The sequence below is a fragment of the Mya arenaria genome, chromosome 5 (assembly GCF_026914265.1).
Source record: "Mya arenaria isolate MELC-2E11 chromosome 5, ASM2691426v1".
Classification (NCBI taxonomy): domain Eukaryota; kingdom Metazoa; phylum Mollusca; class Bivalvia; order Myida; family Myidae; genus Mya; species Mya arenaria.
Window position 1 is genome coordinate 74787110 of NC_069126.1, and position 72089 is coordinate 74859198.

The 72089-nt window shown below is 33.7% G+C and overlaps 1 protein-coding gene across 1 annotated transcript; it reads left to right on the forward strand.

Moving 5' to 3' along the window:
- The first annotated feature begins 29836 nt into the window (after positions 1-29836).
- On the forward strand, positions 29837-30440 carry LOC128235957 (P2X purinoceptor 7-like). The gene is made up of 2 exons (XM_052950742.1): positions 29837-30080; positions 30290-30440. The coding sequence occupies exons 1-2, from the start codon at positions 29875-29877 to the stop codon at positions 30438-30440; spliced, it is 357 nt and encodes a 118-aa protein (XP_052806702.1). The 5' UTR covers positions 29837-29874.
- Positions 30441-72089: the final 41649 nt, after the last annotated feature.

The window sequence follows — 72089 nt, forward strand, 5'->3', positions numbered from 1 at the left end:
CATGATTATCCAATGTTTTTTTTTACTGTTTCATTGATAAAATATGATCCCTCATCATCTAAAGAATATTGTAAACATACTGTAATTGATTAAACATTTAAAAAAAATGCTTCACCGTGAGAAAGAAATTATTGCATGATGGTTTGGGAAATGTAAAATAAACATTTATGAACATTAATTTGAATGTAGTATTTCCTGTGAAATGGATAGCAGATCAGTTTGCTAGTTTGAACAGCGAAAGAATGTGGCATAAACGTTAGTTGATGGCACAAAAATCAAAATGCACAATATGTCGGTTTTAGATTTTTGAGATCAAGACAAGCATATTCAAGACGAAGACTGAAACCGGCTGAACTGCCTCATTTAAATGGCCTTGATGCCACAGTAGGGTGCGAAAATCCATGTGTTTTGTTTATTGGATAATAGCCATTTAGAGCTGTGTTTAATTAAAAATTGATAAACCGGTTAAGCTTCAACTGATCAATTTTCCTTCACTTAAGAACTGATCGATAAGAACAGACAACAGAGGGAAAATAGACTAGGACAAAAACAACAGTTTGTAATACATCAGTTTTAGTTTGGGGGGCGTAGGGAGTCCCTTTAAGATAGGTTCAATGAGGCTTTCAAGGCCAACGATTAATGGTTAGGTTATGTTTATGGATAATCTTTTATTCTGTTCATATCTTCGATTCATTACAGTTAGTTTATTTACAAATATTCCATAAACTGTCAAGTGACAACTATAAAACTGCCGTCTGTCTACAAAATCATGATTTTCGTTGAATGATGATATGAAGATTTATGTAACTGGTCACCATTCGTTTCAACGCAGTTTTACTGGGTAATAAGACGAATAGATCTTAAATAAAAAATGCAGTAAAATGACCAGCTTAAGCCAACCCAGACATAATGGTTCTCAGAAATCAAGATAATGGTCCCTAATACCCCGTCATGTTTGATGTTAAATAAAATTCATAAAATTATAAATCTTATCAAACAAGATGGCATAATGTTAATCAGAGCAAAATAGGAATACCAAATAACAAAAGCTAGCTAGAACCATGAGGACGATCAGTCCAGTCAAATTGTCTCGAGAGAACTTCTGAACATAGAAATAGAATGATACTTTGCACAACTGTTGTTATGGCGATTCTGAACATATGTTCATATACTGTAGTGGACTAATTTTGTATCTTTTACTATGCCAGAATAGCTAGCAAATTCGATATGTATTGTCTTCATCGCCATTTTTCTTTTTTTTGGCTCCAGATTTAATGAAGCTAATTGTAAAATATAACCTGAACCTAAAACCTTTTACATCACTTTGAAATGTAATATCAAAAAACATCACACTACATATTCTGTCATGGCAACCACTAAGCATGCTCACTAACTTTTGTATAATAAAGCAATAATTACAATAAACGCTGACCAAGGCATAAACCTCTCATTTGTATTTAGATGGAAAGCCAATTTTGCAGTAATTGCATTTCCGGCTTGTTCCAATCTCAAATTATTCTCAACAAAATCTATTTAAACGCCGAGACAGCTCTTCTCTAGATCTTGATGTCACCAAAACTAACATATTGAGACCCTCAGTAAAATATGTGTCACTTACACACTTTAGTAATATTTTAGAAATTACAACTTAAGTTAATGACATCTTCAGAATGAATCGATATTTGCTTCAGTGGGAAATTTCTTAATCAGGTCATTAGGATTTTTTAGATCAGGAAAACCATAGGATATGTTTTAATACTTAAGGAGTTTCGCAGACATACATTCTTAAACATAAACATTATTCAGAATCAAGAGCTAACGTTTTAGATGATTCTTGCTATTAAATGTCATGATATTGGTTCAAAAGTGAAATCTTAACATACTTAATTGGTAAATATAAGATAGGAATACTAAGCTCATGCAATAAAAATCAATTGAGAATTATTCTACAATCTTTAAACACCTAGATTTAGCGTTTTTGTGTGGGCATTGAATTACTAATTATTTTCCAAAAGTGAGAAAATCGTGCTAATGTTCGTGAATTTATAAGCTTTTTTTTATTCTGATGCTTGAAATATCAAAGGATGTTGAAAGCGCACCCCGATAATTAACCGAACTTTTATACATTTAACAATGACTGTGCAGACTTTTATTTTAAATTTGCACGATGTTGCGCGAGATTATAGTCTTGTATTGTGGAAAATTATTGAGCTCCCTTAACAACCCTCTTGTAGGGCTTGGTGACTTAAAACCAAACGAACATACGCACGGGCCGGGAATCTAGCGCATGACCCCTTGGTGAAAAGCGACTGCGCTGACCACTGTGCTGTCCGGACAACCTAAAGATTTGCCGGTGCGCACTTGTTGCCTTACAGGTTAACTGTTATATTATGATACCTAAATTGTTTTCATAAAACCAATGACAAGAATGCTAGCATTATTAAAACTAAATATAAAAGTCGGCTCGTAATTATCTGGAATTTATGAACTGTAAAGTTTGTAAATGAACTTAAATTCGACTTATTCTTCCTTCAAGCATTATCATGTTATATCGAAACGTAGCATTGGAAGACATATCAAATTAGTTTATACGTTGGATATGTGCTAAATGTGGTGATTATGAGGATTCTGTTGCTGTTGATATATCGTTAAGATGTGTTATTGATTTTACATGTTATAATTTAGAATAAAGTTTATGTGAATTTCCTGTTCGTGTTTAATGTAGCATTGTTAATAGTCGCAATGATTGTATAAAGAATAACTTAACTTTATTGCACCACATCAAGGATCATCTGTGGCTGATAACTGTTTAGTACCGTAATATTTGTATTAAGTAGATTCCACAATTTTAATGTTGCATCTGTGATACTTGATAAACCTAAACTGAAAAACATGCATGGCTCCTGGCGTTTCTGTACCTGATAGATTTTTTACTACCAAGGTGAATCTATATATTTATATCGTTCAGTTACCTGTCAATTATGGGAATACTAGTACATATGTATTTTATTATTTGGTATTATATATATATATTAACATATCTATTTTAGATCAGTTTAAAAAAATCAATAATTGTCAAACATTAAATAAACTCACATACATTTTGTAAACCAAACTGTCATTAAAGTAACAATTAAATTTCTTAAATCCTGAAGTCATTTCATTATAATAGATTGATAAAAAGCCTTGGTGACCAAAGGTTTTCACACAACTATCGACTAAACTGTGTAAAAGACTGGCTTTAAAGCAAACGTACCCAAAAAAGGTGAATGAACAATAATACTATAAAGGTAGCGAAAATATACAAGCAAAACGCGTCCATATATAAGCTAATGCCATACGGCTGCAATCTGCTTACTTCACATCATAAAACGCATCGTTGCACAATGTTAGAATCACGCCATAGAACACAATACCGTTATCAAAAACAAATCATGTTACATAAACGTGGTATAAAAAGTGCCTTATGGCCCGAGAGGTCGTCTTAAAAGTTTTGATTTCATTTTGTTTGTGCGCCGTCGAGGTGACGCATGAGTGAAATAAATGGGTTATTTCAATCACGCTCACAGAACGCTCCAGTGGGCGATCCAGGGCGAGTAAGCGAACGGAGTGATCCTTCTTCAAAAAGACAATCAAAATGGTTACTATAACTACTGTAGCTCTTGTCACCAATATATATATATATATATATATACAGTTCATGGCAAGTACATATTTTTGTATGCCGTATTCGAAAACCAGCTTTTTGTACACACATATTTTGGTTCTTTACAAATTAATACCAACAGTTTGTTTCTTTTTAATCTGATCATAACAAACTCCAAACCAAATCTGTTTATTTACTTTGGTCGAGATTTTAATCAAGTGGAATCGCCCATTTAACTCATAATTCATCCTTTGTTTATGTCCAAGGAAGAAAGGTGTACACAATCAAAAATCGCAAACGTTCAACCATTATGTAAAACTGATCACTTTCGAGCAATGTTTCAAAATTGATGAGAAACATGCACAAAAGTAAGCTCCTATTTAATTGGATTACCTAATTGCAATCCAAGACCTGTTGGGAAGGAGTCAATTACTGTTGAAAACCAGTTTTCATTGGTTTGCAATGACATGGTGGTATAAATATTTAAAAATGCCATGAAACCTCTTTGTATGTCATTGCCATCAGCTATTCGATGTCGTTACCCAGTTATAAAACACTTTTTCATGCTTAACGAAATGTCATATCATGGCCTAAGAATTAAGATATACAGACACAAGGAAACCGTTTCAGACAAAATAATGGAATTCCTGGCATTGTAGGGCATCAGACAGTTCGCACATTGACATAAAAAGCCAGTTAATCTCTCAGCATCGTACAAAAATAGAAATAAGTATTAATCGTTTCAACTACAGAATGTGTGCGATGTTGGGATGTTGTTTACACATGTGTTTATTGGTTTCCTAGAAAGCTGTCATGATGCGAGGGTTTACAGAAACTCTAACTTGTGGACAAATGGTATTCAAATTGCAGAAAAGAGAAAAATGAATGGCAATTAATCTTGTATAGACACAACTGTCTTAATACCTATCCAAAACCAGTCAAGCAAACTTATGTCAAAGTTGATATTGTCTATGCCACCATTTTGTATTCCAAAATAGAGATTAAGTAAAAGTATTTAGTCCAATTTAAAACGTTAGTTGTGTTCAGTAGTCGTTGTACAATCATGTATTTAAAAACCTTTCTTTTCATGGTTTGTAAAAGCTTAACTTCTAATGAACTGTTTTTAAAATCACCAAACTGGTCGATTATTGATTAGAGAAATTGCATTGCATTGCAAATGAATCTACAAACTAAATACGCTTTAAGACATTTGCAATTGAGTTCTAATCTGAGTTGCAAATTTAGAATGTATATCAAGTTGCCCATACAGATACACGACAGTCTCTAAACTTTTGCATCAGCTAACTCAAGTAACGAGGAAACAGAAACACGGCCCTCTAATGACGTTTTAAAAATACAAGTTTCTTTATTTTGAAACGTGTTTGACTGATGAAAAACCTTTTTAGTCCGACGTGCCAATTTATCAAAAGCATCTGAAGTGCCTTATAACAGGAGCTTAGCTCATTGTTTTTGTTTGATATGAATATGAAATGGTTATAATAAGAAATATTGAAAGTCTTAAATAAGAGATTATTTACCCTTTGTTTTACCTTTTTATATATTATATGCGTATAATTTGATAACAAGGTCTTCTCTCAACCAATTTGTGCTATTACAGTTTACAAAACGTTGTCAAGCCAACTCAGAGACATTGGCCATATATATTTTGCACAGGTACGGTTAGAAGTTTCATTCATCGAGCTATATTATTTTTTTTATTTCTACTGTTGGCAAGCAGCCAAAGGTTTGAAGGTGCGAAACTATCATCAATAGCAGGAAATCGCAAAAAATCTTTGTGTTCTACCTTTCAATGCATTGGTAATTAACTTATATAGGTTAAATATTTCGATTTTCCACCGGCTATATTCTCAAGCAGATGTCTAGATAAGATGATAAACCAGTAAGTAGTTAATGATGTCAATTTTTCTTATGTTGTGTTTATCATGAAATATTATATTTAGATTTGTAGCAAACAGAAGAGTTTTTACATTCTCCCTTATACATATTACTTTGGTCATCTAAGCATCTGTTCCATGTGATAAATGGCTTTCGTGTAATGCTTATGCATACAATGGTATAAGTAAAAATGAAAGTCAATATCTTTAAGTATAGTTGAATCTAGCGATATTCATTCCATCTTAAGTGAATCCAGATATCCGAACTTCTTATATTCCACATTTCGAACACATGAAATGAAAATTAATGTTTTCTAAGTGTTGGGTCAATAAACTAAATGCTTCTTGCAGATAAGGTTTAAGACATGCATTATCGGGAGATGGAATATAAAACAGGCATTTTATTGGTCATGAAAACTACGCCGGAGGGGGAAATAGGTTTGATTTATTCGCTTATTTAAAACATGTTAACCACATTTTTATATATTTTATATTGTCTTTGTACTTCAATTATATTATTAGATCTTGATAAATAAATCAGTCTCTAACTGGAAAGCACTTTTGAGTAGAACGAACTCTTTGACATGATAGGAAATGTGCATTTAAAGTATTATGAAGATTATTGGGCTGCAATAATTATGTTCATAGTTAAAACTATATAATTGAATACCAATTGGCTGTAATATATGCTGTCAAATGGACAAAAAGAAATCTCAGGTCTATGTGAAGGCATATTTCATCGCAAATAAGCAATAACTGTTTATCATATTCTAATATTAAGTTTGTTTTTGCACGTCTGAGTACCCTTGATACTATTAGGGACAGCTAATACAACAAGTTATTTAGTTTTTACATATTTATATTGACCGAATAAATAATTTATTTTCATTATTATATTTTGTTGTTATAAAAAGCGTTTTTTTGACTTTTTCTTTCAGCTGTAAACTGAATAAAGCAGATTTTCACCACTGTTCAATGCTAACAGGGATATGAAAGTCTCATGGGAAGTATTTAAACACTTCAAATCAATGGATTTGATTTAACATTTATCAAAGGTAAATACTCTAAGAAAAATATTAATGTTGGTTTTATGTATGTTCATTGAGTTACCATTAGTTATGATGAGGCGTAATGTATAGATAATACTGTGATAATTGAACATGGATTTGTGGTATTATCATTCACAGTGATTACAAATTTGACTAATGTGAAGAAGTTGTAGCTATGATGTAAGGCTACCTAGCTATATGCTCTAGTTTTTAAAGAGATCAGCCGTAATGTGTATATGACTTTTATAACACTGAGATTGAAAAGAATACACACGTTCACCTCCCATCTAGGCATCCCTTATCGAGCCATAGCTGACGTCCTCAGCCTGCATTCCAATTGAAACTCCCGATCGTACTGCTGATGACAATGCTCGAGTAGAGGATGCCTCCCGCCAATACTCGGAGGTCGAACTTTGACCCTCGGTGACCGTAACACAAGCTACCTTAACTTTATTGCCGTGTTAAAGGCGATACTTCTTAGATGATCACTTGCTACACGGTCACTAGGAAGGAATCGTCACCAAAATTGCAATATTTTTTATGATTAAAACTGCCCTTCCAAATGTGAAACCGTAGCAATAACCAGCAATATGTATTCGCTTAACAAATAATCTCCCTCTACTTGACAAGCTAGCTCTTTTAATATTGAAACCTGTGTCCCTTTAGTATGACAGGTTAAATACATATGTTAGTTTATACAATACTGCGAATATATTACAACAATAATGAATATGAAATCAGTGAACATTTATAAACATAAAATAATGTTTGTATCTGCGTTATTTTAACAATAACAGAAGCATTAAAAATCATTCAATAATAGTAAGAACTAGACATATTTGTTACCTAGATGAAGTGTTTGAAATTAGGGTCAAAGAAATATATCGGCTGACCCGTTAAACACTGGGAGAATCTTAACAAGTCTTCTTGAGTGGGTTTTAACTGATCATACAATTAAAATGTACCACTTACTGATCGACATCTGACCCATCAGTCAACACAAGCTTTAATTCAGAAAAAGAAAAATAATAATAATTATAACTATGGAGCTCCTTACTAAATGATAAAAAGTCCATCAACACTTACAAATGGAAAACAATGGAAATAAGTGGGACATGTTTGTAGACTAACAAGAACCAATACCCTGTTGAAAAGCTTACGGATCGATGCTAAACAAACACCAAAACAAGATTTGAAACGCTACAAACAAACACACATTAAACACATATCAAGAATCTCAAACGACACATATCATAATAACACTAATGCAAGGAACACCAACATTTCGAGGCTGATTTCTGCAATGGGTATCTACCTATTTCACAATATATAATGTGCTCGTTTTAACAACAATTATATGTTTGCAAAACTTAAAGTGATTATGCCCAATTCCTTTAGATTTTGAAATAAAACACATTTCACATCCACAAGTCAACGTGGCGATTACAAAAGCGTCAAACAATAGGCAAAAAACACAAGGCTAGATTTAAATATTGAGTGTTATCAATAAGTACATTTCGAGCCTTAAGGATCATTCTCGGCTATTATATCTTGGTCCAGTAAAGATAACAAAAAGTACTAAGTAATTAAAATCAAGCGTTTCAATGTATAACCATTTTTCATTGTAACGTACTTTGCACTTTTTATGATACACCTTGACCTTTGATTAATGTATATTTACTTCTAGACACAATTTAACACAGTTTTCATGTACCGTATTTAAACTTTTTGTAAGTCATTTACAGTTTATTTCCCAAAACAACCATAATTTATGATCAACAGAAACATCAGAGTAAGACTGATATTTTCAATTGTAATTCCGCACAGCAAATATAAATTAGATAAGCATAGCGCTTTGCTAACAGTACCGAAGCTGTTGCCGGATTAGACTAGAGAAATAACTAGAGAACCTCTGAACATTTTCAAATGAAATTTTATGTGCAGAAATTTAAGCCCGTTTCTTAAGTAAATGTCATGCAAGCATGTTCGAATACAAAAATAAATCAATGTTGTTCCGAGAAAAATCGCAGATTTAGTGTTTCAGTACTAATTGTCTTATAACAACCCTTTTTCCCTTGAATATAAATAATCATATAAGTACATATTTAGATAAAACAAACTTTATAGTCAAGAAAAATTGAAATCATTTGTATGTATTTTGTGCGCTAAATTAAAAATGTATATTCGTAAACATGTTCATAAAATATACAGTATGTTCCAGTCTGTTAAGTCTTGTGTAAAACACTGTAATAAGTTGTCTGATCACCTGAATATCGTTATAGGCAGGGGAATATAATGTCTCCGATAGTGTAAACTTTGTAGGATAAATGTTTAATTTTATTATTATTTGCCGATGATATGGTAGTATTCAATGAAACCCCATAATATTTACAAATGTCTATAGATAGATTACATATTTACTGTTATAGCTTAGGTTATGATGCAAACATAGGTTAAAACAATATGTAGTGTTTCGCAAAAGAGGTGGTTTAAAACGAAATGAGAACTAGGTATATGAAAATCAACAAGCGCAGATTGTTTACTGAACGATTTACATTGAATTACGCTTGTTTTTTAAATGTAAATATACATACTCTGCATTGTAAAGATTCAAATCATTGAGCACGTTGATGTCAAATTCAAAAAAGGCATGAAGGTAAACTAAAGTTAGTACTGCAGTTATATGATGCGTTATTTTCAGCCATTATTTCATACGTGTGAGAATATGAGGATATACAACATCTACACAGAGGATACTAGTACATTATAGATTTTGCAAAGCTTTACTTGGTTGTTAGACATTCAACTTTAAACGCTCCTGAGTATGGTGAATCGGGTTGATACACATAACATTTAAATAGATACTTACGTATTTAAAAAAAAGCGGTTTAAACTAACGCAAAGTGATAATTTAGTTATACAATCGGTTAATCGATGCTTTGCTAGATATTGATAATGATAAATCAAACTGGTTAAGTAATGTAAATAACCTTCAGACACGATATGTGTTTTTTATTGTATATGGCGTGCTAATTTACAGATACAGACCATAATTGTATTTGTATATTAAACAAATGTTCAAACAAAATCAAAGAAAAGTTGATGAAATTGGTATTTTTACTGCGTATAGTGACACTGAAACATCATTTGAATTTAATCTTATTTCGGCAATATCGCGTCAAGCAATCCGAGAAGAGAAACATTACGCATATGTTCTCATAAGAATGCATACTTGTAGATATGATAGACCAGACAGAAACTTGGTTCATTGTCAAATTTGTGATTGTAATGTATAAGAGGATGAGTATGACTTATTTAAGTCTTCACCATATGTTCAGTTAAGACGAAAAATATATTTAATGTTTTTTATAGACTTTAACCAAGTATGTTAAACTTGTACAGCTGTTTAATACACAAACTTAATATGAAGCATTTATGTTACGTACATATAATGGAAGAATTTAAGATTCGCTATATTTTATCAACGAGTATACCAAAATGTTGATTGGTGCATTGTAATAAGTAGCTTTTACATTAAATTTTACTTACGTATACGATTAGTATCAAATGATATTCTTGTACTAACGTTGATAAACTGCAATAGACCTATTTTTAGCTCATCCTTTATATGTCAATAATATAATTTACTCACTGCATAGTACTCTTGTAATGTTGATATATTTATATGTAGATATAATACAAACTGTAAGGTTTATTTGATATTAAATATTTTCTGCTTTGTTCTGTTCTGTTAACTAAACTGCAGTATTTTAATTACATTTGCAGATAATTGAGGTCGAATAAAAATATTCAAAAACAACTATAACTACCATTTTAAATTGAAATACTTTCAATTAGAAATCCACATTTTAAAACTCAATTAAAGTTTCACTGTTTCAGCAGATCACACGTCTAAGTAAAACTAAGAACTCAAAGGGCTGGTACACAATTTCGACGACGCATTTTCAAAATTGACGCTACGTTTGTTTTTCTGAAAGCATACAATTGCATGTCATTCTAGATATAATTTGGGCATATCAAACGTCACTCCTGAAATATGACTTTCTGTATTAACTTGGTGAAATATATTACGATCATACACTGAAACCAACATTGTTATCTTCATATCATACATACTTATTCGGTAATTTACAGCTTAAAAAACATGAAATGTAGAATAATAAGGCGCAAATATCAAACGATACTCATCTAGGTCGTAATGTTAGTTATTACACTAGTAATATATCAAGAACTTCATTTCATAATTTTGTAATTTACGATGTAACACGTATATGAAATTCATTACGGAATGTGTAATATGAACCCGTTTCATTAACGAGAAAGTTTGTAGTATGGTTGCAACTCACTGTAAGATCATAAATATGTATTTTTATCACAAGTCTTACACGAATAACGCAACGCCATTGGTTCAGGACTGGTCACGATGTGACCCCTTATTGTTCCATATTGAGTGGATAACGTACCAATATGGCGTCTTTTGTTTGATTCCGATGAATTAATAACAACACTTCCTAGATGTCGGTGGCGTCTTGATCACTAAAAAAAGGTTGTCTACTTGATATAGAGGCTAGTACGTGACACGATATGAGATGTACGAGGCAAAGGGAAAGAAATCGGGTGAAATAACCTTCCTATCCCGTTACTTTTATTATCAAAAGGTGAATGAACGCCGTTTTCAAAAAAAAAACAAAAGAACAAAGATGTCGCTAAATACATATGTGTCACTGAAATTATACATTTTGGTGCTATTATTTTATTTTAAACCTAGACGTTGTACATTCAACGTTTCAATATCTTAGCCAATGAGAACAAGATGAAATTAAAGGGGCTGTACTCCGTACGATGAAATAGCGGAATAAAAGAAAATTGTCGAAAAACTTGGTATTGATGTGTAGAATACATTGAAAGTTACTAAATGAAGTACCACATAGTTTACAATAAAAAAAATCGTTTTTTCGTATTTTTCCTTAAAAAAGGATTACTGAAACTGAAAACTGAAACTGATTTATTTCATTAAACGCCTATTTCTATATAAATATTCAATGGCGTTGTACACACAATACCAAATATAAGAATCACAAATTATAGAACAAAATCAAACACTGAGACATATACCATATAAAACATGTCAAACGTAGGTAGCAAAACTATAAAACAATAAGAGAATTATTAAAATATTAACAATTCACGATACATACTACTTCTAAAAATTTAAATAACCTGCTTTAAAAAATGGATCGTTGTGACTAAAATAAATTTATACATCGATGCCACGAATAACAGAGGCTCGAATCAGCTGAATTATATTAATAAAAATAAAAATAAATTATACATGAGCTTGATTAAGATGATAAAAGTACACTCAACTTAAGACTTTAAACACTTTAAATTACAATATATTACAATAAAAAATAAATCAGGATTCTAATAATTCATATAAATATCACAGAACACAAATAACAGAAACACGGATAAGTCCAATCCGTCTATCTTCTATTAAAACCACAGTATGAACAATGACTAGAAAAATGCATAAAAATCTCTAAAGAAGTGAGTTTTAAGATTCTTTTTGAACTGTTCTATGGAAGACGAGTTCTTGACGTGTACAGGCAGTTTATTCCAAAGAACTGGGCCTGCTGTAGCGAAACCCCGGTCAGAGAATGATTTTCGCCTATTAAATGGGACATCGTAAATAAGTTCTGACGTAGCAGAGGATCTCAAACCGGCACGTCGATGCATTTTTACGGTCAATAGTTCCGTGAGATATGATGGGGCATTTCCGGTTGAACAATTAAACATTAAACACAGTATCTTAAATTGAATTCGTGCTTTAACTGGCAGCCAATTGAGCTCGAATAACGCGTCTTTAGCACTGTCATATTTTCCACGCTGAAGAACTAGTTTCGCACACATATTTTGTATACGCTGCAATTTATATAAATCGCAATCGGCTATTCCGTAAAGTAATGCATTACAATAATCGAGATGGGAGATGATAAGCGACAAAACAAGAATTTTGGTAGCGTCTACGGTCAGATATTTACGGATACTTTTAATCCTCAGATAGTTAAACATAGCACTTTTACACTTAATTCGAATATGTTCTTTAAAATTTAGAAACTGGTCAAGGTAAGCGCCCAAATATCGCACAACTTTCACGGACGGGATATTGTCACCTACTAGGTTTGTCTGCCTAGTAGAATTCATTTCTTATGTGTGATTGGCTAGTCGATGTTATCACGTGATATTACCAAGTTAGCTATATAGCTTAAATATTCCAAACGTTTACGGTAAGCCTTCGTAGCACAGTTGATACAACACTGGCCATAGACTGCAATTTTGGCGACACCGGTTCGAACCCGGCCTCCGACTCAATTTTATTTTACAGTTTGGTATTTTTGACAATTATGATATCAAATAGTAAAACATTTTTATTAAATAATTGTCCTAAGATTCGTTCCAGAAAAAAACTTCTTTGGTGCCAATCTGGTGTACAGTCCCTTTAGTATTTAAGTCATACCTATAGAATGTTTAGTTATATAACAAAACAAAAAGCACATCTTTTGATAGCTCTAAACATTAAAATTTATTTAAATGAAAATAATACTGCTTTTATTACTATTTTGAACTTATTTTGTTTGAATCCATTGCACCTTCACATAGATATATGTAATAGTAAAAAATAAATTTATGATAAAATTATATTGGGGTTATAATATATGAAACTCATTGATAAAGTTTAGTAAGAAACATGCATTATTTTCATAAGCCACATAGCCATAACTGTTTTAAATTTCAATCTGTACAACCCGAGGAAAGTGGTGTTTATACTAATGTTATAGCTTAACTCCGATTACCCCTATAAATCGCGCTTATGAGGTACGAGTTGAGCAACTAGGCATTATTTCCCCTTTTTTTGACCGTTATTGTTCAATGAAGTTATTCAAGTATGATCTCCGTGTGTAGCCATATTCGATAAACTAGTTTGAATTGTAATCTGTGTAACCCGAAGAAAGTAAAGTTGATGATACGGTTATCGCTTTGGAACTTCTATTTAGCATATAAGCCGCGCTTAAGAGGTACTACCTGAGCAACCCGGCATTACTCTTTAAAGTTTCATTGAGTGGTAGATATTTCATTTATAATACAAGGACATGTTTTATGATTAAGGCAAGTACGGAAATTTAATTTTATATGTCTTTTCATATTGCAAATATTCTGTAATGAAGCAAGCAAAACATGCATCCAAAGTCTGGAAACATCATATTCGGTTGGATTCATTAAAGTGACACTCTTATTCGACAATCAATACATACACATGTATAACCAATATATATGTTGAGTGATAAACCTTAAACTACTTACTAAATAATGCATGTATGGAAAATATCGATATCTGATAACAAGATTGTAACCGTGAATATAATAGCAGAAAGCGCAAACATATTAAATGATTGGTGAATGCTAAAAGAATTACTGTGATCTACTATAGTCTCATGCAGTAGAAATACTGTGTATTACACTATTTTCTTTTAAATTGAAATCGATGTCCTTCATAAGAACCATTGTTCCGACATTTATTAATCCTTTTGGGAATATTAAAACAATTTTATTAATTGTGGTAAATCTTATTTGGGAGTAAGAGTGCATCTTAAAAAACAAATGTTTATATTAATGAAAGGAGCACCACCGTTAACACCTATGTCATCGCTTTAGGGATTCCGACCGACAAATGTAGAAAATTTGGATGTCTGTTGACTGCATTTGATTAGGGTATCATTTGAATTATGATTTTGTAGGAAGAATAATAAAAATGAATGGCAAAAATTAACATAAAATATTTTTAATAAGGTGTCAGTGCTTTAAACATAACACAAATGAATTATCAACGTACGTTGAAATAAAGAGCAATTAAAAACGCTATACAACGTTATGTTTAATTTACATTTGATCACTTTATTAACAAGTAAGCAAATATGATACAAAAGTTATATTGAAATAATTTGTGTCAAAATTAAATATTAATATTAATCAGAGAGCTCGGATTCCTTTAGTAATGGTCCTCGGTCAATGCTTTTTTTCAGTGATTTGTTTCATTTTTAAGACCTCTGAAAAACGTGAACGATAAAACGAGACAAGGAAAGGTTCATTGAAACAATTTATTTATAAAATGTATCCGATTTAGTTGCAGGTATGTAGACTTTGCAATTAGAAAATAGTTTACGATGTTAAAACATTATATCCACGGATTCCAAGAACTGCAATTAGTATTGAAAAGTACACTGTTTTCATGATTTTCAAGAATATAACAATGCCATAATCGCTTGATGTCAGTTATTTGTATACTTTACCGCAGGCTATGTGACATAAAAACTGATTATTGCCTAGCGTGCATGGATCATTCTCCTTTTCTGGACTAAAAGCAAGTCCATTAAAAAAGAACAAGTGTTGGGCATATAAATAGGTCGATTGTGTCACTTCAAACAAACGTTTTAAGATTGTAGTTTGTCTTAATAAAAATATTATGTCGACGGTAAACAATCAGTCAATAAATACGCTTTATATTCACGATTATGTGAGCTGAGTAATACTGCATTAAACCAGTGTAAAAATATCTTTAAATGCGACAATGTGTAATATGTATGAATGACATTCGCTATATTCATAACATTCGCAACGTTTTTTTACACTGACACTAAATGCGACATTCACAGCACTCGTGGTATTTGCGAAATTAACATCACTCGAAGCATTTTCGACATTCACGGCACCCGGAGCTATTGCAACATTCACAGCACTCGCAGCAGTTGCCACACTCACAGCACTCGCAGCCTTTGCCACATTAACAGCACTCGCGGCATTTGCGACATTTACAGCACTCGTGGCATTTGTGACATTCACAGCACTCGCGGCATTTGTGACATTCACAGCACCCACAGCATTTGCCACATTCACAGCACTCGCAGCATTTGCAACACTCACAGCACTCGCAAAATTTGCGACATTCACACCACTCGCTGCATTTGCGACATTCACAACACTCGCGGCATTTGTGACATTAACAGCACTCGAAGCATTTGCGACATTCACAACAATCGCGACAACTAAAACATAAGCGGCATTCACAGCACTCGAACCATTTGCGACATTCACAACAGTCTCGACAACTAAAACATTAGTGGCATTCACAGCACTCGCAGAAATTGCGGCACTCACAGCACTCGCAGCATTTGCGACATTCACAGCACTCGCAGCATTTGCGACATTTGCAACAATCGCGACAACTACAGCATTAGCGGCATTCATAAAACTGTTGTTTCAATGGATGTGTAATTACATGTTAACGGTTAAAAGCCAACAGTTACTATTAACAATAGTCATCACTTTCACCTATTTTGTATTAGCTAAATAAGGATTAATTTTGACTCGCGTCCAAATGTTCAGTTTTAATATGATAAAAGAGTACAAGGTTTCCTCATTTTTATGAAGCACCTGGTCAAGTTCTCATCAGTCACTTGGAATATTAATCTGCATTCAATACTGCGTGTATCTTTTAAGTTGGTGGTGAGTATGTTAATGTGTATCATGTCAATGAGAGTGCTTCGGTCAACGGATAGTGTAAGCTCTACAATAATGTTCTACTACAGGTGTAGCTGATTGTATATCTGGATACAATAAACGTGGATTATTCAGTAAATCAAATCTACGTAAGTAGCTGTTTGTTAAATGCATTTCATCCATCTAACTACTGTACTTGGTTCTCGGTGTGCACAATACTACGATACAAACTAACAACATCATATTCAAAGGACATCTGCTGGAATTATCTTTAATTATGTTTAAGGTTGTCATGCCTTTTACATTTATAGCACCATACTTTTTTTCAGGCATCTTGCTTAACTGCAATAATGAGTATGCTGTATAATTATATAGTTTAAGGATAGGACGATAATGATGTTCACTTGTGGTTTTATCCGCCTGACGCAAGCGAAAACAAAATGAGTACAATAGCAATGCGTTTTGGATGTACTTGGCTTACATTTCTAAGATAGATAGCCTACAAAGCGCCCGTGGCATTCGTGTATATCAATTGGATCTAGCTTGCTCCTTCCGAATTTGATACAATCTGACCAAATTGTTATTAATGGAAGTTGATATTTCATATTGATAGTATAATGAATTAGTTTTAATTGAGCTGATATCATTTAATACTTTTTCTAGCACCGTTTTGTCGAAACAGGCGTAAGGTTTTGGTATTTAAAACTGGTACGATACTACAGCTCACTGGGCGCGAGCATTAACAAAGTCGACTGATGATAACATCGTTCTTAGAGAGTACAGATACATGTAAGATTCTGAAAAATATACTGAAACCGCAGACCTTTAGATTTCAAATAACGTTCAAATAACGTTGTCCCATCACTAAAATAACATTGCTGGGTAATGATTGACTGATTGCATGCGATTTTCGAAGTGTTCTGATTTTATGAGGTATTCAGATAGAGGGTCGCCATTGGATTCTACATTTATTGGTAGATCATCACCTAACCATAACTATCTTACCACCTAACAGCTACATGTTTATTTTTTCTTTGGTAGTTAAGTGGTAGTTCACGACATTCGCATTATTGTCCTTATGCGTCGGTAAAAGCACCGGTAACTACGCTTAAGGCTTTATGTTGGTTAGTTTGTAGTTTTATTTTATCAGTAAAATTGATTGTGTGAATACTTTTTTCGCCAATGCATCCCACATAGTTCCGTTATTGTTCTGAGCAGAATGAAGTCCTTTCAGTTTGTTTATGTTAATTTCCCGGTTTAAAGGTATTTATCAATTATAAACCCTTGTAATGCAGCCATTCATTATAAAATCAGGATTCGGTAGCGCAATCCAAGCACCGGGAATTATGTAGTTATTTCTGTTGATGGCACTGTATTGCTGAATTTACATTAAGAACACAATTTTGTTTGGAATTATCATCTTTTTTTTAGGGATAAGTTTTCGCTCAATGCTTCTATGTTATCTCGCGTTGGTGAAATGTTCTTGACCGCAATAGTTCTTGTTTGTCTCAAACTACTGGAAGCTTCACTGTTGACAAATCGAGACAGGTCTACTTTAAATGCATATTTATATTTATAAATTGTATCAAGTGGGTTCATGAACAGTGAAAGTTTGTAACGTAAAATGTAGGACACTGCCTTTGTTGCAGTAGTTTATACAAAATAAAAAAAACAGCAACAAATTACTATTTATTATAGTAGAATGTTGATGAACGAGAGTGACCCTTATAAAGCCAGGATAATTTTTTTGCGTATTGGTTTCGTAAGAGCAATGATTACATTATTACCCCATGAGTCTGTTGTTGAAACAACTCGTCATGATTGGTAAAAGAGTGTGTGGTTTGATGACTTAGTAAACCTTTGAAGTATACCTTAATGTACGCCTGTTCTCCAGGGGCACCAATTTTACAAGTACCCAGTATTACAAAAACGTACTTACATAATACTATTAAAATTTCTCTCTAGGATGTTCTACTTTACACATTTTTTATTTGTTATACCATTTTGTTATCAATAAATACCTGAGTTAAGTCATGTTCACTGCTATTTGTTTCGAAATATAATTTACTATCATGTCAGTTTCATCCCTAAAGATTACATTATCCTTTATTAAACTCATAATAAGAGATTGGCCTTAAGGCTGTTTAATACTAACAAAACACCTCTTTTACATGGGAGATTTAACGTTTTTACGTATTTATTTAATGTATAATTTATATGCATTACAAGTTAACATCGATTAATAAGAGTAATGGTGCATTGTCTAAAACAGAAAGCAAATATTGCTTATCAAGTATTTAGTACAAACATTTATAAAAAATACATTTACAGTATTGTCATGTTTGACCCACATACATTTCTCACAAGGTCCACTAGGTCTTGAAGATGTTATTGTGTATATTGTGTATATTGGAGCAACAGTACTTTTTTTATCAAGTATTGTTTTAGCTGCATTCCTTATCTGTCTTTGTCCACTGTTCATGTTTAATTGATGTTGGTTGGCACTTTTTCTGTTAAAACTCGTTAATACATTGAGTTATTTGTCATAGGAGATTCAAACACTCCATAGGATTCGGCGCTAGTCGTAAAATTGTGAGTGACTGAACTTTAAATCCAACACTTCGTGGCTTACTAGCATATTTGATAACATATATTGATAAAATATGATGGAAAGCAGAACTATTTTTTATGATTCTTGAGATATTCATATTAGCTGATTAAAAGGGCAAACCCAGAAGTGAAACATGTAAGGGTTACCATATGAAGATGCGCAAGGCTCAAGGCCAAACAGAACATTAACAACAGTGACAAAACGTGGATAAATACATCTAACGACAAGCCCAATGTCCATCTTTGCCCAATCATTTCAATAAATGATAATGAAAATAAGAACTTAAGTATATAATTCATCACAAATTTAACTATCTAAAAATAAATTCAGAACGCGTGTTCAAAAATAAACACACACTGTCTACGTGTTTTCATAAGTTGTAAAAATTGCAATGATAGTTAAAATGAAAATTTGATAAGGTGTCAAAACCGTTTATTATTGTTTAGGCATGACCGATGATAGTTGATAAGGGAATTTGAGAAGATAATTATGAGTTTGAACAGTTTCGCAAGACATACAAGATGCGCCAATCATCAATCTTTTTGCGAAACTTAAATCAAACTTATGCCATAATATGTACCGTCATATTTAAATGTTGCTTGTTTAGAAAAAGTGTTTTTTTGTAAAAATAACATAACTTTTTATTCATTTATAATTGTTCTTTCTTCTACATTTCGTATACGTCAGCCTTTGAACAAATGAGCGATTTCCACAACGCGACACAAAATCGGTGTCTTAGTAAACAGTCGGTTTGACGACTTAAACATTAAAATACATTGAAAGATATTTCATAACAGACTGGCAAATTGAAACTCAGGTCGTTCGAAACATCAATTCCCTCGGAGTTTGAGCTCGGACCCCGGCGTCCTGGATACCCTTGGTTTGTTGTCGGCGACGTCGTTGCCGGCTTAGTGCCCGTCAGCGTCGATCAAACGCTTTAAATTTGGCCATAACTCAGAACCCTTTCATTATATACAAAGGGTTCCTGGATTACATATTGCAAGGTTGGCCCATCTTAAGCAAGGTATATAACTCTGTCGTCAATAATTATCAAGTTATGTCCGTTCCTCAACTGAATGAAAACTCACGGGTGTTCTGCGGTGCTCATATTTGTATAATACCACGTTTAAATGGGTTTGAAGGTAATTGCTCTAATCGTTTCATGGAATACAAGGTGTAGCCGTCCATACATCTTTATGTTGCACCTTACCATATAAGTCAAAAGTAACTCCTTCCATGTTTTCTTTCAAACATTCTTGGGTAACAAAGTGTCGTAAAATGCTTGAAATATTTCATGCAACACTTTTGTGTTATTTTTTAAACATAAGTTTAAACTGCTTGCACGTAGACAATTTTTGTTGCTTGCTTGGTTTAACATTCTGTAAAACTGACAATGATAAAATCATTTCTGTCCGAATGGATGCAAAAATCCAGCACCGAAATACATACAACTCAGTCAATCCAAAGCATCACGGTGCGTATGATCGGATAGAGCCTATACATTCATTAAGAGGTTTTCGAAACAAATAATTGTTTGACCTATTTTGTGTCCCGACGTGCTCAAATTTGATGTAGATTGACCACAATATTAACCCAACAACAGTTTCAATCGTTGACCATTATTTCCCAATAACAGAACCATGTCCTTCTTTTCAAACAAGAGAACACTGGTGAATGAGGTACTGCGTTCAGTTGGTTGGCCGAAAAGGCTTGAGACGCGTTCATGTGCAACCCAGACCTCGTCTCCAAGGTTCAACATCACCACGACCGTGCTGCTTCCCTGGTTGTCAAAATAGTCGTTGAAACTCTCAGCGACCACTTCTATCTAAAATATATATTTTGTTCAACACCAAGTTCAAAAATCATTTATGTCAGAGTCATCAAATGCAATAAGGTCGAACCCCGTTGACTCGAACTCGCTTGTCTCAAATTCCTCGTTGACTCAAACGAAATGTGAAGGACCGATTTTGATATACTGAAGGTAAGCATTCCCGCTTGGCTCGAATTATCTGAGGCTCGAGTATTTTTTCCGGTCCCTGGGATCTCAAGTCTGTTTATAAAGTCAAAAAAAAAGAGTTAGACTACAGTCATATACTGATAAATGTGTATGCTAGTAATATGTATTAAACGTATATTACCATATATTTTCCGTTCACCATCAGTTTCATAAATATGTCATAACCATTCTGTCCCGGCGTCTTTTTAGCGGTAGCGGCCCAGGCAAACAGATACAGACCCGGTACAGGAGCTCTGAATATACCTGATAATACCAATTGATGACAATGGCAACAATATTGAAAGCATAGTATACATTTACGAAGGTTTTACCAGAATTGCATAGACTTTTACTATCAGTGCTAATTTTCTAGACATCGCTATGGAGAAAAACATCTCTTCATGTAGTCTTTTCCAAAACATTAACTTGAGACGAAAAAATCAATTGCTCTTCTATTTTGAGGTAGCACATCTCTAATGAAAACCTCCACTTGAAACTTTTCAATTTTGATGCTTTAGCCTATGTTGTTAAGCATAGGACTTACAAATCTTAAAACAGTTTCTTGGGCAGCGCCAACTCTTTGACTCTTTAAACGAATTTTAATCACTGAACGGTTCTTACCAGTACTGTTACTGCATCCCCGCCCTTCATTTGTCAGCACTTGGTTAAAAACGACCGGCTGGTCATTACCAAGCGCTAACACGTGGTCGAGGTAGGTAGTGAATCCGATTGCTCCTTGTATCTGTCTTTCACCTGATGCAAACGTGGTAAAATAAGCAATTATTTCATCACGATTTCCCTTTAAATTGGTAAATGGTAAGCGTATGTTTGTTCCTTACCGTTCCAAGGGTTTAGGCGCATCGCTTATTGATCACGTAGGTCTACTATTTACGTAATATTATATTCAACTTTGGTATGTACGCCTTGTGGATGTGTGTTTATATAAGCGTCTGGTGGGCTTTGGTGTGTATGTTCGGCTTACCTTCTTCGAAAGCAACGATTACATGAACGTTTGCGATCGATAGAGGCTTTCTAGTGGATTTAATCAGGATTCCTAGGCGATCAAGTTGATGAAGATTATTCAAGAATGGCAAATGCTTTTATCCCGTTATGGTCGACAACATACTTTTAGAAAAAGAAAGTAAACAATATTTTATGATAAAAATACCTCTAGAGAGGTTAACATCTGTCTTCATCCGTGAAGAAAAGGACTTTGTGTCAGCAGCGGGCTTTTTCTCGGTTGTTTCTCCTTCACGTTTGGCATTGGTAAACTGTTCAACATCGTTCAATCTGTGTCTTATTGCATGAAGTTCTGATTTTAAATTTGAATTCTGTTGCTTTAAATCCAAATTTTCTTGTTTCAACTCCTTCATGACTATTTCAAATGATTCGATTTTTTTTTCTGCAATAAATCTTCTTTTTGATTATTCAATGCGTTATTTGAACATTCTGTGTCGTGTCCATTTGCTGCAAAAATCAATAAAGTAAAATAAAATAATCCTAAAACCTGCATTTTAACACTCTTCTTACGACTATATGAATTAAACGTTATAACAGCAGATTTAATTGTGATTAAAATGATGTTAACCTAAGAGCACAGAAAGATAAGCAAATGTTTATGCCATTGCGGTCTTATGTTTGAAGAGACATAATTATATGCACTTAAGGAAAGAGTCTTTTTGGAATAATAAGCATAGAATACAAGCAAAATATTTTTTCTCAAAATGCAGCCTTTTGAGTCAATTTTTTGTTTCACTGTTCCATGAATACTTTTCATTGTCATACAATGAATAAGGATTTTTTCTTAACTCTTAGTCATGACTTTTATGGGTATAATTGTAAAATAATTGTTTTCTATTTAGACAGTGTCCATTTGTCTGTAAAATTGTGGAAATTATTTAGGAACTGAGCGTTGTTTTGTGTCTGGTTCGCCATAATTGTTTTTGTATAAGTCACTAAACAATTCTGCCTGAGGTGGGTTACATAATTTTTAAAATGCAGCTGAATCATGCGCTGTTTAGGATAACTTGTTTTTATTCAATCGGTTTCAAGATAATTTGACCAAACTAGAGAGATGACCAAATGATAACCGCTGGATAAGTCAATAAAAAATCCTGGCTAATTCAAGATAAAAGACAATTTCGTTATAACCTACTTCGGAACGCCCACTAATCGTCCTTGAATGGTATAGGTACCACCCAGCCTTCCACATTTCAGCTACAAATAACGTCACACGGACAATTTATTTTGGACGTTTATTTTGCATAAACAGACATAATGAAACAGAAATAAGAACTTGTGTAATTGAGCTCGTATATGTTATTATTATTAAGATATATTGGTCTCCAAATACTTCTCTGATTAATTACTATTTCTTATCTAACAATGTATTGTAACACCAACAATAATAGATTATGCTGGAAAAAGCTAATTCAATGCTTTGCATCTTAATATTAAGATAGTTTATGTTGAAAGCTTCCATGCCATTGCCGGACAATATGGCACATTATTCTGAAGAAGGCTTACTTATTGTGTATACATCTAACTATGATGTATCATGGAACAGTCAATGTCAGATTCAGATATTTTATCATTCATTTTTCATCGATATCTGTAAAACAAGCACAACAGAGAGTTGTAATGAACCAACTTATTAATTGCACCTTGCTGATATGCACTTTTTGCAAAAAGAAGACCGTAAACGATGCGGAAACAGTAATTTAGATGTCCAAGCCGATAATGATGTCTGTAATTTTGAATTATTTTCACAGTTTTCTTTGCTGCGAAAATATCTGATTATAATTCTAAATATGTCTTAATCATTCTTAACGTGTTTAGTCTTAATTGGACGAAAATACGTTCTTGTGTGCTTTCTTGGAAGAAATTCAATAGCTATTTTTGTGAACGTTGGCAGCATAATAAAGATTAATAATACTTTATATATGAAATTGCAGTAATACAATGCAAACTACTTGGCCCATTAGTCAAACATTTAAACATTTAAAATGCGCTCGTTAAAATGAACAATTATCAAACCTTGCTACACAAGTATTATTTTGTTAATACACGACCTGGAGCGAGGAAAATACAAAAACACAACTTCGTGACTGGTTCTCGTCCGTACGTAAAACTGAATAGCGCATGCCGTGTCCGGCCGCGACGAGCCGGTGTAATTACTCACATGTAGCTCCGATGATCTGCGAGTCGGTAAAAAACAGTATTCTTTTCAGTGTTGTTGAATAAAATTTTCAAAAATACGAATTCTTTTTGTTTGTTAAGCTATTGCATTTTGGAGATACCTTTTTTCTGCGCGTGCATGCCAGGTATGCAGCTGTTTAATCAGATAAACTGAGCAAGTATCCGTACATACCTCTCAATCCGAAATCTGCGAATCTTCATAAGTTGTTAATTATAAAAGTTATATGAACCATTAAAAATAAATCAAATGTTGTAAACATATACGAAAAAAGTGGATGTTTGGTTTAATTTTGCATCCCAGAGAACAAAAGCACATTTGTTTTTATAATTCTCAGACCAAGAGGTCAACCTCGGAAACGAATCGCTTAAAACGGAAAGCTGGACTAACCAAAACTGAAGTCTAGGTACCAGGTTATTGGGGCGAAAAGCGTTCTGTAAAGATAACAATACGAATAGGCTTAAATTCGTGTGTAAGAGAATTTTACATGGAAAGATCACGTGAGGTTTAATAGAGTGATATATACGATAATGATTGTTTCATAAAAAATCATGAGAATTACACTGTGATGACATGTGCAACATTACCGTTAATCCTGATCTGCATGTAAATCAATGAATATCTCTGTCATGTGAACATGGAATAACTACGGATAAGAAGTCATTTACTGACGCACAAACAATGTGAGCCTTTTAACTAGGAACAACATGAAATTAACAACATACGAATTAAAACGGGATCAATTAATAAATTTTACTTGGTTGGACTAGTATATGTTGTCCCATAAATATTGGATAGTCGACGAGTTTTGATAGGAATTCAAAATCAATAGCACTATGTACGTCCATGCAATTATTCCGCTTATTCCACCGATTTTTCCCTGCAATAACGCAATTCCTTCTGCTGTATGTATCACTTAATCGTTACAATGAATGCAGTTTATACGTAAACAAAGTACTTTTATTTCAATGTGTTACATTACACAAGCTGTTTAAGATGTTCATGAACATGTTGCAAAAATATTATGTTTAGCAAATTTAAGCAATGCTATTTTAAAGGAGTTCTGCTCTTAATACGCAATATTTCATTTTGGTAAACTGACCTACCAGATTTTGAATAAAAATAGTCTTTTTTGTAATTGAATATTTAAATAAAAAAAACTACATATATACTATTCCAGTAGTCAAACTTTTCAACAAAAAAATTAAACATAAACCCCGTTCAATGAAAAGGGTGAATGCCAATGACACAGAACTCAAAAACAAACAATCCCAAACTAGAAACATGGGAAAACAACACATAACTTCGCAAACAAAACACAATATATATAATACATAGAACTAGGACTGTAAGCTACCGGATTGGAACGGTCAGTAAAATGTAAATTTACTGGAGGGTTTAACTAGTTTATGTCCACCACCTCACTCTTATCCCAACAAGTCGGAGTAAAGTAAAATCGTAAATGGTAAAGTTAGTTTTCATCAACTTGATGAAACTTCAGAAAACAAATATAATAATAATAACCTAAGTAAAATCTCAAGTACTGCTATGCTTAGGAATGTTACATTCAAGAAGTTCACACAAAACCTTTTTAAAGATGTGATGCAATTATTGTTTAAAATTATAAAAATCCAAAACAGACTGCCTAACCAAATACAATGTTTCAAAATGTGTGATCATCCCATTCTTAATAATTAAGAATTTACTTCGTGTCATTTAATTGTTACTTAGAATACAACCTACATTTTCAACCAATGCAATTGCAGGAAGGAAATCATCAATTAGTTCAACTTTCGCGGGTGTTTCAAGGTCAGACTACTGCACATCATCGGATACTCAATCCCAGCGTAAGATGTTTTGCTATCCAATGAATATGTATTCTAAGTCCTATCTTTATAATTAACATTTTACTTAATGCCATCTTACTTTAACGTGAAATATTAAAAGTGGTGATATACGCTGTTACATTCTGATATTAACAAATGAAAATGAAAAAAAAACGGTTTTAAAGATAACATGACTGATATTCAAACATCAAAGGACTAAAATCTGATTTATGTAGGGAGGAAATATTCAACTTTCTGTTGTTTTTGTAAGGAATTTGTCCTCCTAAACAAGCAATATTACAATTTTATATACAGCTAAAATAAGAGAAGTTAAAGCTGCATAAATAAATCTTCTAAGAAACGTTTAGACGTCATTATATTTTTACCATCAGTCTTTGTTTAGGCTTTTATTCATGACAAGATTTTATCGGTATTGACTACCATTTAACTGCACGATGACACAGTTATAATGATAGAATATAAAAAGGAGAGAAAAATAAAATCAAAATAAAAGATTTCTTTAAAATATCAAACCATTGCAATAAAACAAGCCTATCCATTATGTTCGTTACAGAAGAGCATTTCCTTTTTTTTCCAAAGAAATTTGAATCCGTAAACGATTTTACAAGCTATTAACGACGCAATATAATGGAAACTACAGGAAAGAAAACCAGTTGTCAACCATTCAAGAGAGGACTCTGATTGGAAGCAAAAGAGTAAGGCATAACAGTCAATCAACGAGAGACACACATCGTATCCAACACAGGAAGGCAACACTTGCATCCAAGTGACTTTACTAATAAATGTTAAGATTACCGCTTCAGAACGACCAGAAGCAGAAGTTCACAGGCGAGTTTAACTTGTATGTAAATAAACTTTTACGTTGGTCAACATTTATCAACAATAGCGAAACTACAACAAATCAGCATTCAATTTCATGACGATGAAAACAAATATATAAACCAGTCAACAAGTACACTTTTAATCCCCCGCATAGGATGAATGCGGCCGAAACAATATTACCAACGCTTGAAAGAGACAATACAGTCATGTTATGACAGAAGTTCACGCACTTCTTGAAAAATCCGCACATTCTTTGATGTATACATGTTTACTGTTTAATCAGCAATTACAAATATACTTGAATTTGCTTTATTGCGTTTTTACTGTTAATGAATAATTAGGCTGAATAAACCATCATAATCTTTTAATCTTACCGGATTCCCCTACACACATGTTTAAAAATACTGTTATGACAACAAATACGTGCCCTTGTCAGAGTTTTGTATAAATAAGTGACACAACTCTATTTGTTTGTAAGTTGTGCAAACCCTAGCTTACTCCCGGGTCATTTACATAGTTCACTATTAATTGTAGTTGAATAAATAATCTAAGAACCACACCTCTGTTTAAAATTGACAGCACAAAAATCCATCCTGTAAGATGTTATCTGTGAAAATGTGTTGCAAATATATAATATCGGGTAGGTAGGGCTAATCGCACAAAATATTTTCATGATACACTAAGTATAAGAAATGGAAAACAAAAGGTCCAAAACTCCATTCAGAATCTTCTCATTTACGGTCATATCCACATCAGGGTCCACGTAGTTCTACACAGGTTATATTCGCTCAACATTATAAAAGAAATAAAACAAAGGCCAATGATACTAATCGAAATGGACACTACACACACTCCTTCTTTAACGGTCAGCTTTGCGAAGCGCCTAAGTCAGCATCTGTTTATGGTTAAGCAAATACTGCCAAAGGTGCCAAGCATAATCATACCTTAGATCGAAATGGAATTAGCACCAATTCCTTACCTAAATGTCACTAACACCACCTTATTCCTGATCAATTCCGACAGTTGAGACAAACCCAACGCATTGTGTAAGTGAAGTTGCATGCATAATTTAATTATACTATTATTCCTTTAAAACTGTCTGTGACTCTAGTATGCGCAATTTTGAATAAAACCTCGAAGTTGTATAATGAGACTCCGACACTGAATATGATGAAAAATCAAATCAAATCCACTTTTCTTCCACAAGATAGCATGCAAGTTTAAACAAGGACTCAAGATTTACCACCCCCAGACTAAATTAGGTGTCAATAATAATTGTACCATATCAGTTCCGTCTACGATAACTAAACAGGACGCATTCCCTAAATTTTGGAGATCATATAACAGAAATGTGATGCACTAGTTTCCGAGATAGTCAAACGAACGTGTTTTAATTGTATTGAGAGGGGGGGGGGGCGAAAGTCCAATTTAACCCTCATACTATTGACATAACAGTGATCAGGGTCTTTTTATGTTACAAACGCCGTTCTTGAATAGAGAACATATATTTCTGTTCCAAACCATTGGAATCGTTCGTTTAAGTTCGTTATAGTTTACTTTAGCTTGATGGTGACAAAAAGCTGACAGCTTATAGAATCTATCTCGTTTTCTTAGGTAGAAACCAGAACAAGTGTTTATTTTTTGCAGTCATGAGAATGTACCCCTGGTGGGGATCTTATCAGCAGTCGCTTTGGTGTGAGTTGGATAAAAGTCGTTGCCTAAAACAATATGATATCAGTGTTTATACGCAAAACTTTCGACACCTAAGTGCTGAAACGTTGTTAGTGGTACTTGCGACCTTTTGCAACAACCCCTGCAAAGGATTTACCATATGTACGCATTCAAAACACATGAACGCTATTAGTTTTGTTTTAAGTAATACAACTGTTTAGAATTCAGCTACACAATTGTGAAATAATAAGTTTTTTAGTTGAATATCTACTTAATAATAACATTTCCTGTTCCCTTAAGCCTTAAGTACCTTTTTCCGAAAACCGTATATCTGAAGCAAATTGTGCTTTTCGTCAACTTATTTCCGCCCGTCGGCAGCATTCTAATTTGACGCTTTGTACAAGGCTTTATTCGACACTTTGTTTGAAATTTGATTCTTTTAAAGACAATTATAATTCATGAATGATGAATAAGCTGAAGCTCAGCATTTGTGTTTTAAAATACAAGAATAATCAAAAGCTTGTTATCTCTTGTCTATTTCAATCGTCTTATCGCATTTTGAACCGTACCAAAATGTACACCCGAAACGTGTTCATCAATGGCATTATAAACGTCAAGGGTAATACTCCGCTCGTACCAAGCTGGATGGTAAACAGGATAGAAGGCCATTTTTTTTTATTATTTTATACTTTTTGATTATCCTGTCAAACGTTGAAAACCTAAACCCTGTAAAAATTGAATATATTCAAATATCTTAAAGGTACTATGCAGCCTTATTTTAAACTTTTCGGTATAGGTTCTATTCGGCATCATATTTTGATTGGTAATTTTCTCACGAAAATTTACGATCATTTTACCTGTTTCCGAACGGTATAACGCTACATTTCATACCTGTACGGAAAATGACGGAAATATTTCCGGAAAAGTACGAATTCGATGATCAGACTGTGACGTCACAGTCGTGAATCCAAAATGTCTGACAGCGAGAATTACACAACTGAGGGAGATGAATCGATTGATATTTCGGATACTAGCTCGTATGACGCTGAAAATAACATTGTTCCATATCAGTTTGAACCATTAAATAGGGATGATTTAATTGAAGACGACATTAATTGTCTAGATCTTCACGACGGAGATGATGGAAATCGAATTTGCAACACGAACTGGTAATCTAAAGTTACTTAACTTTAATTTGAACTTCTTTATTTATGCGGAATCGATACCCTAAAATGTTAAAATACAAATTCAATTTTAATACAAGTTTGGTTGTGAGTCATTCAGTGTCATTGTTTTTATATATTGTAATTCATGTGACAATTAAGAATGTCGTGTAATTCAACATTTGTCAAAACTGAAATGTCTGAAAATACATGAACGTGACTATCTGTACTAATATTTTCATAACTATTGCTTGGTTTGTAAATTATTTTGTACATCAAATTTCTAATCTAGATTATCATTTATACTCCCATATCCAGCAAAAGAACTTGATTATAGTAATTCTGTAGTTTATTTGATGATTTAATTGTTTTAGGTGCAGATGCAATAGCTGTATTGCTATGCATACAGAGCGGGAATCGGTATGCTGCCGTGATGTTGAACAAACAAACTTCAAACTGGATGTGTTCAATGAAGAAGGCCATGACATTGAATGTATAATAGACCACCCCGGGTTTGGCACTGTTTGCCTGGACCGCTATGTGCTAGAGACTGCATACTACCAGTACAGACAGCAGTATAGAGTGCCGCAACAGGAAGATAATGAGTAAGTCTTAGTTGTAAAAAAGAAATAATCAATGCATGTGGTTCAAAGTTTATTTACATTCTGTCAGTCACTAGAATGCTTGCGCATGATATTCTTAGAACTTCATTTTGTTTTAATATCATCAATAACCGCATATAAAAATCAACCCCCTATAATTGGGAAAGAGTTACTTGGATAATTTCACATTGGTTTGACATCTTATTTTGCAGGCAACAGAGATATGTGGCATATCGCCAGTTTGTCAGGTGGTGTTGGGGATATTTGGGAAGAGAGGTGCGTGTTGTACTTCCATCATGTGCAGTTCAAAGGATTAGGGCACAGTTTCCATCACAGCAGTATCAGGGATTTCAGGACTCATAGGCAGTCATGACAAATGTTTGCGACATATTGTTTGCTACTTATGTGTCAGATTTTAATTTTACTATTCCAATATCTTACCTCAAGTGTTTTGTGTTTTTTTGTGATGAATCAATTGAAATAAAATGTTTGACAGGTTGGATTACTTTTGCATTTGTTTGGACTACGAAATTGATTCCTTAGTGCAAGACCATGCCAATATTCAATATCCATCATATATGCATGAAGCATTTGTTCCATGTTGAAGTGTCATGTTTTGGTCACTCCTTAGTTAAATGAGTAAAGCTTGTAATGACAACAATTAAAGGGTCTGTCTGACAAATTATTTACAAGTGGAAGTAATTTGAAGAAGAGCACTTTAACATATATCCTTCAAATAATTCAAAGTTGTGTGAGTCGCCCCAGCCCATGTGATAGGGACCTAATGGCAACTACATTAAACTTTATCCATCGCAATGCAACAGTTTTAGCTGTAAAATCGACTGATCACTTTGTCTAATTTGACGTATTGCCCTCTATCCACAAACTGAGTTTCATGAACTAGCTTTGATACTTCTTGAATTATCACAGGAACATATTGGCTATATCTTTAATGTCAAGGGCAATAACTCGCTCAGATGAAAAAATGAACTAACGTGCATAATCTTCATATTGCCCTCTATCCACATACCAAGTTTCATCAACTTAGCTAGAGAACCCTTTTAGTATTCCAAGGACCGATAATTTTTTCCAGCAACAGCTATATTTTTATATTTCAAGTCAAGGGCCATAACTCTGCATACATTTACCTGAAGAAAAAAATAAACAAATGTGTATTATCTACAAACTGCCCTCATTCCACATATGTTTCATTTAATTTGGCTTTGATTCTTTTTTTCCCTATCACAGGTTCAAATTGGCTATAGTTTTATAATCAAGGGCCATAACTCTGCATAACTTTGTCTGACAAAAAAATAAAATAACATGCATATTGCCTTTCAACTTACTAAGATCATTGACCTTTAATACTTTTTGAGTTATTGCCTGACTGAGATTTTTGTTGGCGGACTGAGGGTAAACCTTGAGCCCCGTCCGATGAAACCGGTAGGGGACTAAAAGAAAAATAAGATGTGGTATGGGTTTAGGTTTGTAATTTATATTAAGGATGATTGTTATTTCAAACAATAAAAGCACCAAATGATATGTACAACAATTCTCTGGCATTGAATTAACAGAAAACAAGGACTAGAATGGCAAACATGCACTTAACAAGGGAAAACAATCAATCTAAACTTTTGAAACCTGATCAAGAGGCTGGATAGGCAAAAAGGTTTTGCTAATATTATACAGATACTATAAAGTTATTTTTAAGTAACAATATTCAAAACTTTAGTGAAAGTATAATACAAAAAAAAATATTCCACTGTCACAAAGATTCATTAGATTATACATGCATATATACAGAAACAACCACCATTACAGGAATTAATATTCAATTATGATACAGGTTATGCATGTACTGTTAAAAAAGGAAAATGCCAAATTGTTGACAAGTCTTGGGATATACATGTATTCAAACAGTCACAATCTATGTTGTTTCTTATTTCCCGTACACTAATATTTCAACCTTTTGTTTTTTCCTAAACACCTTGTTACCTCAACCTTGGTTGGCTTTTTTTCCCTGATGTGAGGGGAGGTGGGGCTGGGGTTGACATTTTGTTTTTTTTTCACTACATATTTCCATACACATGTCAAGAAGTTCCTTTACATAACCAAAGGTCATTTCATCATTCACAAACTTGACTGAAAAGTCATCCTTATATTTTGGATTTTTTTTTACCTCTTTGCACATTTTCATTGAAATGTAGGGCTGCCAGGTATTGGCGTCTTTTTGATGTCCGTGCACAGTCTCTTGTTTAGAAGAATGTCTTCCATTTTGGCAGCTGCCTTTGAGCCCTTTTTTAACCATTCTCGGGGTTCAAGGGGACCATGGGTGCACTGCTGGTAGAGGTCACCATGTCCAGTGTGAATGACTTGAACATGGTTGACCACTGATGTCCACTTTGCTGCAATCATGGAGCCCTCCTCTCCCTGGGAGGATGCGGCCGACCAATAAAGGTGATTGATGATACTCTTCATCCACTTGCATACTATGTTGCAGCCTTTTTCCTTGGACAGTGCAAGGAGCTTCTTTTTCACAGCTGAAACACAGAAAGAGTATGTGAAATACGTACTTAATGAAACTTTTGGAAAGTATTATAAGCCAAATGTTGGGTTTTCGTTTTTTTATCACATGTTGGTTTTGAAATGATCACTAAAGAATAAAGTCTTCTTTATGAAATGAACAACGTTTTGAAATGAGATCCTTTGGTTCCCCATTGTGACTGTTTATGCAAAATTTGGTTGAAATTAACCACACTTTGTCTGATAATGAACAATAACAATTGCTCATCTTTAGCACTTGTCAGAAGTAGGTGGGCTTAATCACTTTCCAACATGCTATTATAGCATTCATGAGACTGATAGACTGACAATCTAGGTCAATCAATATGATTTAACCCTAGATACGGTAATACATGTATGTTTCCATAGCTGAACAAAATATGTGTTACCTTTTTTAATATGCCACACATCAAAGGAATGGACAGTCCCAGGTAAATTCTCTCTAATCCACTTCTGTATTTGCAGATGCCTGTCTGTAATGATTTCTGCAAGGGACAGGCTACATCTGCGTAAACTGTCAGTTGTTCTCTTAAGGCTCTTCAACTCCATATGGTAGCTTGACTTCACTTCATTGGACTGAAAAAGATAGCAGAAATAATTAATTATCATGTTGCTAAATCACCGTGGTATCAATATTCATACAATGTAACTGTTAAACCAGTGAAGACATTTTTTACATAAACACCCTGGACTTTAATTCAATATAATCTCATGTAAACTAGGCAAAAAGGTAATAATCAAAGGCAGTCGTATGTTTATTTACCATCATCTTATTTGAGAAACTAGGACTAGTGCACCAGCCTTCACTATTATGTCATCAAGTTACAGAATGTTTTTGTTCTTGCCAAATCATATTAATACAATGTTTTGTCAATCTTACTCAAGAATAATGAATACATCTCTTGAAAATCAACAAAATTACTAGTTAATCTAAAATACCCCCAATGAATGGCCAAGTCATTACAATTCTGCATTAGACCCAAAATACATGGCAATGTCCCCAAGCAGATAACTTCAAACATTTGGAGAGACACATGACACTCATTTGATAGCCAATGTTGCTTGACTTAAAATGGCTGAATATATTGAAAAGTTTATTAATATTAACAAACCTGCACAAGTTCAATGGCTACTACTCTCCCGGTGTGCATATCAATGTGCATATCAATCATGGAGTATACACCAAACTTTGCAGAGTGTCCCGGGCTGTCACAACGTCCATCTCCAGCAACCACAAGCTCTTCTTCGCGGTCTAGAAGGACACTTATCAGTTGGTCATTACACTTTGTCCACACTCTCTCAATTGCTGGCCACAATACAGTTCTTTGATGACTAAAGAAAGTTGAAAAACTAATACTTAATACATTAATAAAATCAAAAATTCGCAGCACTTTCGAAGTTGAACATCCTGAGAACAAAATGCCAGCACTAAGAAGAATGTTCCCAGCAGGAACACCTCTAACTTTGGGCTGTGACTCCCATCGCCTGGTGTGTCCACATTCACAAACTTGTTTGATGGCCATAGCTGATCCCTGGACATTGCAGACTTTGCCTTTGGTAGGGAGATGGCACATTTCACACCAGAAATATTTCATTTAATATTGATTCCGCATTACTTCCTTTTACCGGCCTTTTTAACAATAAAGGGAATCCTATGAGGTGTTCCGGTTATGTTTGCATTATATTTTGAGTCTTGTCAGTAGCGATTATACTCATAAGTGCAAGCTAAAATGATATTAGAATATATTAATGTATTGGTAAATATTAATATGCTTAGAAATCCACGGGTGTTCAGTTTAAACATTCTTTCTATTTTTTATTGAATACATCGTTCGTAGCACTTTATCCGCGGATTGACATCACTTGGAAGACCACACTTTATATTCGGCGGCATTTGCTAAGCAAACAATGTCAAGTCACGAAGCGTTCTATGAGTTTAATGCCTATATTTGTGTGCGACACTAAATAAGATGCATTCCCTATAAAGAGTTGTTCTATTATGGACAGTTATATTTTGTTAGCACCAGTTTCAGGGGAGATCAGACCAATTTACTTCAATATTTAATGAGATTGAAAAGCCTTTAGTACACACACATAACCGTTTATTGCTTCCTTAATTGTACTATGCTTTACTTTTGAAACCAATGTAAACCACCCGATAGGAACTTTGTCTTGGGATGGTGATAATAAATCAAGATAAAATTATCCAATACAAATGGTGGTCCTTTAAACATGGTAAATTTATTCCAAATAAATGGTGGTCTAATACACATTAATTTAAGTATTCCTTAGAAAAGAAACGTCTTAAGCGCATAGATTTGCTACTCAAAGTAATCGCAGTTTCATAGTATTATCCTTAAATGAACGGCTTTTCGGCATTTGAGAATATTTTCCTATCAACCCAAGATCTTCGGATATGTTCGATATGCGAATCATTGTGTATTATTCAAATAATTTCTCTAACTGTTTGTAATATGTCAGCAGGCCACGATAACCTTAAATCAACTTGTTTTCTCAAACGAAATTAAGTATTTTGTTTCAATTCAAGGAAGAAATATTGACCTATTGGTGTAAAAATAATTAATGAATTGCATGATTAAAAAAATATGTGGGTTGGGTCTTTCCAAACACTTATACAGCCCAACTTGGTTCATACCGCAATGTTAACATTAATAACGCAATTCATTCCATAAATAAATACGGGCATATTGAAGCAGATACAGATACGCATGGCCATCATATTCCAACGAATGAATGACTGTATAGCTTTTTCACTGTATAACAAGAATTCCGTTAGTTGAGTGGTAAATACACACTAAAATGATTGCATGTGCGCCTGACTCTGATGTTTTGGTAGCAATCAGCAATGAAGAATGTTTTATTCACAAAGTGGTTAATATGTTGTTTGGAAATCTCATAACCTGTCACTGCATTTTTTTATTTCCAGAAATAATGCAAAGTTTTTGACTCGTTTACGTGTCTGGGTTTCATGAATTCTTTCGTAATTTGTTTCAGAATTAATACCATGTCCATAATTCCAATGTTTCTGCCGACTGTAACCTGTACTTGAGAGAATGCACTACTTGGAGATAAAAAGGATTTCCTCAGCACAAGTGTAGAGGCAATAAAACAATAACCTTTCATGTCATATAATAGCAACCTTCCGCTACAATCACATCGTTCTGTAAGTATTATTCCTCTCTTCTTTTGCAATCATCTCTTTATTATCAATATAAGCCAGCCCTTGGCTGATAGAATGATATACTGTTTTCGACCGTAATACACTAGCGGATTCAAAGATAGGGTTTTTTTCTTCATAAAATATAGATTTGTTTGATTGACATTATCGTTCGCATATCTGAATGTGATATAATGTATTCTATATTCAATATGCCATTCATTGATTAGCAATTGTCATTCATTATTGATAAGTATTGCATTATACTGTAAACTGCAGACCAAAGACTTATAAGGTGTCAAACATTATATATGTTTTCTAAATGAAATGTAAAAGAAAATTCTTCATTCCGTCTGAAAAAAGATTCCAACAGCGGTTTGATGCGACCGATTTGATTCAATGATATTTGACAAAAATAAGATTTGTTTGTTATAAAAATAACACTTTTTGTTCATTTAATAAACAGTCTCCAACAATAAACAACAGAAATATGCCAACATTTGCAACCTTTATGACTGAAGAACACACGAAAAGATTAAGATTAGTTTTTTTCGTAAAATACCACTGTTACAAATCATAAACACTATTTTCAATGATTTTGTGTGTCTGATGTTGAAAACTCCTTTAGGTAGTCACTGCCAGTATAAGAAGCAAACTTTATATTACAATATATAATAGTCTGCCAAGTCAAAATATTAGTAAAGCTCGTAGATTTATCAGATGTCTTGCAACTTGTCCGCTAAGGTAAGACTTGAATTCAATAGATTCAAAGGCTACTAGACTGTTTGTCTTTTCCTCATTGGCCCAAATCAGATTTAAATCAACAAACATGTAAAACAATAGCCGTTCCTTGACAAGAAAACACTGACGTCATATTTGAATAACGTTTAGGCAAATAGATGTACAGGCATGAAGAGGATCGATTCCTTTCTCAATGCAAGATAAAATGTAGTCAACGCGAATTTAAATTGAGTTTTTTAAATCGCCACCCTTAGCATGATCCGGTACACTAAAGCACCAATATTTTGGCATAGCCAAATCTGATCTATAGAATGCAAGCTCTCTTGCTGGCTCATACGTTATGGCAATACTAAATACAGCTACAGAAAAAAGTCAAGCAATCGAAAACTTTAAAGCATTCAACCCGTTTAATAGCTTAGATGCAAGGTCAATTACACAATTACTGCAAAGCAAACAGTCACAAACTAGAAAATCGGAACAGCAACACGACACTCCACAAACAACGGGCCTCTGTTGAGTAGTGGTTGTAGTAATATATTTTATTCGTTCATTAATATTTCATTAGAGGGCTATTAGGAACAGTCATGAATGAGCCACTTGTAATTCTCGTCCTCAGAAAGCAAACAGACGAGTTGCATCTGATGCCTTTCTATAAGTTTAATTTTGACGTACATAGCTCTTAGATTCGTGCACTCGATAAAGCAAAGACAGAACATACGAATTCAGGTTTTTCCAAACGTGCAAATAAGGCAATATTTCGCTTAAAATTCCTCAAGGCGCCATGCTGAAGATTTAAAGCCAATATGGGGAATAGTTTGTCACATATCCCTGTCACGGTAGTGTGTTTTGCACACGCGATTAAAGGACGCAGCGGGGGGACATTCAATTGACGTTGATTTTTTCAGTATTAAAGTACAACAACCTTGCATTATTCTGTATGCTGGTTCAATCAAAACAATATGATCTGTTATTCTATTTTAGTCTAAACTCTAAGGAGTCTATTAATACATGCTTTTCAATTTAGGCTTTTAGAGATTGCTGTTGGAAATGAACAAGAAAGCTAATTAAGGAGACCCTAAACACTGCATGTTTACCCTTTTTTAGATACCTTCAGATTATTTCCGACGAAAATAAATAGCTTTGTGTATTGTGCAGATATGTTAACTCTTAAATATACCTCGAATAGTTTTTGAACTTTGGACAAAAACTCTTCAAGACGTTTGTTTTTATAATTCATGTCTGTTAGACTCATCAGTTCAAATAATATCCTTTTAACTGGACAAAAAAAAATGAGAAAAGATCATGAATGAACGATCTATCAATGTCCAATTTACTTTGATTTGGGCTTTATAAAAATCCGTTGATTATCTTTTACTCCAATCTTATAATAGTAATGTTCGCTTATTAAATTAACTAGCGTTTCAAAATTGGATGTAATTCAGTGAATCATGACACGTACGCTTACCAAAGACTATTCATAGGCCGGTTACTAGAAATGACACGGAAGACGTGTCATTGCAATAATCCCACAGGGAATGAAAGGTCAGGCTGCTTTGATGTATTGTTGCGAAAAAAAAACACAAATAGCTCGGGATTGTCATTGCAAAAACGTTTTAGAGAAAGCATTCAGGTTCATTTACATTTTTTTGAAAGAAAATATTTTCAAAAATATTCGATTTCTTTACTTTTTTATCAATATGTTTAAAGGCTTATGGATCAGTATGTACCAAAAATGGAGGGAACAAGTTTTTTCAAATAGAAAATTGTTTCATTATGCTAACTTTTAAAAAAAAATATGAAGTTGGAAAATATGTCTATGTTATAGATATTTTAAAAAATTGAAGCTGTTTTGCAAGAATTAGGAGTTCATGTCATAATCTCATGATAGAAAAAGGAAGGTGTTATGTAATCGATAAATAATATCGCTATCGTCTATATTGTGAATGTATTGTAGAAGACGAATTTCAGTTCCTACCAAGTTTGTAATACGACTTTCCAACCTTATAAACATTATACAATCTGTTGTCATGTCAAAATGAATTGATTATAAAAAATACAGCTTTATTTGTATACCATGCTTTTAATTTGCGAAATGAATATTTTACAGATAATGGTATAAGCACCTGATAATATTCGTACTCTATCTATAGAATTATTAAGTTAACTATAGCTAATCCCTAAATTTATTTCAACATTGTTCTGCTAGATATGTGTATGTTTGTCTAATATTGTCATGCTTAAGTTTGAATTTGAATGACCAGTTATACCTGTTAGAATGGTATATGTATTTGTTGTACAAATGATTGGGCCGGAGGCCATATATCATTATAAATATCTATCTATCTACCGCTAGTACACATGGGGTTAGGATGTTGTGTTCATGTGGTGAACATGTGGTGAACATTTTATCTAAATTTATATAAATCATTCAAGGGGTTTAACATATTTGATGCGAAATACGAATCTATGAAACAAAGCATTTTAACTTGGACAGAGTATTTGATCTTTAACCCGGAGTGTGTGGTTTGGATGCCATGAACATGTTGTGTACGCATATGGCGTTAGCTTTCTTTTTCGTGATAATATACATGATACTTAATTGTTCATTTATTGTAAGTACTGGAACACTGCCGATTCGAATTCAAGATTGTGTTGATATAGTTTCAAACATATAATGTTGAAGACTCTATCATTGCCATATGGATTTTGAGAAACGCATACGAATCTGTTTACGAAAAACAAAAAGATGTTGTTGGTGTTATTTCTTGCTCTTTTTCCCGGCGCCAAAAAGCCGTAGAATAAAGCCTAAATTCATATAGCAGTGTATGTAGTTACGTGTGCAAATATATCACATTGAAAAGCTTTGTAATTTGAATCATTATGCAATTCTTATGTACAGTTCTTAGACATCTCTATTATATTTTCGGCATCGTTAACCATCATCAATATGCAAATTGTACAATATGTCAAAATAGAATTTGGCAACTACATAGAAAAGTGCTGTAGCTTAACATTTTACGAAGACTATATAAACAGCAAAAGACTAAGACCTCACAGCGATAAACACGATACACAAACCAACATGGCTTACGCACACATCCATTAACAATAATACATGTTTGAAAAGCCTAGGAATTGTCATCAAAACAACAGTTTCTTCTAGTTTATGAGTACTAAACTTCACAGGTGTCCAAACAACAGTGTTTTTAATTACGATTTAACAATTGAAGCATTGAGATACTGTCTCAATTAGCCATTGTCTATAAGCCGGTAATACTAAACAGTGAAAATGTTGGTGTTATAGATGCTGTCAGAACATTGTTTTAATAAATCAACCCTATAGTAGTGTTTCCATACTAGTAGATGTTTTGAATTGGTCAACGAAACAGTAGTTAACTCGAGGTTTCTACTAGTTCATGAGTACTAAACCTCACACGTGTCCCACTACGTATGTTCAGGTACGACCACAAATGAAGCTTTGACCTACTATCTCAATATGCCATTGACTGTTAGTCGGTACTACTTTATATTGATGGTGTTGATCTTATAATTGCTGTTTAAACATTATTTCTAACAATCAAACCTTTAATGTTGTTTATATGCTTAACATGTTTTGAATAAGGACGTTTCTAGCACACCGGATAGGCATTTCCGGTGAATTCAGCCGTGCTGGAAAACTCCATCTGACATCCCCCCATGCCAGATGAGTCACGCGCTGTGACGTAATAATTTCAATTTCTTTTATAATACACTTTTTGTAATCATAATTATGAGATTTAAATAGATGAGTTCCATTAACATTTACTTAACAAAAATATAACTTTATATAAAACAAAACAAAATAACCCTTAAAAGACGTGATTTCGAAGAAACTTATTGACGTATGCAGTGAATACAAATACCTGCCCGTCATGACGACAGTAAACATCATCGCACGCGCTTTTTGGTGATAAGTACAAAAATGTGTTTTTTTATGTTTTTTCTTCACAAAAAATATAATGTATGTATGCTAGAAAAAATATCTTTCATGTATGTCCGTTCCGGATAGAAAAATCCGACCCTCGGGCACACTGCGTAGCCGGTAACTCGGCAAGCCTCGTTGCCTGGCAACGCAGGTGCCCTCGGGTCGGATTTTTCTATCCGGAACGGGAACACATGACAGATATTATTAGTATGTCAGACACACTTATTTTCATATATTTGATATTTCAGACATGTACGTTATCTTAGAAAGCCTTAATGTATGCATGTTTGTTTTCAACGTAACGTCAACGTGTCTTTGTTCGTTCACGTAAAAATCTTACGTTTATTGGGAAATGGTGCGGCCGATTTATACATGAAAGATAAGAGACACACACATCATTTATTTCTCCCTTTTTTGCTGGTAGATAAATTCGAATCAGAACACAAATAAAATCTAGATGTTCACCTTGACAGCATTTTGCACACGTCAGACTCAGTACAGTATTTGATGCCGTAAACATTCTTAAACAAAAAAAAAACAGACGTTGGCTTTAAATGGATCAAAATCTGAACAGACTCTGATAATTGCTGTTAAATGCTTAACTCAAGTCAAATCTTAACATTCTGATATGTCACAGTGTTTTTTTAATCATTTAAGCATCGAAATGTTCAGGAACAGCGTCAACTAATGTTTAGCTCTTAATATGAGGTTCGTTAAAGCGACCGATGGTTTCTTTTTTACCAGAAATAATTTTGTGTCAGTGCCCATACAAACTTCCCAAGAAATTACAATATATATGGTTATAACACGAATAAAAGTTTTTTTTGGCAAAATATGTGCAAAGCTTTTAAACATCTATCTGTCAAAAGTGTATCACAACGTTTTATTTGATTGCCTCATATGCCATTCTACTTTAGGGAATATTAGGCTTTTATCAGACTCGTTTTATGAGTATTGACGCCGTTCTAAATCACAATCAATCAATGAATCTCATCACGGGCAACACGTATATTATCAAGCATTTTGTTACTGCTCAATAAAGCTTAATTGAAGTGTGGGAGTTTTGTTGCATTGAAAAAATTTAACGTAGTCGTGTCATATATACGAACCTTACCGAATTAGAAAAGGCCAAGAAAAATGTTCTTCATTATTAACAATATCCTGTCCTTTCAAACTGTAGTGATGTCATTATTTGATTGGAATAGAAGGGAGAGTTTGTATATGTTTGGGCAATGCAATGGTTATCATGTTAATATATGATTGTTATGTGAATGATTCATCATGAATAGAACACTACTATTGGAAACAATTATTCTCTTTCACTGTGGCACTTGATATCAAACCATGCTTGTATCTGCTTTGCATATTTATTCTTTATAATTTTAGTTAACGTTTTTGATAAAAAATAGTTTCGATTTTTTACAACAAAAGTTTCGACTCCATGTTTTAAAAAAGCTGCCAATATTTGTTTTGAAATAAACACGCAGAGAGTTTGTTTTTACAGAATGTGTAAGTCCTTACAGTGCGATTTAGCATGGTAACTACACTATGGCGGCCGGTAAACCATTTTTATTGCACTTAACTAGTACCGAATAAGGAAAAAATGGACCTAATGCCAAAATATACGAAAAATATGAGTCAAAATATCCACTTGTAAAACCCAAACGTCGTGGCTGAATAAAGCTACAAAAAATAAGTCGATACAATTTTTTTTCTGTGATTGGTGTGCAGTGAGTATACCTTTATCAACACGTAATGGTTTTGCAGCTGAAATCTTGTTTCAGAAATATCGAAGCTACACTCTTGCAACTTGATAAATTGTATTACAAAATACATTATACATTAGTTGTTCAGAGGTATGTTATAATAAGTGTTAAGTTTTTTCCACATTTAGCCAGTGTATGTATTGATATGGATTCAAAATAACTGGTTCTTTATAAACTCGAAAACAAAATATCCAGCAAAGATGAATAGGCATTCTGGACAATTCAACGTTACTGAGTGTTGTATTATAGGTGATAACAGCAGGATGAACACAATACCTCCTTTGAGAAATAATGAAAGTGCTATTCCAATATTCTTAAACCTATTAGACAAACGCTGTATGTAATTCGTTTTGATTAACAATGTAATTACTTATACGGCAATTCTTTCAATTTTCATTATACTCCTCAAATTGCAATGTACATCATAAGGACACTTGAAACGTACGTACTCGTATCACGTAAATTTAGAATTAGAAAACGTCCCTCGAAAACAAATGGGGGACAAATAAATAGCAGTTAATAACAGAAATTGAAAGATGGAAACATATTTTTGGTTTAAAAAATATTTTTTCAATGTAATTTTAACAATTAGTTAAGTTCAACAACTTTGAGCCTAATCAAAAAAACATAGACCAGTATGTTATGCATTGAAACAAAGAACATGTAAATTATACACACAACAATGTGTAAACAGAATCGAGAAAAAGCTTCGAGGCTTTTACTATTTCTCGCTTCTGTAATTCATTCATGCTGCTTGTGATGGTGCGCAGGTTGCAGTGACTCGAATAATGAAAATCTTATAGTCGTATGGTGTAAACTATGGTATGTAAAAAGTTTTCGTCTGTATGAAGGAAGAAAGGATAAAGGATGAAGAAAATGAAGGTGAAATGAGGGGGTTACGACATGCACTGGTCAGATCGGGAGCGGATAAAGTTTGTTAAAAATTATCCTCAAAAACGTTTAGATTGGCGTATACAGTTCTGGACGTGGTTCTGGGCATGGTTAAAGTTAAGTACATTCGTCTGACATGAGGCTTCCTTCTATCAAAAGAGCAATAGCTTGAGAGAAAAATGGCAAACGGTTGATAACTGACCAATGAGATTATTTCTTTGTACGTAATATAATGGACACGCGAAGAACTTGTGAAAGGTGTCATCAATTTCTCGGCATTGACAATTAGGATTGTTGACAATATTTTTTTCAAGTAAATGTTCATTAAGAATGTTATTGTGCGTACGCAACCTCGCATGATTGACAGCGGTTGCTGCGTAGTAGAAGTCAGGAACTTATTTTATGTTCTTTTTCAGTTTATATTTGAAAAAAGCATGCATTGTGATAAACGAATTTCTTCCGGGAGTTACCGATATAGTTGATGGCAGAAAAGTACTCTTATCAACTGTGATTTGCATGAAATGTTTCGAAGGTTAGCTGCATTTCGAAGATCATACGAAGAAGTATCGCCCACTCTTGTTGGAATGAGTGAAGTTAGATATGGTGGTGCAAGAGAGTGAAACATTTTGTAAAACAGGATAAGTTTATGTTAACGTCGCCCTCCTTTCAGTGGTTCCAGTTTCAACATAAAGATTGGTCAAAGATAAATGAGTTGTACCGGATATAAATCTGGCAGCCTCATGTTGTACTTTTATCCAGTCATCCTCGTCAGCTTACGTAAGATTATTCCAGACAACATCGGCATATTCCAACAAAAACCTAATAAATGTGAAATATAGAACCTCATGCGATTTACGATCAAAAACGTATTTGAATGATCGTATAAAGTTCATTCGTTGCTAAGACTTCTGTTTGAGGGATTAAATATGATCGTGGCAGGAGCAGGTGCTAGAAAATGTGAGGCCCAAGTGTTTATGAGTATATGTCAAATATCTGGGTATAGTTCGTGAATATTGAGGGGTGAAAATGCATATTAGACTTTTTAGTGAATAGTAGAGAATGGTTTTCACAGGATTGAATGTAACAAGCCATCTGTCAGCCCAAATATAATTCTTTTCTAGGTCATCAGTAAGTTGCTGTGCAACAAACAAAGGGTCTTAGAAGATTCGTTTATGTGATTATATATTGCAAAAAAATGTCATTTATGTAGGAAAGAAATATCAGAGGCCCAAGAATTGAGCCTTGAGGGACTCCGGCTGATATTGTAACCTTATCGGACATAGAACAACACATTGTTTACGTTCACTGAGTTTACCACAAAGAAATAACAATAAATAAACCGGTAATGCAACTTTTACGAAGTTAATGGATTGCCATACTCGATCAAATGCTTTCGGAATATCACAAAATACTGCTCTTTACTATATGCTTATAAACATATGCTTCTAAACAAATATAAAATATATATAAAAGTAAGAACCCGTAGTGGACGATAAAAGTTACTTTAACAGATAATCTTTGATATTCTTGTTTTATATACTTTCCAATTGTATTCCGTTCTAAAATAGGTTTTGTGTTTATTTTATTATAGTCTACTATTGTCACATCTAGAAGTCATTGTCTTATTCAGTTCGTTTTAATATATTTTTGATAGATACAAGACACAGGGGAGCTTATGGGACATTTCCACTTTGCAAATCAAAGATGGTTTACGATGTGGAAACTGTAATTAATGTTCAATCCGATTATGATATCATAACTACTTCAGTAATTGCAAACTTATCTCTGGCACTGTAATACAATTATTATGTTTAGCTTGTCTGATTCATTCTCGGCACGATCTGTCTCCATTGAACAGTGTCTCATTAAACTTCAAACAAATATATTGAAATTATTGTCAAATGGATAATGGAACAAATAGTGAAAATGTATCATGTTTAGAAGTATTTGTGTTGTTTACATCTACATTTTACTGTAAGCACAAACACTATGCATGGTTGTTAAATTTCATCAGGGTAAACAAAATATTTAATAACAAACACATTTAAAACGAAATGATTGTTATCCTTTAGTATAATTTTATTCCTGAATAAATTTAGCCATGCGAAGGGCTAAAATGATTCATTTTAACATTACTAGTAGCTGTTGCTTTGTGAATTGATGTTTTGACGAGCTTTGTAAGAAATTCAACACCAGTAGCACTGTGTACGTCTATGTAATAATCCCGCTTATCAACTGGAAGTTTTCTCTGCAAAACAATAAATAATTCGGTCATTATACATTAACCATGCGAAATTAACGACACTTCGTCATCTTAGTTCAATAATTCAATACCTGCTTCTATTTCTATATGCAGTTATTACGTTAATGCACTAAGGTGACGAATTATTTTACAGATATAGAAATATTATTTAACTGATCAAGCATACCGAGGAGCATAGAGAAGAAATTCATTATTGTGGATTTTTAAGTTCTTTTTTACCTAATATAACACCGAAACAAATTTGACCTGGATTTCAAAAGGGAACATATTGTGCTAATAAGATCAAGTAATGTAAAGTTAAGTGGTAGGCCACTTTAATGGTGACAAGGCTCGCTCGTCAAATATAAGACAATGTAAACGTATTGAATTAAAACTAAACTATTGAACTGTTTGTTTGTTACGACAAAAATATCGTATCGAATTTATTTCTACACTTTTATTTTACAAACACAAAACCATGTCCTCAAACAAACAAAACACAGCATAATGATGTCAAACACGTTTCCGGTGTTTTCATGAGCGACTAAGACCGCGTTTCGGCAGACAACATTAGAACAGCCGTTTTGCTTCCTTGTTTATCAAAATAGTTCTTCGTGCTCTCATTCATTCATTTATTTCAACATATCCTCCGCAAGGGAGATTAAAACACAATGTAATATATATGAGCATGTTTAAATATGTCAGTAGAAAAAGTTATTTCATGCATGAAGTAGCATGAGTGTAATACATACATGTAAACAATGGGTTCAAGTCAAACACAATATTATTGACAAAGTAACAGCAATTGTATGACCATACAATATAAACATAATCATCTAACGCAATATATGCACAAATGCCACTATTTCAGTATTATTTAAACACCATCGAAAGTATTGTATACATTGAATGCATCTTGTACATAACGAAAACAGAGCTTGAATAACAGCAATTTATTATAGTCTTCATATTGTCTGTACTTGCTCCCTGAAACAAAATCCCTGAAAATTGTCGAATCTTTTTTAGCTAAGTCGGATCCAACATGTTGACAAAATACCATGTTTAAATCACAATAAAAACTTTCGCGTACAGCTGCTGTATACGGACAAGCAAAAAATAATGCTCGGTTTTGTTAAAGAACACGCGTTTGCAAATTAAGCACACGGAGTTTAGTAAAGAGGGCTTGTCTAGCAACAAGTTAGCAATAAAGTGCGCAAGTTTTAAGTCCGAGCGATTATTTGCGGACTGCCACACAACATATGGCTTAATTTGTTTATGGATTTTTGAATAATAAAAAATCCCTGTCACTAATAAATCTTTCGCGCCATAAAGTTAGTTCTGTCTGTTTTACGGTTTTATGAATATAGTTTTTCCAGCTCGACTTCGAACGCGCTACTTTATGTAAAATGAAATCGTTAAGGCTATCTTGTAAGCGGTATTTGTTTACCAAAGTGCATATGTCAGGTATAAAGCCAAGCATTGGATTACTTGTTGGACGATTAAGAAGTGTTATATATTTCCTTATAAAAAGATGTCGCGTTGAACTATCGGAAGACAACGTCATTATCTTTTGCAGAAAAGATAATTTGAGGATCCCGACTAATCTTATAAGACGATATAGTCCCACCATTGACTCACACATGTCGGAACGAGTGTATTTATTAAAGCCTTGAATCATTTCAACATAATGTTGAGTTCTATTGATAATATCGAGATCCGATGGCTTGAGGGTATTCCACAATTCGCTTCCATACAAAATAGTTGGAATAATGACTTTTTTTATATATATATGATTGTAGCAGTTAATGGACTAAGACCTTCGCCATGTAGTCCATAACCTTTCATAGCATTGAATGAATTTTTGCCCTTTTGGCACCGTTCTTCAATACGTGACCGTAGACCGCATCTTTAGAGTTAACTAATAGCCCTAAATAAGTGGACGATTCGACGTAACTAAGCGATTGTCCGGCAAATGTTACTAATAATGGAACTTATAAGCGATTTTGTAGTATTGATTTCAAATTTGTGAAAAACTGCATAGTTTATTACGATATCAAGCATATGCTGCAGACCGGAGGGCGTTAAAGCAACAAGTGTAATGTCATCTTCGAGAGTAGGATTCCCTGCAGCAATTGTATCAACTTTGGCGCCATATCCGGATTTTTCTAATCGATTAAGCAAGTCGTTAATATGCACTAAATAATAAAAACCTGATAATACGCCACCTTGGCGGACAGATCTATGTACATTTATAGAGTCGGGCGTTGAACCAGACCACCTCACGTATATTGTAAGGTTTTGGTTACCATTAAGTATAGTTTTCCATAGGTTCCCTCGAACGCCAAGATCGTACAATTACAAAAATAAGGAGTCGTGTCAGATTAAAGGCGCCTTTCATATCTAACTGAGCTACATATACATTAATTCCACTATCGAGATTATGCGTTATTACTTCCTGAAGATTAAAGGCTGCATTTATACAACTCTTTTTGAAACCCTTGTTGTTGTTTGTTCGGTTGTTTGTTCGGAAATTAGGAAAATGACATTTTATCAAATCTATTTACGATGACACGGTCGCATGTTTTGCAAAACGTAAAAATAAGTGAAATCGGCCTGTAGCTACTAGAACTTGACCGTGGCTTCCCATTTCCTTTGTAAATAGGGATGATGTAACTACGTTTCCATGACGCTGGATACTATATCATTTAAAAGAACCTTAAGGGTCATAATAACTAGTTGCCCACCGTATAAAACGTGTTCATTTAACACCGAATCTGGACCGGGCGCTTTTCTACGTTTCAATCTTTTAATCGCTATCCTAATTTCATGTTCTAAAATTCCTTTAAATGTAGTGTTATCTGGTAAAGATTCGCGATTCTTTTCAATAATTCTGTCTTTCACGCTCAAACTCTGAAAGCGGCTCATTACAGCCAACATCAAATACGGATCGGTAAAAACTAGCAAAACTACCCTTTATCATCTCATCCTCGTACTTTACGCCGTCAACCTCTAGGTTTGAAATACTGTTAGGGTTTTTATGTTTTAACTTTCTTAGAATGTGCCAGAATAACTTGTCATCTTTTCCGCATTATCGATTTATCGAAAACATTATGAACATATGTTTCAGAGAGCCTTCGCTGTGTAGCTCTAAAAAGGGATTTTGCTCGCTTTAATCTTTTAAATCCATTTCGCATCCATTGTAATCGTTCGTGTTTGGCAGTTAAATATAATTGTTTTATTTCATCATTACATTAAGTCTTTGGTTTGTGTATCGGGTTGTGTGTTGGTAGATATATGACACACGTTGATACTAGTACTGATACAATGGTCTCATTTAATGTATTAACGTCTGGGAGTATAGATAATTTCTCATGTATAAACGCTTTATCTAACATTGTTTGACACATGCAAATGTCGTCAGGTGTAAGTCTATCCCAAGCGACATGAGTTCGTCTATCATTTGTATCGTTAACGGCATTTCGACTTTGAGTATCTGCCGTAAGGGTCATGAGAAATGGCAAATGATCAGACGTTAGTATCTTACTTTCGTCAATGACTTCAAACGACGTGACATGTATATATAAATCGGATGTTACCATCATATGATCTATCATTGTTCGGTTTGTTACGTAGCTATAGTCGTGTGAGTTGCTATATGGGCAAAGGTTAACAGGTATAAGGTTATAGCATTTTACGATTTTTGTTTATGCCATAGATTTTGGGCTATAGTCGTATAATTTAGCATTAAAATCACCAGCACCTATTACATCGCCCTGTGTACAGTAGAATGAAATAAGCGTTTCTAATTCGCCAATAACTTCAAAATAATTTTTTTTGTCGTTTTCAGCCGGTAAATATACACCAAAAATGTACGTTGGTATATCTAGAACATTACATACCTCGATACCAATAACTCTGTTATTGAGGCAAGGATGCACTTGCGAGATATTAACAAGCAGTCTCTTACGAAACATGAAAGCGATGCCAGCTCTGCCGCAGGATACTGCATTAGATTCGCAAGATGTATCATTATGTAACATAGACAGGTAACTAAAATCAGCATGAATACTGTCTAAGAACAGCTTGTTTTTAGCTTGTGCTCAGATATTACAGCGATGTCAACATTGTGCTCTTCAAGCATGCATGAGAGCGAGAAGGCTGACGACATTATACCGCGGGCGTTCAATGAGAAAATTTTAAGCTGTGAAGGAGCCATAAACAAAGCTAAGTAGAGACATAAAATACTAAAAAGTGATGTGTGTTTTTTTTGTTATAATCCATGTTTGATTAGTAACGATCGTCGTACCTTTCGCGTTCGTTGCGATATATATCGGCATCATTTTGTCTATCGTAACGATTGTAGTAATCGTGGAAGTATTCATTCTCGCTATAGTAATCGTACCTCTCGTCACGACCGTCGTCATGCCTTTTGACTGGGATGCTTCAAAATTTGAGGAGCGTTGCCTAATACGCCTATTAGTTTTAAGTTTTGCATTATGTTTAATCCTAGATTGTCTTTCTGTCTTCCAATCTGATCTTGTCTTCCAACGTCTAAACACCATGTCAGGTGGCCAAAATTCATCGTTTTCTACGTCTTCAGAACTATCCGAAAGCAAATTAAACCTTATTGATACTGATTCGCTACCATAAAACATTCAAATGTTTGTCGCTTGAAGCTTTTTTGATTTCATGAAAATAACAACATAAACGTATGTTACTGAGGAGTCGATATTGCCCAAATAGTAGGCTATTTTACGGCGCTTTCGCTAGGCTATGAACCCTGAACTGTCTTATTCAACGTTGTCTATCACAGAAAGTGATCGCTGTGCTTTGTTTACATTATTATCGGCAGTGTCGTGATCAATGTTCGAAATCGCATTACGCCGAGATTTAGTTTTCTCGGCATACGTTGCAGTGTTAGAAGTATCATGCTTCGACTGGTTTATACCAGAGAGGCTTTTCGTTGGCGGTTTTAATAACTGCGTTTCGTCTCGAACTACACTAGAGATTGATTTTTCTCGCGTAAAACGTGAACCGTGCTAGCACCATTTGCCGTTAACGGGATGTATTGTTCAAGCAAGTGTGCGCTTACAACAGACTGGTCGCTATGACTTTCGTCATAAGATATATTCGTATGAACGTCATTGGCTAAGTCAATAGTGTTTTGCTTTTCAGTACCAATAGTGTTATCCGAACGTACGATTGAGCTGTAATTTAGCGCATCTGATACATTGGCATTTTGGCTAATCAATTGTGATTTAACATCAATAACATTTGCATAAATGACTCGGCATGATTCCTGAATACCGACAGAAGTTTTCTGTCGTCTATTTTTTTAGCTAACATCCTGCGTAGGAAGACGTGCGCGTATTCCATTAATAGAGCTTATTAGAACGTCCTGCAAGGAAAACACTTTCGTAAGTCTCTCTTTCACATCGTAGAATAAGTCTGTAGACTTCTTTTGCTGAAACTACAAGTCATCAACGTCAGCCTGGAGCTTGAGCAGTGTGGCTAGGACATCCGGTTCTTGAAGGCAGCCGGAAGCTGTGTGACCGTCATTGATGTCGACATCTCGTGTGATTGACAATGAGTCATTTAATAACTTGTTTGACGATACAATGTCGTGAATCTCTGAGGTGCGTTCGCCGTCGACAAAGTGTTGTAACACGTAACAGTCAGATGCCAGCTTTTCGAACTTCGAGCTCTTATTTGTCTATTTTCTGGACTTCAGGCGACCGGACGGGCACCCAGAAGATCCCCTTAAGCGGTCTCATAGGTATTGGCGGTATTGGCTGAGCTGCTGAAGGTCGCTTTTGCGTTTTTACATAGTCCTCTCGCGGTTAAGCATAGAGTTCGTCATCAGTTTCTTGGAAGAACTGCTGCCCAGGCAGTATCTGTGACAGCTGAAGTTTATCATCGTCGTCGTTGTCAGGCAGTTGAATATCTGACTTGACTTTTAGCAGTTTTTCGTTAATAATCTGTCTTTCCATCACTGCTTTATGGACGTTTTGGCTAGGCATAGCTCAGTCACATAAGTGATGCTCAACGCACTGTACTATGTACAGTTATAGCCGTTAATTGGACTGAGCGTGAACAGTTTTAACCGAGCGCCGGGTTCAACGGGTCGGTGATTTCATTGTTTACCAAAGAACAATGCAATTATCAAATGTTACCTCACAACTATCCAAATCACAAATATATCCATATGAAAAACACACAGTTCAATTATGCACATCAAACGCAACACGTCCATATAAAAATTGTAATATTCCGATCACAAAATATCTAGATATTTCAGCTTATAAGTGCGAGCAGAAACGCTTGCTTCTGTTCGCCGCCATATTCAAATACCACTTTTGTCTATTTAAAAGAATTGCGTAATCCAAAGAATAGCCAACTTAACTTAGATATTACGGAGATTTCATATTAAGGTTAATTATGTTAACCAGTTATACTCCTCTAATATATGTCATTACAAATACATAGTACAAGACGATGTTCATTCAGCAACATGTTTTCCTTGTGTTTGTTTTTCCGGACTGTTGGCAGTAACGGCCTAGGGCAAACAGGTACTTGCCCTGTACTGAAGGTTGAAAGGTGCATAAAAAGCGTGTTTCCAAGACAATTTGTTGATCAGTTTTGAGGTCCAGGCCGACTTTTGATTATAATTGTGCAGCCCACCTGTTGAACATTCGCTGTATAATTAAGTTGTTGCTTTTAACCGAGAAAATAATCAAGTGCAGTATTTACTACGTAATCACAAGCTGTTGGTCTGTACAAACATACTATTTATTAACTTATTCAGGGAGACGAACGCAAAAGCATTTTATTAAAGTATGATAATTAGTTTTTTATTCAGCGTTGATAAAGAAAACAAAATGAGGCTGCAAATTTGTAACCCTTATCCTTACATGTTTTACACTGTACATATTTTTCGACGATACAAGCTGTACATTTTTTTAGAACAACATTTTGTTCTAATTGCAGCAATTCATATTTCTTAAAATGAATTGTGAAATTCAAAACATGAAAAGAAAGGGTGTCGGTGATTCGTACAGAGCAAATTCGGGTAAACTTGTTGTTGGATGATTAAGCTGACAGTAAACGTATTTAAGTTCACAAAGATCGAAAAACGAATTAGCAGTACATTTTTTTTTACTTTTTCTTACTAACCCTACTCTCAAACGCTACCATTCATTAGAGAGAAAGATTACTCATCGTCGTCAAGATTAAAGGTGGTAGGAACACAACAGGAGTGGAGGTAAACTTTGTACACATTTGTACACTTACAAAATAACTAACAACATATGTATTAAAGTGATTAATACATTGCGAATCCTGCCTGTTGAGTCAGAATTAGCCCACGTCCTCATTACAACCCTCGACTACTCTCGATGCGATATGAGACACTCGGGTTATCAGGCAACGGACGGGAATCGCCATGGATTTACCTTTAAACATTGCCATTTCGTTGATGGTAAGTGTATAAATAAGCTCATGCGTTTGTAAATAAGGAAAACATGCATTGTATTAAGAACCAGTCGCTCCTGTATTCAATTGTATGGATTGATTATAATCTCGAGAACAATTACAGTTGGGTGAACAGCCGTCGTTTAATAAATTTCTACGATTGTTTTTACTTAAGGTTCTAAGCGGCTGGTGTCAAACAATGATCGACCTCACTTTTTTTCTTTACCTTATCATTTTTTTTCTATTAATAAGACTTTTCCAGACAATCGTGATGATAACTCAGCAAGGATTTAATGATATCAATATATTGGACTTCAGATATTTAATATTTTTCTTCTATAAATGTCAAAATTCATTTTCTCAAAAATGATGATTGTTTTCCATATATTTGTAAGACATATTGGATAGTTTTATTTACGTAATAAATCAAGAGCGATAAAATTCAAAACACTGTTGATGAAAAAATCTGCGACGTGAACTCGTGGCGGATTGGGATATATGTATGAATCCTTCAACATCTTTACTTGACGCCGGTACAGCCCATTTTGTAACGAACTGAATATCTTTGTTTGCCATTGCAATATGATCTTTGCTGACCATCCTACCCAAAAAATCAACTTCTGGTTGAAAGGATATGCATTTTTGGGGTTTCAACTTCATTCCATGGAAGTGAAATTGCTTTAGAACTTCATTCAAGTTTTTAAGATGATTCTCAAAACTACTCTTCAATACAAAGATATCATCCAAAAATGCAAGAACCGTTTTCCACGTCAAACCCCAGAGAATTAGACTGACTGCGCAGGAAAATGATGCTGGTGCATTAATAAGCCCAAACCCCATACGTAGATGTTCGAAAAGTCCATATTTTGTTAAGAATGCGGTCTTTTTCCTATCCGGCTCACTTATCTTGATTTGCCAATATGCTGAATTTGCATCCAATTTCGAGAACCATAGACTACCAGATAAAGTATCCGAGCAATCTTCGACCAACGGTAGAGGGAAAACGTCTTTCACTGTGTCGTCATTAAGAGCTCGGTAATCGATGCACCATCTCACTGACTCATCATGTGTACGAATGGGACTTGGGCAGATGCCAAATCAGAAACTGATTCCTGTATAACCCCGGCATCCATCATTTTTTTTAAATGAGCTTACTCTTCCCCGACAAAACAAGAATGGGTCTTTCGCATTCGTTGCGTTATTGGCTTTGCCTCTCCAGTATCTATGGTGTGCTGCATTCCTATAAAACTGCCTAGATCGTATTCATCTTTTGTAAAACCTCCTCATGTTCCTGCAAAAACTTTGCTAAATCTCGTCGTTGTTCCTCATCTAAGTTACCAATAGAAACGTTGTAAACATTTAGCACATTTGTGTATTGGAACATCTCCTATATTTTCACCGCAAGAAGCAGATTTTTGATCAGTGACCTGGTTGCAGGAAGCAACCCTCTTCGTTTAAGCATTGTAAGAAACATTGCTATTTGAAGAATCGACGTAAGAAACCCGATATGTCTATTCAAAAGAATTGCGTTATCCAAAGACTTTTTCTGACTAACCTTACTCTCAAACGTTACCTTTTATTTAAGAGAAAGTTTACTCATCGTCGTCAAGATTAAAGGTGGTAGGAACACAACTTGAGTGTAGGTAAACTTTAAGAAATCACATTTGTACACTTTTAATATAACTAACAACATATGTATTAAAGTGATTGATTATAATCTCAAGGACACACAGATGATTTATTTTATGGCACTCTTTAATGCCTTGCATCATATTTTTTTAACTTCATTGTATTGATAGCTTCCAAGCTATTTGTGGACAATGAAGAAAGATATTTGAAGACGATTGAATAATGCTGTTTTCAACTGAACCATAGTGTAACATGGACTGTCAATGTCATATTCTAATTTCAGATAATGTTGATTCGCTTTTGATAGATACCTGTAACACGAACGAAACAGAGAGTTGTATTGAACCAACTTAATAATTGCACCTTCCCGACAAGCATACTTTGCAAAACGAAGATCATTAATGATGCGAAAACTATAATTGAGATTTCCAAGTGATTGTATTTTCTGTATTACTTGAGATTCTTTGCACTGTCAACTTTGGCGCTGCGAAAATATCTTATTACTTTTCTGAAAATGACTGAATCAGTCTACGTACGTTTGGTCTCAATTGAACGGAATACGATCACGTTTGCTCTAAAAATCGCATAGCTGGTCGAAAGCGTAACGATTGTGGGTATATTTACCAAATGATAATTAACAGTTTTGGGTTACTGCTTACTGTAAGAGACGAAAGGCAACAAAAAAGTTCACTGGCGGGGTTAACGATGGTATGGACCAAACCTTACCCTTGGCATACATAACCAATAGTGAACTGCATCAAATCTTTAAAAATCTGCTCTAGGTATTTTTCAACGTCAGCAAATACAGTTTGGGTCCGTTATCAAACAAGTGATGGGATTCACCCATTTTTTTATTTTGTTTAAGATGCTTCAAGTGTATGCATACTTAGATACGATTTACCCTACACATTTTTTTTCTTTATTCAGGATCGTTGGGATCATTGAGAGGCTGTGCACACAAATTAGTTAAAAACCCAAGTAAACCATCCATGGAAAACACCCTTTAGTTAAATGTGTGGTTCATGTAGTGTGTTGTTTGAAGGGTTTTGTGTTGTTTTTCCATGTTCCTGATTTGCTGATTTTTGCAGTTGTGTGTTATTGGCGTTGACCATGTACCATTGAACGGGGTTTATGTTAAAACGTTCGCCTACTAGACAAGTACGACTACTATACTTGTTTCTGTAGTTTTTCATATTAAAATTTTAACAGGAAATTACGACATATGCCCGAAACCTAATTATATGTCAGTTATAATGATTATACAATTTCACTACAGTCTGCGATAACCGCATTTACTATAATAAAAGTGTATATAAGAGAAATGTGATTGGGCTAGTCTCCGAGTTAATCATACGAATAAAGTTCAATATTGTAAGAATGGAAATCCAATTTATCATAGAGACTTTCGACACTACCGTACCGTGCGTAACATAGTTTCGTTATATGTTGAAAATGCCATTTAATGGAGAGAATAAGTTTTAAATGCAAATCGTTAGTTTATGAGGTCATGAGCATGTAGCTCTCACTGGGGTTGAACCCATACTTGCTTGGGTGAAAGGCGGGCACCTATACCACTACACAACTTAAACCCTAATATGTGTTGATTAAAGAATTAGTATATGAGCGTAAACTACGCTAAAAATTCGACACCCAGATCATATGGGTTATACGTTGTACTAGTGACCTTTTGCAACCACCGTTGCAAAGGATTACGCATATGTTCAATGTATATCTCATATACCCAGTCAACAAAGATAAACTTGAATATTATCATTTTTCTATGATTATTCTGTAAGTGATACGACTGTTTGAAATTAAGTTTAGCATTTATGAACTGAAATGTATCCATTGAATGATATGAAAAGCAATCCCTTAATTTTAAAAAGCTTCCCGCGAATTATCAGGTCATTCTGAGGCACCAACATATAAAGAAAAGTGCGTGTATTGTTAATGGCTATACGAAACATTACCTTCATCCGACTTTTGAGAATGTTGATACACGCAAAAGATATCGCATCAAACTTTCTTTTAGCAACAAGGGTATAGATCTTCTCAATTTAAATGGTTTATTTCAAAATAAAAATGTAGAAAAGTGTATTCCACAATCCTTTTAAGAATAAAGAAAGGCCAATGGTATATTATAAATATAAAAATAGAAACATCATATTTAATTATAATAAAATAGTATCAGAGGATAACATTTCTGCAAATACACCTTCTTCTTGAGATTGTATTGACTCCATGTACCGCTACGACCCTGTTGGACATATTGTTACAAAACCATTTACTTTATTAAAAACAATCTCCTTAGAAAAAACTGCTAAATAAAGGTACTAAATACCAGATAGCATCTGAAATTAATTTCCATGCATGTAAATTAGAATTGACAGACACTTTATCCAAATATTGTAAAAGCTGGTGTAAAAGAGAAGGGTTCGAACTTAATGTCTTAATGCCGTGGATGAATAAAAAAAGTGTACCTAATAGATAAGAACAACAATAATCCATCCCCCCCCCAAAGTGTATTTTGATAACTCCAAAGTTGATCATGGATATCAAATCTCTACATAAAAAAACTGATATTTGTACCAGCTGAGAAAGCAGCTAATAATGTAATCATAGTTTGACGTTTATACTATGTTAATACTATAATCGAAGAGTTACAATCTTCTAGAACTTACATTCCTAGCCAACTCGATAAAGAAAGTGTTATTAAAAATTATATTGATTCTAATGCTAAATTTCAAGTTCTGTTGAATGATGATCATGAAAGCATTCCTACAATACTTTGGTAATCTAAAATGCATTAAAATCCGTATAATTCACGATTTATTGTCAATTCCATTTCTTGTTATACTGAACAAGTTTCTATTTTAACTAACATCCTGCTTAAATGCTATTAAGTTTCATGTGAAAAAATACTGTAACAAAGTTTATGAGAATTCTGGAATGAATCTCTTTCAGTCTATCAATAATACTTTAGATTTAGTTAATGATTTTGAAAAGAGACGGTATAAGGTCTCAGTGCTTAATACTTATGTTTCAATCGCTCTATACATCTATTCCACAATCTTTAGTTAAAAACAAATTGACTCCTCTTATCGAAAAACTTTTGCGAGGGAGAAAACTACTTATATGGCAGTTAATGTTAAAAAAGTGGTATTTTGTGCTGTTCTTCCATGTTTCTTGTTTGTGATTTTATGTTACATGTCTTTGGCGTTTACCCAGTGCCTTTAAACCGGGTTTATGGTTAAACATTTTGCCACTGAGCTTGTTTTTGTAGCTTTACGTATAAATATTACTTATGATCGCTCAGATAGATATATCTATTGGACATTCACAGATGTCATTGAAGTTTTAAATTTTGTACTTAATAATTCTTTTCTAAAATTCGGCAAATGTTTATATAAGCAAACAATTGGCATTCCAATGGGTGTCAATTATGCAACTTTACTTGCAGACCTCTGTTTATACTGCTGTGAAAGTGAATATATGTTGAAAATATCTTAGTCTGGAGATCTCGCTCTTGTTGATAAATTCAATCAAACTAACATTGTGGAGTTTTGTGCTGTTCTTCCATGTTTCTTGTTGTGATTTTATGTTATATGTCTTTGGCGTTTACCCAGTACCATTAAACCGGGTTTATGTTTCAACTATTTGCTATTGAGCTTGTTTCTGTAGCTTTTTGCATAGATATCCGATTAAAAAGCATCCTATTTGGATCTGCAACTGGAAGTAAAGAAAGATATATTGAGTATCAATATTTATGATAAACATGATGCTTTTAAAATAATTAATTACCCTTCATTAGATGGAGATGTTCCTAACACCATGATAATTATGGTGTTTTTATTGCACAGTTTTGCTAGAATATGTACAAATGTCAAAAGTTTAAGCTCTCGCAGTAAACTTATGACGGAAAAACTTCTAAAACAGTGTTTCAGATATTGTAAATTAAGGGAAACTTTCTCAGAATGTGTTAATGGTCATTATAATCTTATACCAAAGTACAATAGTAGTCTTAAATCGCTGATTGCTAATAGTATTGCTCATCCCGATTTGTATGGTGATGTTTAATAGAAAATTCGTAAAATAAAAAAATGGTTCCAGCAGGTAGTTGGGCAGATTGACTCAATGAAGTACTTGGATTATATTTAAACCGTGGATATAAAGGCAATATTTTGAAGAGTACTTGCCTTCTAGTTTTTGAAGATGAATTGCTGAAACAAAATATACGGTTAATTATAGCATCCTTACAATAACTAAGCTTTCAGTCCTTTGATTTTATGAATATTATGCTAATTCATGTTTAAAACCATCTTTAAAACCTTTTTTGGCTGGAATTTTATTAAGTGGAAATTTCGTACATTATACAGGTTTAAGGTCTATATAAAACAGAAAAAGAACAGTGAAATACGCCACATCCTGTCTAACATAGAAATATTTGTTGTGTGCCTTTTTGGTACCATTTTATCCATGAATAAAACACAGTTTAGGGACACTGATAACTTCGAAATAATAACTTGAATTCCTTTCTTACTCGAACATTGAATTCCCACAAGTACTCACCAACCGATTATAAATATACGAGTATATGTCATTTTTTGCAAAGTCACTATTATCATTTAGTATGGTTGAATTTGCTGAGCTAGTTTTCGAGTAAATACTTGAATATATGAGGCAAAACTGCAAGTGGCTTGGTTTACTCTCAACAATTCTTGTAAATTATTGTTATTTTCTGTCTTGATAATTGCCTAACTGCAGTAGTTGGACGTCTAGGTTTGTCCCAATGGTTTATTTTTAGATCAATTTAATTTCTTGGAATCATTACAAGATATACCCATACTTTCTCTCTGTGTGTGATTGTATCCATTACTATGTTACTATCTTTATATGTAACGAGCAGACATTCATTATACTGCACGTTTAGGAAAAAACGTTACCATAAATGGAAGTTGTTTTCAATATGCTAAAGAAATGAGAAGTTTGCTTTATACAAATCATCTAATTATATACGTACAATGTTAATTCTGTTTCAATTACATGTATATGTCCTCAAAATGTCACGTTCAATAGTTCCCTTTTTACACAAATTATTATGTTTGTTTGTCCGAATCGCACCTGAAGCAAATCGTTTATGAGTTCACACGGATTGCCTTTCGTGCGGACCAAACGCATGATCCCTAAAACTCCCCATTAAGACTTTTAGTATTCAAATAATTATTCAATATAAACTTTTATCTCGCCACATAACACAATTTCCCCCATTCATTGCTCATATTTTCATTGTCATGTTCTCCAACAACGTGTGTTTCAATTACATTTTAGACGGAAACAATAACTGTTTAGAAATAAGATGTCATAAATTATTTTATATTGTAATCACAAACGCAGCATTAAAAATGAACAGTGCACAAGATTGGTAATCTGGTACTGGTTATATTTAATGTTTGCGGTTGGCATCTCCATAAATATTCATATTTCTCTTCTTTTATCAGGAAATTTTCGACTTCATGAATCAATGTTCAGTTTAACATTTTTATGACAGATATGTATTATAGCTTACGATGACCGGATACATGTTGAAACAGGTGAAAATCAAATGTGATAATTTGATGCGACTATTGTGATAAGTTAAGATGTTGTTTTTTCTTTTCTAATATCAATGAGTTCCGACTTTTCATGTTTTCTTTACCAAGCGGTATAATATTCTGTAATATTGTTTACTAAAAGTTATAAAAATAATTACTAAAAGTAATAAAAATAATATCTTTGAAAGCTGAACTGACTATTGAACATGTTTCTCCTTTACCTGAACATTGGAATTCTATTCTAGGGCTTGTTACTTTATAAGACATGGTCGTGAAAAATAATTTGATTGGAAATATTTTACGTATAGGCATCTTCTTGTTGAGATATATGTTTCTCATCTCATTCATATTCATTGGTCCATAGTACAATTATCCATGACAACTTTTTTACACTGTTTTGTTTTTCTTTTTTGTTTAACCTTTCTCAGATCTCTTTTCGCTTCTTGTTTTCCCTAGCAGAGATGCTGTTTTGGAATTGAATTCTGGGTATCTAATCAATGACATCTGCACTAATGTGCTGGTCTTTTGTTTGTTCAAATCCAAATATAGCAATCGGAAACATTTTTATGATGATTTTTATCCCATTTCGGTGGTTTTCTCTACCTTATCGTTATATATTACGGTATGTGTAACAGAATGTATAAAGAAAAAGGCTAAACAATTGTTATGTCATGGTATCTTAAACTTGACCTACTGACCAACTTTTGAAGCTTTATCGATATATGATCCTTCACTTGTATTCAAAGTACAGACACTTTCATTACGGTTGATGGAGGTTGTGTATGGATTGATATGTTAACACGATTTATTCTAATATTTGACTTTATCACCAACCTTGACACATGATATACCATGATTTTGAGACTTTTTAGAGAAAAACATTCTGACCAAAATTCAGAAAGTTTAATTTGAATATTGAGTGGTGAAAAATGTGTTACGGGAATTTGTTAGTTTACTTACATCGTGATAACTAATTTTAGTGGTACACTTTAAGGCTACCTTTGCTAAAGATTGTGTCAGGAATTTGGCCCCTTTGGTTTCAAACGGGTTTTTAATATTCGCCCACGAGAACAAATTGAAATGAGTCAGAACTTACAATAATTATTTCGCCTTAACTGTACACACTCCATTTTCTAATTTCATAACCATGGCCTTCTGTTTCAAACAAGAGAACTCTCGTGTATTCGCAACCAGGATCTCGTCTCATAGGCTCAACATCAGCACGTTGTTCTCCACTCCCCCGACTGCCAAACCTGTCCGTCGTGCTCTCAGCTTCCGTGTGTAACTAAAGTGACAATAAGAGCTTAACAAGTGTCATCAGATTACAATTTATTTGTTTTCAGTCAAAAACATTCTATACGTTTAAAAAAAAAATGATTTTTTAGGGGTTCAGTTCACTTTGTCAACCCGCTGGACTATCGACAGTTTTTACCGAGAAATGGCTAGTTACACAATTTACCATCAAGAAAGTCATTTTGGATATTATTTCTCCGATATTTCCAATATTTCAACTCTTTTTTAAATATCTAAGTGAAAACATTAACAATTTTAACAATGATTTCTTTTAAATATATGTATGTCTAAGACGGAAGCAACAAACGATGCATTTTTTATTCAAAGCGACTTTGCCACGAGAACTATAACTGCAGTATAGAATCCGTATTCTTATCGTAATGTTTATGTCGTAAACGAATAACAGTCTAAGTTGTTTTCCGATGTAGCAAAGTTATGTATTTTAAGCAAAATTAGCGAGGGATAACACTATTAGTTATTAATACAAGTTATTATATTTACAGACTTTATAACATAAAACATGTACTTTGAACTTCCGTTTTCCTTAAGATTGGCCCAAACATTATAACCGTTCTGTCCCGGTATATTCATGGCTGAAACGTGTCAGTAAATCAGATACAGACCCGGCACAGGAGCTCGGAATGTGCCTGAGGATAATGTATTAAAGTCATAGAGTAACCATTCCTTACTAAGCTTTACTTGTACACGCTTAATAATAAGTTAAATAAGAACAATTTCAAGCCCAAATACTTTCATAACAGAAACATATTGTGTGCACGTATAATATTATCATGGTTTAATGATGGTGCTTACCAGCGTACCCTTCTTGTTTGGTCAATACCTGGAGGTCGAAGTAAATCCAACCACAACCTGGATCTGTCTTTGTCCTGATACAAATACAACAAGAATTAACAGGATGTTTGTAAATATAACATTGCTCATGAGTCTTGCATACATAAATGTTTAATGGATTTATGGCGCAGCATCGTAAGTTATAACATCCGTGGGACGATCAGTGATTAATGGTAAACAAAAACACTTCCAGCTTAATATTGCTTTCCATGTTTTAGATCGATTACTACCAACAATGTTATTTTACGAGTTAGACTTACACTAAATACACAGTTTGTTTTGTTAAAAAAAAACACTTTTATGACGAGGTTAATTAGAGGCACATAGAGTATATGTCCAGTTCTTAAATTGTTCTAAATGTGTCTTTCGAAACAAAACAAATGTTTTCGTCTACATACTGCTCATGATTGATTTTATGAAATACATAACATGTAACAGAATTTGATCAAATGTAAAGCAGGTTAATAGTGTCATCTTGCATAACAATACTTAAGGAAGTTGTTCGTCTACAAGTGCAATATTTTGCAGTATCTTGGATTTTGTCAAATTTTGAATGGTTTATAGAATTAAAGGAATTATAAAAGGGCATTTTACCAATACAGATCAATTATATCTTCCATCTGTTTCCGGTGCGTACAGAACTTACCCGACCCTCGGGCATGTGCGTTAGATTGTAATGAGTAATCCGATTTACACTTGTAAAAAATATATTGCATACCTTAAATGATCGATTGTTGTAAAATTTAACGTAGAAAACGTTTGTACATTTCACGAAATAGCGCCTGTGACTTTGTTTACTAACGTCATGACGCGTATTAATTTCAGATGGCATCAAATGGTTTTTATGGAAATGCTTCTTTTATGTGGAAGATATGCATGGTAGTTCAAACGGTGAATTTGATTTAAATAAAATAAGCAATATTTACAAAAGATAGTGACCCTAAAGTTTTCATGTTTCTAAAATATTTGTTTATACTTTCAACGGTGGTGCATCGTGACTAGAAATATCGTTTCTTATAAACCGTCAATATCTTCGCGTTTAATCTTTGATGCATGTATTATTTGAAGTGTTGAAATGCTTCTCAAGTCACTAAAATATCCCTTGAAATTCAAATTCAGTTGACAACCTAAACAAAAAATCAAGGATACGAATTTCGTATCACCTTGTCTGAATTATCTGCCCCTATCCGTTTAAAGAGCACTCAGAATTTCTTTCTATAACAAATGCTAAATTAATAATTAGAATGATCAGGTTATTAAACAAACGTTTACCTTTTAGATGTAAAGGGTGTTGTTCATATTGACCGCAAATTATTTCATTGCCGCTCTTAGTGTACATTATTAATGACAAGTTCCTTTGATGATTGAGTTATTTTCTAGCATGCATGTATTATGTCATAGGATGTTGCTGTTCCAGATGCGGTTCCTTTTTTGGAACCAAATAACCTTGTTAGTTTTGCTGAATATAAAGAAGTACATTACCATATCACTATTTTATCCACTCTGGTTATATATACTACTTCATAAAAAAAATCCAGACGTTACCCACATATTTCTTTCAGCATGTTAAGGAGAATACGTGTTTTATGCTTTCTGAATATTGAACATAAACAAATACTAAAACATAACTTTGAAATATTCAATTGTGCCACACAGTGTTTGAACTGACTGGTTCTTAATAATTTAAAAAAAGAAGAAAAAATCCACCAAAGATAAATGGCCATTCTGAACCATTGATCTTTACCGAGTGCCCCTAAAATCAAAATAAGTGACAGGAAAGTAGTATGTGATAACAGCAGAATGAACACAATTACTCATTTAAAAAAAATGAAAGTCCTTATCCAATATTCAAAAACTTATTAGACAAGCGCTGTATGCAATTGGTTTTGATTAACAATGTAATTATTTGTACGGCAATACTTTATTCAATTTTTATTATACTTCACAACTTGCACAACGAAAACATAAAGACAGTTTAAACCGACATACAATTATCATAAAAAATTAAATACGTTCTTCGAAAACAATAGGGAGACAAACATTTTTTACTCAGCTTGTATGATTCATTCTCAGCACGGTAGTTCTCCATCGAGCAATGTCTCGCTAAATTACAAACAAACATTATTGTCAAATGAATGTTGGTGCAAATAGTAAAAGTATGCCATGTTTAGTTGTGTTATCGTTGCTTTCTTCTACACACTAACTCCATATCGGAAAGGCCTGTTCCGTATCTACAGTGCAATTAAACTTTTTATTTAATTGAACTATTTCAAGTGCACTTAACGTGTATTTATTTAAGAAAAAACATCATTTAAATAAAGAAATGACTTTTCAACTGAGTGTTACTTTGTCCAGTACTTTTCCGTTTAAAAAAACCATATTAAACTATCTATAAAGTTTCATCGGCGAATTACTTGCTGACTTTTGCAGTAACTGCATCGAACCCTTAGATAGTCTATGAAGGAACTCAAATGTTCACTTATTGCATTACCTTACAAAATTTCATTCCATTTACCCAAGGTTAGAAATTGACAGAATGACCAGTCAAGGTCGCATTGAGCTCCCGAAGCGCATTTTAATCCTTTAATACATGCCAATCAAAATATAGTTGTGACAGCAATACAATTTACAGCTTACAACAATTCAATTACAATAAAACAGGGACAAGCACGCGGCGGCCAACCATTTAAAGATGTCCAAAATGTCCACTAAGCTTACTATAATGTTATAAGTACCGCCAAGTCTTCACCTATTTTAAGTTAAAGATAGTCACACGAAATATTTAAATTGAAAGTTAATATGTTTAATTAAAGAGTCGGATACTTCTTACTAAACAATCCATTAGTAATCTATACTTTAATAAATCATGCATGAATACAAGCAACTTTGTGGCGCGTTCAAATGCTTTGCATCATAGTCTTTAAACGCTTTAATAATGAAAGCGTTCATACTAGTGGCGGACAATGTGGTAACCAATTCTGAAGAAGATTTACTAATTATGTTTATATTTAACCATAATTTGGCAGAAAATGTTCGATATTTTTTATTCATATTTTCATTCATATCTATAACGCGCGAAACAAATAGTTATATTGAACCAACTTATTAACTGGACCTTGACGGCATGCACTCTCTATAAAAACAAGATAGTAAACGAAGCGGAAACTTTATTTAAGTATATCAAGCTGATTATAATGACAGACGTACGGATAGAGTTGTTTATTGTCGTCCACAGTTTCTTGACAAAACATGATAAACCAAATGATAATTGTTATGGTCACAATGATATATGGCAAATTACAAGGAAAATAAAATAAAATAAAGGCAAATAAAGACATAATAGAGATTTTTATTTTCATACAAATGGTTAATATCTTAATTAAATGTAAATGCTACATATCTGAATTACCATGGTAATAGTGATTTGGGAGGCTAATGTCGTATATTACTATATTGACTAGAGTATACTATTTATCACAGAATTTTTAAAACGAATGCTTGGTTTATGAATCATTTGCGATTTCATAAACTCAATGTACTTGTAGTATAACCATTTTTCATTGTTATATACTATGCCTCTTTTACGAAAAACCATCACCTTCGTTTTATCTATACTTCTAGGCCCCATTTGATACAGTATTCATGAAACGTATTTAGACTATTTTGTAATTCATCAAAAACAACGTCAGTATAGTAGTATTATCGTCAATCGTAAGTCCGCATATCGGAACTCCTTCTAGAAATAGCCCAAGGACATCAACGAAAAGGGCAAATAATATCGAGGACAGTATCTCCCATTGGCAAAAAGCAACAAAGAAGATCACTGGAGAGATAAACAATAGTGTACTGCAGCGTATATTTAAAACAATGCAATAGGTACTCTGAATTGAATTATTACGCCTGCAGATACCGTTGGAATCAATAATCAGAGAAGTACTTTGGGTTACCATTTTTTTCATAATCTGTCTTTTTTATGTTTCGTCAAGTCAATGCATACTTAAATAAGATTTATCATTTTCTTTTTTCTCTACGTTCGAATAATCTACTTGTTACTTGTTTCTGTAGTTTTTCATATCCATATTTAAACAGGAAATCATTTATACATATTTAAACAGGAAATCATATATGCCAGAAAACATGTCAATAATAAGTGTACCATTTACCTTTCATTTGTGATAATGAATTGAACGCATTCACTAAAACTGTTTTTTGATATCGAACAAATCAAATGACACATGTAAATTTATATTCATTTAGTTTACCTCGATTGTTATAAAAACTGACAGGTTATAAGATCACGCTCGAGTATCTTGGGTGGAAACCAGCCCGCTTATACCTTTGGAGAAGTCATTTTGATCAAACCAATAACCTATTGGGTGAGGTTCACTTATAACACTAAGCAGCTTAAACCCCATTATTTGTTGATCATAAAATTATGATAAAGTGTAAATATTAAAAGAATTAAAGTATAATAGTAATCTTAAATCGCTAATTGAGAACAGTATTGCTCATCCTGATGTTATGGTGTTTTTTGTTAAGAAATTTCGTAAAATTAAAATGTTTCTAGCAGCTACTTGGCCAGCTACACTCAGTGAATTGCTTGGATCTTATTTAAACCGTAGATATCACGGTACTATTTTGAAGAGTACTTGCGTTCTAGTCTTTGATGATGAATTCCTCATCTAATATAGAGTTGAATATGGTGTCCTTACATAACTAAGCTTTCAGTCCTAACAATGGGCAGATTCGTGTTACCTTTAAAACCGTTTTTATCTCGCTAGGTATGTTTTCGCGTGTGACGTAACTTTCATCCAAAATTTGACTTAGAAGAAGTTTTGAAGAAATTCAGCAAATGTATGTTGTGTTTGTCTTTGTACTTGTGTTCTCTTTGTTTGTTCGAAGTTTTAGCACAATGATACTTTTCAATAAGAAACTCCATGATCACATTAAACCTAGTTTGACGTAGGCAGACTGTGAGGGATTTTATGGTTTCAAACACTAACTGCATCATATCTTTAATAGTTTTTGCATTAGGTACTCTGAAATGTATACCTTCGTCTGCAGATAGAGTCGGTAATCATAGAAAACATTTATTAAGTTTCCTCAAGTAAATGATAACTGTGATAAGATTTACCATTGACGTTTTTACTTCATTCTTGAGTGTCTGTGTAAGAGTGAGGTTGTGCACACAAACTCGTTTAAACCACCAGTAAATTTATATTTTACTTACCGTTCCAAGGTGTTACTTAACAAACCTTTACAAACACTCTTTATTTTATTATATAGTATATACTTATGTACTATGTTGTGAGTGGAGTTTTGTGCGGTAGTTCCATGTTTCTGGTTAATGACTGTTTGTCTTTTGTGTTCTATGTCTTTGGTGTTGACCCTGTGCCAATAAACAGAGTTGATGTTTAAACCTTAGACAACTGTGCTTGTTTCTGTATTTATTCATATAAAATAAATACGCTAAGGCTTCGACACCCCAGTACATAAAGTTTGTAAACTTGTGCTACTAACGACCTTTCGCAACAACCTCTGCAAAGGATTAAGCATACGCTATATTTATTGTGTCCGGCCCGTTAAAAAAACACTATATTAATGATATCTTTATTATGTAAGTGAAACAACTGTTTGAATTCAGGACAGCAATTTTGCACTGAAATATCTACTAAATGATATTAAAACATGTCCTTTAAATCCAAGAAGCTTCCCGCTAATTATCAGGAACTTTCTGAAACATAAATAATATAACGAAAATTGCAGATTTTGTTCGCCTCTAAGAATATTTTCAGCATCATTTCTCATAATTTTCCTCCGTCGGCAACATTTAATTTGATTTTTTTACCGTTATTTATAAGCAGTGTGTTTCTCTCAGCAAGTGTTTATTGAAATACAAGAACAAACAAGTGCCAGTTGTCCCTCATCTATTTCAGTTGTACTATCGCATTTGAACCAAATGATAATAACGTAAACCAAGAACGTGTACATCAATGGCATTATCAACTTCCAGACGATTGCTTCACTGGAAACATTTGGATACAAAACAGATTTCTGATTAGCTGCGGTGTGCATTCCACCTGTGTTACGTTTGAGACTTACAAACTGTAAAACATGAATAGTTCCAAGGATATTAATCTTATTTAATAAGTTCTAACGCATCAGCTTGTAAAAGTACTTATTAAGACAGTACAAACAAATAAAGGATTCCTAAGGGATGTTCTTGCTGTATTTGCTTGCATTATATCATGCCTTAAGCGCTTATGCTCATATTCTTGTAATGCTGACCTTTGGGAGTCTGCTCGAGGAAATATGGGTAATATAACACTTTTTGAAATGGATATAGCACTATATTGAAACATTTGTTACTATAAAAATCCTTAGAGATTCACTGATCCAGTCTCGTCGCGTTCTATGTCTTTAATTTTTAATCCCAAACAAATTCAATGTCAATATACCGACTAGTTTTCGTCTGCGACACTAAATTGGATGCAATTACTACAAAGAGCTGTTTCCTCAATGACAAAAATAATTTAGTAGGATCATGTTCAGGGTAATTCAGACGAATTAACTTCAATAGTTTATGAAATGGAGAAGCAATTTAAATACACAAATACACACAACGTTGCCAATTACAAAACAGCTCATAACTTCCTTAAATGTACCTTATTTAATTTTTGAAGCAATATAATTATCCAATAGGAAATATATTCGAAACTCGTTATGTCGACTTTGTCAGGACCTAGGGAAAAAGTCGAGATAACGAACATTCGACACAAAAGGATTACAACAAATATCACCAATTCCAACACATTTGAGTTTGGTTTATGTCCGCTATCCGACTTTTTCAGTCAAAAGTCAAATCGGTCTTTAAATAGTTCTGAGGAGATTGAAGCATTATTTCTTGAAAGGTGCGTGAAAAACAAATTATGTTGAATTTAAAGCGAGAAATAATTAATAAGCATTCATAATATTGCCACACGACAAGGTTTCTATGATGTTACAGACGACTGTCTTCAACAAGTGGGGTAATTACAATGCGAAGAGCATAAAAAGGAGTTCAGTACGGGCACTTATTTTATCTTTGCCCCTTGGCACGATTAAAATATCTAGCATGTTTAAATTTTTGGATCTACTGACCTGAGGTGGAAAATGGTAGTCTTAAAAACATTGATGATCACTGTGTGGTTTTGGTTTTAGTTTTACTTTATTAGTAAAACACTCAAATGATTGTATACTCGCCTGCCTTTTAAAACATCCAACAATTAATAATGCTTTATTGATATAGTAATCAATCTGCTGTTTGCAAACCTTCTTTCACGTCAAGGCATTATTTTCCCTGAAAAAAATTGCAAATTTTTGTGATTTATTGCTTGTCTTGGAGTTTATTTTATGTTTCCTAAGTAATTTGTTCCAGAACAAAAACAGTGTCAATTATACCAATGTTTCTGCCGGCTGTTACAACGCACTAGTATTTCAAAAGATGCACTATTTTAAGACGAAAATATTCATTATACAATTTTAGAGGTATTAAATTAATGCAGTCTTTTATTGTGTCCTATAAGAACAACGATATGTAAGTATTTACATTGACGTCACTTTCAATCATCTTTTTTTTTAAAAATATGAACCAGCCTTTGTCTGATGGTAGATGGTAGCCGCCACTTTTCGAACATATCATTCTAACGGATCCAACTAACACTGAAATTCTGCACTGACGACATATGTGAATAAAAATTTGGTATCAAATGAACATGCATAAATTGGGTCCTGTGAATTGTTGTTTTAATCATAATCTTTTGCAGTATTGGATTTACAATAGCAACAACATTTGCAATAGGCAATTCTGATCAACAGAATACAAGCTGTTCTGCATTCTCACACGTAATGCTAATAATTTTATAAAAATAAGTACAGAACTATTTTAAGCACTCGAAAGTTTAAACTTGCCCAATGGTACACGACCAAGGCCCTAAACACAGAACATTAACAAAAACATTAGCAAGGTTACAAGAAGCACAGAACTTAAAACCAAACTCCGCAAACAACACACGCTATAAACAAAATATATTAACAAGGGGTGTCTTTAAGGGATTGTTTGGCACCGCCTTGGAATGGTCAGCAAAATGAGAATTTGATGGCGGTTTAAAGTTAAACTTTAAATGGCAAGCCTGCCATGGACTTTGATGTGTAGTAGTTGTAGTAATAGTTTTACTCTTGCAATTATGATTTATTAGAACCCTATAGGACACAGTTATGAATGAGCCGCATGTAAACTCATCCTCTGAAAGCAAACAAACCAGTAGCATGTGTTGCCTTTCTATAACTTAACTTTTGACATACTAGTATCTTGGCTTTTGGACTCGCCACAATCGACCACGTGCCTTGCATTTTGTGCTTCGAATATCGATGTATCGATACCCCTCATGGTGAAAACCGAGGCTGACGCCTTTTAAAGAACTGTAACCCATTTAATATTACTTATACCTTTTGTTTTGGATGCACTTTAGCTTGGTATGTCATGCTCACTTCACGTTGGCAAATAACTTGTAATGTTCCTTACCTTTGAGTCGAGAATAACTTCGGGAAAAATAGGATCTGGTAGCCCATAAAGACGTTCTACATATGTTGTTATTGCTAAAACACAGGAAGGATCTTAACACCTTCGGATTTGGAAAGAGTACAGCCTTTTTCGAGTGTGTTGCTCAATTATACTATAAAAATACAGAGGCAAACCCAGTTTGAATAAATGGGGCACACGGCAACTGCCAAAACAATAGTGAACTTAAACACAAATACATTTTCACCACATACACGAATACAAATACCACAAACATATCACCCACTCATCAAGTCATTTCTAAAAGGATTCTACTGGTTGTGTGAGGTGTTTTTTTTAGTTTGCTTTAGTCAAAAACAGGAAACATATCTTTCAGGTGTCTTTGGAGTAAATCAATTTCATTATCAGTTTCTAGGTACTTTATTTCAAATGTGTTGCCCTTAAATGAAAGTCTAGAGAATCGATTCTGTACAACTCACTGACTAGTGTCTATTGAAAAGACACATTTGTCATTTACTTGTACTATCTTGTTCGTATATGTGTCAGGAATATTTTTTTCCCTCAATAACATTATCAATTTTTATATTTCTATACCTTAGAACCAAGTCACAAAACAATTATAAACATATTTTTCACATTAACAGAAAAATATACAACTTGAGATTTTTCTTAAAGTGCAAATAAGGCTGTAGACCGCTGACCTTTTCTCAATCCACTGTACTTATAGATGAACATATTGCAAAAAGTGTATCACCTGTCATTGCATGAGTGCTAAAGGACGCAGCTGCGTGACACAAAATTGACTTTTTTTTTTAAAGTAATAAGGAACAATAACCTTTCATTGTGTTGTATGCTGGCTTAATCTAAACAATAAGTATTGTTATTCGCTTTAATACTAAGGAGTCTATTAATATATGCCTTTTAAGGGTGAATTCTAAAATGTACCTTAATTTGTTTTTTTAAAACTGTGGAAGAAATTTATTCGATCTTCAACATGTTTCTTTTCATAATTTATGTCTGTTTAGCTCACTATTTCAATCAATTTCATTTTTGAGTTGACAAGAAAATGAGAAAAAGATCATGTTTCATTTTTATTTGGTCTATATAAAATTCCGATGACTATTTTGAAATATTTACAAACTGTAATGTTCTTTTTCAGAATAATGCTTAATATCTAAATACTAAACAAATGAGTGTTTTTTAACGCAAATCTAATTGAATTTATGTTAGCTTATGAATTTAAATGGAGCATTTTTACTGGATTTAATTAAGT

Bases quoted from the DNA above. Each gene is read 5' to 3' on its own strand.
- LOC128235957 (XM_052950742.1), top strand. From the start codon at position 29,875: ATGCATACAGAGCGGGAATCGGTATGCTGCCGTGATGTTGAACAAACA. The intron at 30,081-30,289 runs GTAAGTCTTAGT...CTTATTTTGCAG, and splicing joins CCGCAACAGGAAGATAATGA to GCAACAGAGATATGTGGCAT.